Genomic DNA, 63,000 nt, shown 5'->3' on the forward strand with positions numbered 1-63,000 from the left:
TTAATGAAAAATGAAGAATTTGATTTAACTTTCTTAAAATTTTAATTGTATAAATTCATTTTTTTTTTAATTTCTGATTAAGATTTGAATATGCATATATGCTTTTGATTTTTTTTTAATAATATCTTTTAATATATATACTCTAAAATAAAATAAAATAAAAACATTTGATATTCTTATTTTATATATTATTTTAAAAAATAAAAAATATGTTTCACCCCATACAATACATAGCTATCACCTTCATAAGATTCTCACCTGGCTATATAAAATATGCATGAGATGACTGGTCCATCTCCTATGAAACCCTAATCCTCATCCTCACAAAGTTTAGGGCCACAATAGCCATTATCCAACCCATTGTGCCAAAAACCTCCCCCACATTCTTCTTACTTAACCAATCCTCGTCTCTTCTTCTTACTTCATGCATGACAACCATCAAAGACATGGAGGCACGAAAAAACTTTGTTCAACTGAAGAGGAAGAAAAGCTAGAAGAGTACGCATAAGTTTCATTTGGGACAACTTTCTCACTGTTTCTTAAAACAACTTTTTAGTACAAAAATTAAAAATTTACTAAAAAACTGCTTTAAAAAGCAATGCGAAAACAACCCCAAACGAAGTCATAATCACAATCACATCACAAATTGCTTGAAACGAGTGCCAAAATATCATCAATGTTATTTTCTTCCCAAGCTTCCATTTTAAATTCTACCATTTTAAGTTTGGCGCCCCGCCCATATCTCACCATATCATATGCCAAAATCCAATTTTACACGAAAAAACTTTCAAGTATAGAGTGGTATGTATGTAAATCCCCCAATTTAGGAAACGTCACACATAATCATAACCATATCCGCACAAAACATAAGCCATTTGAAAGTTTTTGTGCCTCATAAAAACTGCACTTCAAACTTACAACCAAATCTTTTTTCAGCAATTTATACGTTAAATTTCAAATAATTTGCAAAAGTATCCCTAAAAAATCAAGAATATCTTCACACACAACAAAATCTTTCACTGATTATTTTGGATGAGCAATTTTCACAAATATAAGAATCATATGCTCTTTTAGAGAATTCATTTTTTCAATTCAATATCGCATACAGATTCTTTGTTGCTTTCTAAAACAACTTTTTAGTACAAAAATTTCTTGGATTAGAAATTCTTTACTAAAAATCAGTTTTATAAAGTAGCAAAAAAATATCTCAAATAAAGTCTTAGATGGAATGAATTAATGTTCATGAAAGCTATCATTAGCGAAAAAAAACCCCAAACACAAACTGTCATAAAAAACTACTTCATAATAGAAAATTGATAGATTAAAAAAATATGAAAAATACAAAGAGATTTATATTCTTTACTCACATCTTAATCTGGTATAGATAATTCAAAAAATATTGCAGTCAAAATTAAGTTACATTTCCACCATCACCAATATATGTTATTAAAAAGAATACTAAACCGCTTACCTGAAGAACAATGAGCAAAACGGAAGGGGAGAATTAACGGATATAGTAGTTAGTTCAAGAGTTCTGATGGCCGAGGAGTATTAACAAAAGAAGCACTTTTATTAAAACCATGGAGCAATAAAATCCTCACAGCTTCTACTCCTCTTTGAAGAGTGAAGTCCATCTGCAGCCAAATTGTGTTAACTTTCCTCGTTAGATTATATCTGAGAAGACTAAAGTTTAGTACAGAAATCAGGAGGAAACCTCTTCTCTTTCTTTCTTGGTGAAGGGTTTTAGAACAAAAACAGCAGGGTCCATCTTTCCTGGTGGCCTTCCAATGCCTTCACAGGTTCCAACAAAAAAACAATCAGCTCCTTGGGAATCTTTCGATTGAAAAAGAAAATTAAAAGGGAACTTAAGATCCTACATTTGATCATAACTTCTGTTAAGCCCATTGACTAGAAAATTAAATGACAAAATTATGAATCTGATTATTATTGTTTAGAATGTGACTGATAAAATAATGAATATGATTAAATATTATTTGTTGACCACCGTATTTATGCCACAATCAATTCGAGTGAGTGCAAAGAGAATGGTGATTGATTAACGCGACATCGCACGTAGCAAGTTCGACATGCCTCAATCGCCATCAAAACCACCCAAACATCGTCCGTTTGAGAAGATTGCGTTGGTGTGTTTAGGATGTTGAATTTACCTGAAGACCACTAGCGTTCTACACGATCGAACAACAAAAATAAAGATCTATGTAAGCAACATTGCATGAAATAACCAAAATCTCGTCCATTCATGAAATAGATTTCACTAACGCATCTAAATTAATGAAATTACCTAGAGATGACACTCATATTGCATGGGTTCTCGTGCCAGTCAAAATGTAAAATTTGCTCATACGTGAGATGATGACACATTTTGATATGCAACCAAATTATTCATATCTTTTTGGTTTTTATAGATTATTAAATTAAATTATATATTATTTACACACACAAACAATTAACAAATTTCATCTAATCCTATCATATATGGATGTCGCATTAATCACTTAATTGGTAATTAAAAATATTTAAAATAATCATCTAAACCTCAGCCAAAATCAAAAGCCCGCTCCCCTTCTCTCAGCTTTGCACAACGAACTCACGCACGCATCTCCCATCCTAGGCTCACAACTCTGCTCCTCTCACCCCAATGCCCCCTATAACGCCCCAGCCACCTCAACCACCTGTAGCCGCATTACACTTCCTCCAACCTAACCCGACCAAATTGAGCCATCGACTAAGTCTACAGGCCACATGAACCTATGCCAACCCACACAAATGCACACCCAACTGTCGACTTACCCCCAGCCTAGGCTGATCTCCCACACCAAGTCCAATCACACTTCATCCGCCCTCTCGATTCAACCCAATCACCGCCTCCTCCATCTCCTCTCCCATCTTCCCAAGCCTCCAGGTTATCCCTCTTCACACAACACCTACAAATCAAGCCCATGCCACCATCGCGCTATCAAAATCCCCAACTAGCCTCTTTATCCCTCTTCTATCTCTTTCCTTCCCTCTTTTTGTTTCTCTCTCTCTACGCACGCATATATAGAAGAAAGAGGAAAAAGAGACAAAAAGAGTTAAATTTAAGAAAAAGAAAGCAAAAAAAATCAAAAGGAATGTGTTTTCCCCCGCCACAACCTCTCCATCATCATTATCATTGCCACCTCGAGCATAAAGATACAAACTCACAATCTAAAAATTAATCGTAAAATCTCGCTGGCGATGCATGCGGCGCAACGAGCAGAACTCGTATATACTTTTCTAAATGCAGCGGGAAAACTTGTACAAGGCGGGAATGGGTAAGCCCTATAACATTTTTCTTAGCATTCCAAAAAAATTTTATGTGTCTATACTCATCTTTCTTAACAACAACAACAACAGCAAACCTTTATCCCACTACGTGCAGCCGACTACATAAATTTTTTTCTCCATTGTATTCAGTTAAGAGTCAAATTCTCATTTAAATCTAATAAAGAAATGTCATTTCTAATATTTTCTAACCAAATCTTTTTATGTCTACCTTTAAACTTCTTAACATAGGCCAAATTTAATACATCTACTCTCCTAATAGGTTCATCGGAAGGTCATCGATTTACATGACCAAACCATGTAAGGAGACTCTCTAATCTTATTTGTCACTAGAGCTACTCCAACCTTTTCACGAATATGCTCGTTTCGAATTCTGTCTCTAAGAGTAAATCCGCCAATCCACCTGAGCATCTTCATCTCAGCAACACTTAACTTAATATTATGCTTCTCTTTTAATGGCCAACATTCTGCGCCATAAAGCATAGCAGGTCTCACCACCATCTTATAAAATTTTCCCTTAACTTTGAGTGATACTTCTCTATCACAAAACAAACTCAAAGCATTCCTCCACTTCAACCATCCAACTTGAATTCTACTAATAATATCCCTATCTATTTCACCATCACACTGAACAATAGACCTAAGATATCTAAAACGAGTATACTTATTAATGACTTGATCGCTCAAAATCACAAACCCCCACCAGATCTATTACTACTAAAATTACACTCTATGTAATTAGTTATAGATCTACTCAAACGAAAACCTTTATACTCTAAAGTTGACCTCCATAATTCGAGTTTACTTTCAACTCCCTCTCTAGTCTTATCAACAAGAAGAATATCATTAGCAAAAAGCATACAATAGGGTACATCCTCTTGCAAATGTCTAATAAGAACATCCATGACTAAAGCAAAAAAGATAAGAGCTTAAAGTTGATCCTTGATGTAATCTAACTAAAATAGGAAAATACTTAATCAAACCACCTTGTGTTTGAACACAAGTAACAACTTCCGCATACATATCCCTAATGACTTGAATATTAGCATCATTAACTACTTTTTTCTAGAACTCTCCACATCACTTCTCTTGGAACTTTATCATATGTTTTATCTAAATCAATAAATATCATATGTAGATCCTCCTTATTCTCTCTAAACTTCTTTATAAACCCTCTCAATAAATGAATACCTTCCATAGTAGACCTACCCGAAATGAATCCAAATTGATTTTGAGAAACTTTAGTATCACATCCTAACCTATGCTCCATAACTCTCTCCCCCAAAGTTTTAAAGTATAACACATCAATTTAATTCCTCTTTAATTCGCACAATCTTGTGCATCATCTTTATTCTTAAAAATAAGAATAAACACACTCATTCTACACTCATCTGGCATTTTTTAGTCTTCAAAGTAATATTAAAAAGATTAGTAAGCCAAGAAATTCATTCATCTCCTAAGCATCTCCACACCTCTATTGGAATATCATTAGGTCTAATAGTTTTTTCATACTTCATTTTCTTTAAAACCTCTCTAACTTTAGTTTTACTAATATGCCGATAAAAATAAAAATCTCTATTTTCATTTAGAACGCTAAGGTAACTAAAGTCAATCGTACTCTCACATTCTTCATTAAAAAGTTTAGCAAAATATCTCACTACAGGAAAATAGCCGATTTCCAGCGGTCATGTCCGGCAATTACCGGACCGTCGGTACTCGGTTTAGACGGCGGTTACACCGCCGGCTATTACCGGCGGGCTAACAAGGGGGGTTCGCAACATAAGGCCGCCGGTAATAGCGACGGTCATCAAACCGCCGGATGTCAACATGACCGGCGGTTTATCCCGCCGTTGATAAGTGATCCCATTACCAGCGGTCGTGACCGCCGGAAGGCCGCCGGTAATTGCCCTAAAATTAACAGGCCCGAGCCTCGCATTTCATTTCTATTCTTTTCCTTCTCTCGCTTCGGACGACCTCTGCCGTCGCCTCCGCCCGCGTCTCGCTCGCGATCGACCTCGCTGTCCTGCCGCCGACGACCTCTCTCCAAACGGCGACGAACTAGCTCCAACCGCCGACCCCACACCGTCTGCCTCTCGCTCGATCGAGCTCTGCTGTCTTGCCGCCGTCGATCTCACACCGACTGCCCTAGTTTTCGTGTGAGTTGAAGAAAAACCGGGATTTGAAGGTAATCTTTAATGTTTTTTTGTGATTATTTGTTCTCACTAGACATTCGCAAGAGTTTGTAATTTATTGTATGATTTAGGTTATAATCTAGACATACGCAAGAGGTAATGTTGTAATCGTTTGAAAGAGGGAGAGAGATATAGAGAGAGAGCGAGAGCTTGAAAGAGGGAGAGAGATATAGAGAGAGAAAGAGAGCAAGCAAGTGTTAGAGAGAGTGAGAGAGAGAGAAAAGAGAGAGAGAGAGCGAAAAGAGAGAGATAGGGAAAAGAGAGAGGGAGAGAGAAAAGAGAGAGAGAGAGGGAGATAGAGAGCGAAAAGAGAGAGGGAGAGAGAAAAGAAAGAGATAGAGGGAGAGAGAAAGAGGGAGAGAGAGCGAGAGCAAGAGAGATAGATAGATAGATAGATAGAGAGCAAGAGAGAGCTAGAAAGAGGGATAGAGATATAGAGAGAGAAAGAGAGCAAGCGTTGTAGAGATGAGGATGCTCAGGTGGATGAGTGAGTTCACTCATAGGAATAGAATGCGAAACGAGAATATATGTTAAAAGTTTGGAGTTGCTCCGACGGTACATAAGATTAGAAAGAGTTGCCTTAGATGATTTTGTCGCATAAAACATCAACCTTTCTGATGTCCCAGTTAGAATAGCATATATGTTAGATTTGATACATGTTAAGAAAGTTATAGGCATCAATAAAAAGACTTGATTATAAAATATTAAAAATGAACTTTTCTTTAGATGTAAACGAGAATCTTACTCTTAACAGTACACAATGAAGAAAAAGAATTCATGTAGCTAACCCCACGTAGTGGGATAAAGAATTGATGTTGTTGTTGTTGATAGTTGATGTAGATGGTTAGTTTGTGTTGATGATTATCTTGTAGCCAAAACTTGGGTTTGATTATAAGTTGTAAATAATTCATTGATATCTATTTTGAATGTGACAGAAAAAAGAATATTAAGATAGATGCGTGAATAAAGCTTAAGAATCATACATCAAAGAAAGCTTAAGAATCATACATCTAGAACAAGTCTCAGGTAGCATGATACAGCCTTGAGGAGCATGTTATTGCCTTGAGAAGAGTATCGTTGCCTCACAAAATATAACCACAGCACCAAAAACCTTGTGGTTGTACAATTACTCCAAAAAGTGTGTTATTATTTTTAAAAAATTATATAAATAATGTATATTGAAAAGTTTGTGAACATACAATGCAGCTGCACCGAAATGCATGCAAGTACATTGAAAGCATGTGAATATACTAGGCAAATGCCCCGAAAAGCATGTAAATACCTCGAGAGAGAGCATTGAAAAGCACATGAATACATTAAAAGCATGCAAACACACTGTGCAAGTGCACCGAAAAGCATGTAAGGGCATTTACCCAATTGCAAAGAAAAGCGCACATCAATTTAAAAGAAAATCAAATTTGAACTTAAATTTTAAGCCCAATCCTCCACCTTGAGAGAATTGAAGTTAAAATGACTTGAATTAATGAATGAATATATAACAGTGAAATTCATCAAGATATTTGATTTAATGTATGTATCTATGATGCACCGACACGGACACGCCGATACGGACATGACACGACAAAGACAGACACGGGATACGACATTTTTTAAAAATATAGGACACGGGTGCGGCGTGGATATTCTCTATTTGAACTACCATCCTTCAACATAGAAATTATAATTTCATTTATATCTTGATTATTCATTGTTTTTATTTATATAAGATTGTAACAAACCAATCATACATAGGAATACATCAAGTTAAATTGATATGAAGTGAAATCAAAATATCTCAATAATAAGACAACATGAATACAACAATATACCAGTCTGCCAGGGGTCCAAGGGGGTGCAGCCCCCCTGGCGGGGTTCGACTTGTTTTGAAATTCTGCTTATTTTTAAAGTTCGTAAGTTGTTTATATGAAAAGATACCGAGCAGTACTGAGCATGTACCTGCTCGGTATCGAGCATGTACATTAGCTTTTCTTAGTAAGTTTAAAAAAACAACAATTAATATTTTAATTAGTCTAAGACATTTTAAACAATGAAGAGAAAAAAATGGTAAAATCCACTTACAGGTCTTGGCACTCTTGCTTGCAGAAGGTGCTCTGTCTGGCGTTGATTGTGAACTTTGCCTCGGCTGACCGCAGAAATCACGCAGGAACGAAGGAATGGGAAAGACGAGCTCGGCTTGGCCTTGGCTCGAGCAGAAATGACGAAGGAACGGGAGGCGAAGGCAGCAGGCTCTGTTTGGCGTTGGCTGCGAGCTCGCTCGGTCTGCCCTAGAAGATTTCTTTCGTGGATTGGAAAAATAGGGATTCTCGTTCGCGGAAAAGGCTAAATAGAACGAATCGAACGATTTTATTATTTAATAACCGGACACGCGTGTCCAATTTTTTTTTTAATTTTTTTTAAATTGCGACACTCCAATGTCATGTCGGACATGTGTCCATGCAGTGTCGGATGTGTGTCCATGTCTGACACGTGTCCGACACTGCATACCCTCTTTAAGCGGAGTGTCGGTGCATTATAGGTATGTATTAAGCTTTTAATGCCTTTTATAAAAAAAATCATGACAAAATCCAAACTGTCAAATTAAAGTTGACATTTGAACCCGATCATTTGTTGGCAAGCAAGCAAATATGGCAACATTCAACAACAACAACAACAACAAGCCGTTATCTCACTATGTGGGGTTGACTACATGAATCATTTTCCTCCATTGTGTCCTCTTAAAAGTTAAATTCTCATCTAAATCTAATAAAAAATATAATTTCTAATCATTTCTAAATAAGCCTTTTTAAGTTTATAATGAGTGTAAATATTGTTATGTTTTATATATTAAATTATCAGTAAAATCGTGTTGTTTTAGATGTGATGTGCAAGAAAAATACAGGAAATGCATGAAATTCTAAATATCATATAACATCGCGGCATCAGACATTATACCGCCGCAGCACCATCATTGACACCGCCGCAGCGCCCAATACGGACATGGCGGCGCCTAGTCTCTATTTGACAGCATTGCGGCGTCGAAGGAGTCAGCGCTGCAAAGCCCATTCTATGTCTGCATAGCATCGTAGCGCCAATTTTCATTGTTGCCAAACCGAGGGGAGTTACACGTGGATGCCGCAACGCTCAACCGTTAGCAACGCCGCAACACTACAGTTGTAACTGACCAGGACACGATCTACCAGCAAAGCGACGCGTCGATCCATTAAACAGAGAGTCCACATCAGCAAGCATCATAGAGGAGAAAATTCTTCAGCGCTACGACATTAGTTCATTTTATGGGAGTTGCGGCGCAAGTGTTTAGAGTGTCGCAGTGCCAGAGCCTGTTTTATGTTTTTTTCTATAAATAGTCTATTTGTAATGTTAGTAAGAGAGTTCAATCACTTAGTTAATTTCAGTCTTTATAATACTTCTCTGCAATTTTCTTATGAGTGACAACTAAGGAAATTCATGCAGCAATAGATCCACTTCATAAGAGTGTTTGATCAATGTTTATGGAAGCAATTATGTAAGTTCAATAAGTGTAATTTCATAAGTGTTTGGTCAATATTTGTAGAAGCAATTCTGTAAGTTCAAGGAGTGTAGAAGAGATTATTGAATCCATCCGGTGATATCTTTTCTTCCGTAATTTATCATTTTTTTTGCAATTAATGAAAATAAATTTGCTTCACTTGTTTTTCATGTCTGTCTAAATTCTCTACTTTTGGATTGATGATTTAAATAAAAAATGGAGTACTAATGAATTCTCTTCATCAATAATTTAATGATGTTTTCAATATATCAGATTTTCATTTAATGCACGTAGTGTCCATATGTGTAATTAATATCATATGTAATGTGGAGCCTATGAATAGGAAAGTAGGCACAACCAGGTGTATTGAATTGGTATGATGCAAGCATAGACATAGTGATTGGCATATACTAAATTTATAGATATGAATTGTAATAAGGGGGTTTTAATAGTACATGCTTTACTTACTCTTCTAAGCTTTTCATAGGGTGACAGACTATGAGAGTTTAAAGTGGTATTGAGATTAAAAAGTTTAATCTGTCATTTGTCTCTTGACGCTCGACAAAGCAGTCAGTAATACATATACTCTGAATAACATCAATATAAATAGAATAATTAGGAAATATATTGTATTTACATTCGATCAATCCAAAATATTTTATCCAAATAGTATTTTATTTAATTTTTTTATTTTAAATCAAGTGATTTAATCTTCACCAAAACTTATTTTTAATGAGTAGGATAATTATTATAATTGTAGTTGACAGTACTAGTATTTATAAATAAACATTCTTCCTCGTGGGATTGATACTCTACTCTATCACTATATTGCTTGATTCAACACGTATACTTGCATATTTTAAGTGGAGTTTTTATAATCTTTATATAAAGAAAAATCAAAGTATTGTTTAGGTATTGATAAAGCCCTAAATTATTTTCATAATTCTTTATGTTACTCCACCGCCTTTATTAGTATACATCTACATCATGATTCTTTCCCCCTCTCTATTGGCCCTTTGGTCCGCCACCTGGCTCCTGTTCCGTGGCTGGTTCCTCTCCCAATGCTGCCTGTTACGGTTCCCTGTGGGCGCCTGTTTTTGTCCCCCTTGTGGCCCCTTCGGGTGCGTCTCCTGGACCACCTGTTGGCCTTCTGCTTTCCCTGTTCTGATTGGTTCGTCTAGTGGTGTTTTAGGTTGTTTAGCTACCTCTTTTCTTCTATATATATTTGATGTTTTGAGGCATTTAGGGGTTATTGTTTGCTGAACAAAGTTCTCTAAAACCTTAAGGTTTCTTCTTGGGAAAGCTTGCGAGCTTATTCCATTTCCCTCTTCCTCTCTTTGATTTCGTCTCGGGCTTCTTATCTTTTTTTTCTCTCCACAAGTTCCACTCCACTTGTATCTTTCTTCTTGAGCTATTGGAGGTGTTGGTTGGCCGGTTTGTTAGCATTTGTCAGAGGAGTTTTGGTGGATGTTGGCCCAACTAGCTGTGGTGGACCCTTAGTTTGCATGCTCTTAAGCACATCTTTTATATTGCCTACTATTTCGTTGCATGTGAGGTGACTTCTTGTCGGTTGTTCTGAGGGTAGTTGTTTTTATTTTTAATTTAGTTTTCGTTTGTTTAGAGATTTGTTTGATGTTAGCTTTCTACATTTTGAATCGATAAAAGTTCTACTATTCCTGGTGTTCTCCCCTTGTTGTTTCTATCTAGTTGTCTGCATTAAGTTTGGTATCATAGCCTAGATTAGCATATCCTAGGTTGATGTGTGAATTTTTTCTTAAAAACAAAAATGGATAATCAACATAATCAAGGGAATTGACAACAAATGATGCAACAACAGGCTGATTTGCAACATCAAATAAACAACATGGCTAACACTCTTGCAAATTTGAATGTCAACAATCTTAATGTCCAAAATTCTGAAAGTGAAGAGAAAGTCCCTAGAAATCAAAATAGGCGTCATAAAAATTATGGGATAAAAATTGATATCCATAATTTGAAGGTAAGCTACAACTTGATCAATTCATCGAATGGGTAGAAAAGATAGACCAATTTTTTGAGTGGAATAAAATACCTGATAATATAAAAGTTAAGTTTGGTAGCTTAAAACTCAATGGTCATGCATTAACTTGGTGGAAGAACTTTCAAAATAATAGACTAAGGTGGGGAAAAGAAAAAATCCAAAACTGGGATAGGATAAAAAAAATGAAAGGAAAGTTTATGCCTTCAGACCACTCACGAACCATATTCCAAGAATTTAACAACCTTCGTCAAGGAAATCAAACCGTTGAAGAATACACCGAAACTTTTTATAAACTCCAGTCTCGAAATGATTTAGATGAATTTGAGGAAAGAACTGTCAATAGATACATCAACGAGTTAAAATGGACAATTCAAGATCAAATAAATTTGCACCATGTAATCAAACTCGACAATTCTTATCGAATGACACTAAAAATTGAAAAGCAACATCAACGAAGTCATAAGAAAGCTCCTGAAACTTATAAGCGAAGACAAACTGGTGGGATTAAAATTCAATCTTCACAACCATCTGTGAGAACATCTGGTGTGCGAGTAAAAACATTTGAAACTCAAACTTTGAATAAAGGTACGGATTAATGGGACCAAAACCTACTTAACCACCCAAGCTGATTGGACCATGTTACAAATGTGGGCTATATAGACATCTTTCAGCTGCTTGTAGGAAAAATAACCCTCCAAGAACTAACTACATTGAAAATGATGAAGAATTAGAGGAAGAGGAAGAATAAAATGAAACTAAACCCAAAAATGAAATTGAGTTGGAAAGGGTTGATGTAGAGGGCGATCAAGGTTATCAATAATTAGTTATCCGACAAGTCCTAACTACTAAAATGGAAAATGGGAATAAATTGCTTAGAAGAAACATCTTTCGAACCACTTGCACTGTTGAGGGAAAACTTTGCACTTAAATGATTGATAGTGGGAGTTCAAGTAATTTTGTTTCACAATTGATGGTAGATAAGCTTAAACTAAAATCAAAATCACTTGTCAAACCTTATAAAATCTCTTGGTTTAAAGGAGGTGAGGTTCCTAAAATAAAGCAATGCACTGTTAATCTAACAATTGGAAGTTCTTACAAGGATCAAGTTGTTTGCGATATATACCTCTTGAAGTCTATCACATCTTATTGGGTCGTCCCTGGCAATTCGATCATAAAATAATTCATAATGAGAAAAAGAACATATACACTTTAATTCAAAATAATAAGGAATTCACTCTTTACCCTCAAAAACACATTCCTGATCCACCTACTAAGAATACCAAAACTGTAAAAACAACCACTCATGAACTACTCCTTAACACAAATGAATTGAAACAGTCTGAGGTAGCATACCTGGTGCTACGAAAAGAATCTGATCCAACTTCACAAATTCCTAAGAAATACAACTTTTAATCAATGAATTTTTTGACATAACCCCTGAAGAGTTGCCAAAAGCTTTGCCCCCAATGAGAGATATTCAACATCACATTAATCTAATCCCTGGAGCCACATTACTTAATCTTCCCCATTACCGAATGAGTCCAACTGAACATGAATAACTTCATAAGCAAGTGTCTGAACTTTTAAAAAAGGGTTTAATCAAAAAAAGCCTAAGTCCCTGTGTTGTGTCTGCTTTACTTACACCTAAAAAAGATGGAACCTGAAGGATGTGTGTGGATAGTCGAGCCATAAATAAAATAACCATCAAATATAAGTTTTCAATTCCTAGGCTCGATGACATGTTAGATATGTTAAGTGGTACTAAAATCTTTTCTAAAATTGACTTGAGAAGTGGATATCATCATATTAGGATTAGACCGGATGATGAGTGAAAATTTGCATTCAAAACCAAGGAAGGATTGTATGAATAGTTGATTATGTCTTTTGGGTTGCCTAATGCTCATAATACATTTATGAGAATAATGAATCATGTTTTAAGAACCTTTCTTAGGAAAGTTTGTGGTTGTATACTTTGATGATATTCTGATTTATAACACTTACCCTTCTGAACACTATAATCATGTGAAACAAATCCTGCAAACTCTAAAAGAACAAAAATTGTACATCAATCTGAAGAAGTGTTCTTTCATGACTCCAAGTTTGCCCTTTTTAGGATATATCGTGTCTGCGAAGGGAATTAAAGTTGATCATATTAAAATTGAGGCAATTCAAAGCTGGCCTACTCCTAAGAATATCAGCGAGGTAAGAGGGTTTCACGATCTAACTTCTTTCTATTGTAGGTTCATAAAAAACTTCAGCACTAATTGCTTCTATCACTGACTGTTTGAAAAAATGAAACTTTAAATGGACACCTGAAGCTGAACAAACTTTTCAAATAATCAAAGCAAAAATGAGTCAAGCTCCAATTGTTAGTTTGCCAAATTTTGATAAAATTTTTGAAGTTGATTGTGATGCCTCACATATTGGTATAGGAGTTGTGCTTAGCCAGGAATGGAAACCCATTGCATACTTTAGTGAAAAGTTAAATGATTCTCGGGCTAGATATTCAACATACGACTTGGAATTTTATGCAATTGTTCAAGCTTTGAAATTTTGGAGATGTTATTTGATTCAAAGAGAAGTTATTTTAAACACTGATCATGAAACTTTGAGATTTCTGGGTTCTCAAAAAAATCTGAATAAAATACATGCCAAGTGGACCTCTTTTCTGCAAGAATATTCATTTTATATTAAGCATAAAACTAGAGTGTTAAATAAAGTTGTTGATGCTTTAAGTAAAAGGTCTCATCTTTTGTTAATTGTTTATCAAACAATAACTTCCTTCGATTTCCTAGAAGACACTTATGCTAATGATCCATATTTTAAGGATATTTTGGAATCTTGTCTCACTTCAGGAACTGATCAATCCGCCCAATTTATCATTCAACAAGGCTTTTTATTCAAAGGTTCTAGGCTCTGCATTACAAAAAATTCCTTACGAGAACAACTTGTGCAAGAACTTCATAGTGGAAGTCTAGGAGGGCATTTTGATCAAGGGAAAACTATTGTTTTAATGGAAGAAAAATATTTCTGGCCTCATATGAGAAAACAAATTGCTAAGCTGGTAAAATAATTTAAAAACTGTCAATTTTCAAAGGAACGTCTCAAAACATTGGCTTGTATACTCCCCTTCCTGTTCCAAATAAACCTTAGGAAGATATTTCTAAGAAATTTTGATTTAGGGGTACCTGTTACTGCACGAAAATATGATTCTGTATTTGTCGTTGTGGACCGATTTAATAAAATGACACTTCAATCCATGCAAAAAAACTTCTGATACGTCATATGTTGCTGATTTATTTTTAAAGAAATTTTTCGTCTCCATGGCATACCTCGAACATTTACATCTGATAGGAACACTAGATTTTTTATTCACTTTTGGAGAACACTTTGGGCTAAGTTGGAAACTACTCTTCAATTTAGTAGTGCTTATCATCCACAAACCGATGGACAAACTGAAGTTGTCAATCGAAGCTTAGGGAATGTACTGAGATGCCTTGCTGGTGAGAAACCTTCCTAGTGAGATTTGATCCTTCCCCAAGCTGAGTTTGCCTATAATAATTATGTTAATCGATCCACTGAAAAAACTTCTTTTAAATTTATTTATGGTCATTCTATACCTCACATTTTGGATATAACTTGTTTAACTTTACCTAACAAAAGCATTGTTGAAGCCACAAAAACTGTTGATCATATCAAATCAATCCAACAGCAAGTCCTTGAAAAACTTCATATGGCAAATGTTAAATACAAATATGCTGCTAACAAACACCGAAGGAAATTCTATTTTAAAGAGGGTAATTTGGTTATGACATATTTTTGTCATCAGCATTTTCCTGTTGGTACTTTTGGCAAGCTAAGCAGAAAAAAGTTTGAACCTTTTCGTATTCTACGAAAATTGGGCACGAATGCCTATCTATTAAATCTTCTTATCACTATTGGAACTTCTCCTGTATTTAATGTTTCTGACCTTTCTTTGTATGAAGGAAATTTAGAAGATTCTGTGGAAATTGAGACTTTACTAATTTCCACTTCCGTTCTAAGCAAAGATAATCAAATTGAAGATGTTATTGATATAAGGACTATTCAGACTAGACATGGAGAGCACAAAAGGTTCTTGGTTAAATGGAGCAACCATCCGTTGACTGATTGTACATGAATAGATGCAGCGGAGCTAAAAAATCGTCATCCGGATCTCTATCAGAGAGTTGTTGAAGCATTCTCATTAGGAGATTAGATTCTCCCACCAGGGGGTTTGATGCAATGCAAATTTCAATTTTTTTTGTTTTAGACTTTTAGTTTTATTGTAATTTGAATGCTATAGTTAGTTTTTATTTTTTTTATGCTACCCTATTATGGAAGGCAACCAATGATCATGAGTAGGTTGTGCTTTGGGCTAGGCATTATTTGGGTGTGCTAGCTATTTTGGTGTCTTGGCTCTTGGGCTGATGTGGGCATCTCGGTTTGGGGTGGCTATTCATTTTTTATTGTTTTGTTGGGAGCTGCTATGCTCCAGCTCATTAATTCTGAGCTGCTGCTTCTTTTTCAGCTCATTACTATTGGTAGTTCACCTCCTTTTTAGCTCATTATGTGGAGAGAACTTGGTTCTTTCCCCATCTCTATTGGTCCTTCGGTTCCCCCGCTTGGCGCCTATCCCGTGGTTGGTTCCTCTCCCTATGGCTGCCTGTTCTGGTTCTTTGTGGGCGCCCGTTCCTGTCCCCCTTGTGGCCCCTTCGGGTGCTGCTCCTGGACCGCCTGTTGGCCTTCTGTTTCCCCTATTTTGATTGGTTCGGCTAGTGGTGTTTTGGGATGTTTAGCTACCTCTTTTCTCCCATATATATGTGATGTATTGAGGCATTTAGGGGCAGTTGTTTGCTGAACAAAGTTCTCTAAAACCTGAGGGTTTCTTCTTGGGAAAGCTTGCGAGCCTGTTCCACTTCTCTCTTCCTTTCTTCGATTTCGTCTTGGGCTTCTTATCTCTTTCTTCTCTCCACAAGTTCCACTCCACTTGTATCTTTCTTCTTGAGCTATTGGAGGTGTTGGTTGGCCGGTTTGGTAGCTTTTGACGGAGGAGTTTTGGTGGATGTTGGCCCAAGTAGCTGTGGTGGACTCTTGGTTTGCATGCCCTTAAGCACATCTTTTATATTGCCTATTATTTTGTTGCATGTGAGATGACCGCTTGTCGGTTGTTCTGAGGGTAGTTGTTTTTATTTTTTATTTTTGGCTTTCGTTTGTTTCGATATTTGTTTGATGTTAGGTTTCTACATTTTGAATCGAGAAAAGTTCTACTAGTCCTGGTGTTCTCCCCTTGTGGTTTTGTTTTCTATCTAGTTGTCTGCATCATAAAACGACACTCTTATTAATGACTTGATCACCCAAAGTCACAACCCCCCAATAGATCGATTATTATTAAAATTACACTTCATATATTCTATTTGGATCTACTCAAACGAATGTCATTAGACTCTAAGGTTGACCTCCATAATTCAAATTTACCCTCAACTTCCTCTCTATTCTTATCAACAAGAAGAATTTCATCAGCAAAAAGCATACACCAAGGTACAATCTCTTGCAAATGTCAAGTGAGAACATCCAAGACTAAAGATATGGGCTTAAGGCTGATCCTTGATGTAATCCAACTGAATAAGAAAAAACTTGGTCAAACCACCTTGTGTTTGAACACAAGTAACAGCTCTTGCATACATATCCTTAATGACTTGACTACAAGTATTATTAACCCCATTTTCATATAGAATTCTCCATAGCACTTCTCTTGGAACTTTATCATATGCTTTCTCTAAATCAATAAAAATCATATGTAGATCCTCCTTATTCTCTCAATACTTCTCTATAAAATATCTCAATAAATATATAGCCTCCATCGAAGACCTACCTGACATGAATCCAAATTGATTTTGAAAAATATTAGTGTCACGCCGCAACCTATACTCCATAATTCTCTCCCATAGTTTTAAAGTATGACACATTAACTTAATTCCGCTATAATTCGTACAATCTTGTTCGTCATCTTTATTCTTAAAAATAAGAATCAACACAACCATCTGACATCTTTTTAGTCTTGAAAATAATATTAAAAAGTTTAGTAAGCCAAGAAATTCCTTCATCTCCTATGCATTTCCACAACTCTATTGGAATATCTTCAAGTTAAATAACTTTTCCATACTTCATTTTATTTAAAGCCTCTTTAACTTCGATTTTACTAATACGCTGGTAAAAACAAAAATCTTTATTTTCATTTAGGGTGCTAAGGTCACTAAAGTCAATCGCATTCTCATAATCTTTATTGAAAATTTTAGCAAAATATCTCATCCACCTTTGTTGAATATACTCATGTAATAAAAGCACTTTTTGATCTTCATCCTTAATACACTTCACTTGAACTAAATCCTTACAACTCTTATCTCTTTGTTTAACTAACTTATACATATATCTTTCATCCTCCTTAGTATCTACTTTATTATATAAATCATTAAAAGCAAAAATCTTTGCATTGCATATTGATTTCTTAGACTTCTTACAAGACTCTTTATATCTTTTCCAATTATCAGAATTTTTATAGCTAAATCAATTTTTATAACAAATCTTCTTATTTTTTATCTTTTCTTCGATATTTTGATTCAACCACCAACTATTTTTATTATTAGTTGCTTTCAACTAACAAAATAAAATTATTTAGATCCTCGATGATGATCATGTTAACAGTAAATCTCCATCAAAAAGATTAATGCTCAAAATCTAAATTTACATTGCAAGTACAAACATTTTTTTAAGTGATTCAAATGCACCCCGATAATGCAATTTTTAATAATAAATCTCAATAGTAAAGGACCTTATTTTCAAAATGTCATAAAACCATTCTTTATTAGTAACCGGATAAAGTTGATAATATTCAATTGGCAAAAAATAATAATATTTAAGAAAACTCAATTATTAGCTGTGTTGAAAGAAAATCTCAACAAGAAGAGATAACTTGATTTTTAGAATGCCTCTAAATTTCAAGCAGTCACTCGGGGCTTAAATTATAATAAAATTTCAATTTTAAAATATTCAGATGGAATTAATCTCCTAAAACTTAAAAGCAAAATCTATCTATCCACCGCAACCCTTTGTCATGAGTGATGAATTTGTGACTAACTTTACCTCACAAAGAATAACTATCTTGTTAAGAATATCACTAAGATTCATTCTCAAACTATCTCTCACCAGTAAAGATATAGCACATATCCTATAACTAGTGATTTTGTTGCCAAGTAACACTTCAAGTAAACATTGCTATGAGCAGAGCCCTCTAGCTCGATGATACGGCTCCCGCTCCAGGTAGGGCATCATTTACACGAGCAGCAATACCCGGACCAAGGAAGCCCTAGACCGGCCGGTCCAAGCAATTCCAACTCAAGAGGGAGCAGATACAGGAGAGGTGGAGTCTATTATGGAGCTGGGGCCCAACAGAAAATTAATACAATATATTATGAGAGGGTCAATTAGGTAAGAAATTTCCTAATTGAAATTCAAATAGGAGGGGGTAAATTTATTAGGAATGTGGCTTATTTATGAGGGAAGATTATGATGGCTAATTTAAAGCTAAGATTAGGGTTTCTTTGGTGTCATGTAGAATTTTGTATTTGACTGCTTAAGTTTTTCTTGTGTGAGGGATCCTAGCGGCGTCTAGAATTTGGGAGAGAAGATCCTCCTCTCGAAAGAAGATCAATTGTATGTTTCTTATTGTTATTTGCTTTACTAGCAAATGCAAATCTGTTTTGTTCGTCGAATCTCACTGAGTTTCTTGTTCTTTTTTATACTAAGGCGTATCATTGGATCGACTACCTCTAACTAAGCAAACTAGAGACTAGGAATCATAACCTAGGACGACGAAACCATAGGATATTGAATGATTCTTCATCATTCTCCCTACCATCTACTTTAAGTACAATGTGATAAATTTCAAAATCCTATATTAAACTAACTATTATTATACGCATGGTATTTAATGTATAATGACTCTTTAATCAAAAGTGTTTTCCCGTTACTAGGATGGATAATTAATCATAGGAGCTGATGCCTATGCAAAATCTAAACTCAAATCATAATTTCTCACAAAATAAAGGTAAAAACCTCTTAAGTAGTGTTTTATCTTAAATTTAATCTATCATCTAAAAATCTAACTTGGCACATCTAACAAAACTCTGCTTAATGTGAGAGATCAGGGTGCGATTTTTTTAGCCCATATTGTTTTAAATGTGATTAGTAAAATAATTAATTTGATTACTAAAAGTCTGAATGCAGAGACTAGTTGTTGAACAAATTAACTAGTATGCTTTGAGTTGTCAGATTAATTATTTTAATAATCTCATTCAAACTTTAAATAATCAGATTCAGTATTTTAGTGATCACATTCAAATCAAAACAATAATCAAATCCATTATGTCAATAACTACATACAAACAACAATGTCAACTTCAACGTTTGGATTTTTTTTTTTTTTTGAGCCTATGGACTTAAGAAAATTTGTTTGTCAATCATAGGACTTTTGAGCAGTTCATCAAAATAAAGAAGATTAAAAGTTCAGACTCACCTATTCTTAGACGTGGAAAGTCTCGACTTCCCTTTAGATGGTTAATCACACTTCTCATTCTACAAGAAAAAATATTTAAGTATAATTAAGTCATTAGTAAACAAGGTTTTTCTTCAATACTTTGTTTGTGCAAAAGGGGACTTTTTTAAGGATACGTGTCCTGTTGAAAACAATCTTGCAATACAAAGTTGCATTCGTTGGTTAGTGATTATAGCTTCTTACAATGCTTTATCATCATAAATTATTAACTTCGATAAAGAAACAGCATTGAAAAGCAGGAAAAATGGATAACAAAACATTATATGCCACATTGCAGAATGATAAACATTTTGATGAAAAATACGCTTGCAATAAATTAATTAGGATCAATTAATAGGCATAAAAGTTCTGCATTAAGAACCCAGGCTAAAATGACGATGTATAAAATGATATTGGCCCAACAGCTAAAAAAGAGAGAGCCATTCACCACAAAAAATATGTTCTTTAAAAGAATTTAAAAAGAATTTTCTTTATCCAAGGACGAAACCATCAAGGCTTAAAACTTTGATTCGGGCATTGGGCTTCCCTACGCATCTCAGCCTTGAAAGTTTCAACAGTTTTGGTGTCCGGTTTTGTTCTGTTGTACTAACAAATGTTTTAATATATTGTCTAATTTTGTATAGTTTTTAAAGTTAAAATGTCATATCATAATCTATATTTGAATGCTATGTATGAGTGTAAGACAGTAATTCATTACCATATATCAATGCCATATGCCTGTATATTCTATGTAGACAAGTATGTATAGCAATATTTATATCAATACAATAAAAGATTGGTTTTTTTAAAGGTCGGTTTACTTGGTGGTTGGTATATGTTCCCAAGCCATGAAATTGGGGTTCAAACCTCAACTTCAACTTCAGAATTTTGTCATCTTAATTTAACTGAAAGGCCAAATTGGAGGCATACCCAACATCCACGGCTCCAACTGGCCTGCAACTATTGCTCTTGCAGTTACGTAAGGTTTGCTTGATCTTGTAAGCCCACACTCCGACCCACAGCAACCCACACCCATTACTGATTTAAGCCAAAAAATTAACAATTGAAGTAAACACCCATAATTAATTTAATCTGCAATTGATGGTAATCATCCTTTCCATTGCTGCTCCTGCCTTCATGCCAAGCAAGAGGTATGTTAGTGCTCCGTTCAGCTTCATGTGGGGCACGCTCTCAAGCTTACAGCCACTGTAACTCATGCATGGGTGATCCTGCCTCCTTTGCTCCATCCTCATGTACCTTCCACCCGTGCGACCACACACAAAGCTTCATGAGCTTCTCAAGCTTACAGCCCCTGTCACTCATGCATGGGTGATCGTACCTCCTTTGCTCCATCCTCATGTACCTTCCACCCGTGCTACCACACACAAAGCTTTTGTGCTCTGCTGGTAGCCCTCGGGCCTGTTCGAGCAAGGCTTATATCCGCGATTCTTCCCTAGAACTATTGCCTCCAAGCTCCTACTCACACAACACATTTATTTTCTCTCACACAACTTCTTAGCTCCCTAAACCCTAACCCTGACGAATCACTGTACAGTTCCCTGACTCTTTCGTTGTTTTCTCAACAAGTACATTAGGTCTATTTGGTCATCACCAATAATCTTTTGATTACCAACTCCTCTGGGCATCAAAGTCTTAGGCCTGCATTGAGGATGGCATCCTTGACTTTTTCACTAGCCAACTATTTCTCGCCTCTTAGAGCATCATTTGCAGTTCCTCAATCAAATTCGTTGCAGCTAGCATCTCTATTTCCAATGTCACTTTCTTATAAACGTTAGATCTTCATGTCTCCACTCATGAATCAAACTCTCCTAATCCCCCTGCACCAGATGAGCGGAGTGATCAATCACTTCCATCACTTTCATCTCAATATAAGCAGACTCTACTTCTCAAGGCAAACTAAACCTTTTTAACTAAATATGAGATTTGAGAGCTTTTTAGTCTCCACAATTTTTCTTATAGGCAAATTTTCTTTGGGCCGCCCAAATACAAAAATCATGTTCAAATTCATGTCAAAATTGCACTTAGTTGGAGACTTCTCTGTTGGACTCACTGAACATCATCATATCATTACAAGCGCACTACACCCTACTCTTTTCACAGCGATCTTACCATGTCAGTGGATACCCGATAAATGCTAAAATATTCTTTTCACTTTGATTATTCCAACTAACCACCTACTACTCCTATTTGGGTTGCATTTCCTCATATTTGTTTGTATTATTTTCAACCAATCCACCTTATACAGATTTGACTCTATTTTTGATAACCCTTTGCCAGTGAATTCTGCAATAGCTCATCTCTCTCAATTATTAGTGGCAAGAAGTCCGATTGAATTGGGTGTCTCTATTCCTTTTGAAAGGAGGTGCGGATTGATCCTCTTCATGTGGATATTAGCAGAAGGAACTCCTCCATATTGTTATTCTTATAAGATTTTTGGGTACAACTATTCTAAATGTCTTAAGGCTCAACTGAAATTAAGGAAACCGAACATCCAAACACAATGGGATAGATGCAATTCCTCCTACTTCATATGAATATACACTCAAAATATAATACCAACTTTAGACCTTTCAATGGATTCGGAACCATCAATGTTGCCCCGATTAGGCCCAGAGGAACAAATTGTTGACGAATATTTTCGCATCGACTCGACCCCGATCGAACCCGACAAAGTTCGATCGCGCTCGATCAATTCAATTGATCATTGTCGAGGTGAGATTAATCTGAATTAAGCCTCAATTTAATTAAATTAAACCCAATTTAATTTAATTAAAATCAAATCAAAACCAATCGAACTTCGTCGAGCGTTGTCGAGCTCAATTCGACGCATTTCGACACAATCCTTGGAAATCTTGTAGGTGGTAGCTAAAATACCCCTAGCCTTTAGGTGATAGTAAGATATCCCTAAGCTCCTATAGAAGTTATCAAATATCTTCTTACCAAATCAAATTCTCTCTAAAGGTACCAAATATCTTTAGGAATCACTTTTAAAAGTTGCCAAAATGCTTCTAATTAATCCAAAATCTTTCTAGAGATACCAAACATCTCTAGAAGCTCTTAGAAGTTATCTAATACTTCTAACCAAGTTAAATCATTTCTAGAAATGCCAAACATCTCTAGAATTCTCCTTAGAAGTTTTCAAAATACTTCTATTCCAATCAAATCCTCTCTAAAGATACCAAATGTCTTTAGAGACCTCTTTAGAAGTTGCCAAAATGCTTCTAATCTCTCTTCCAAGAGCAATCTAGAACTCTTTCCTTAAGGTGATAGATAGAAATCTCCTTATCTTTGTAGATCTTGTCTAAATCCAAGTTTATGCTTTCATAGATCTCTCATTTTCTCTTTCAAATCATACCCTATTTGATTTGGAAGATCCCGTTTGATCATTATTTGGTCAACGCCAATATGTGTGTCGTACTTCTTTTCGTTCACCACACATATTGGGGGTTCTTTTGTTGACAAATATTTTCGCATCGACTCGACCCCGATCGAACCCGACAAAACTCGATCGCGCTCGATCAATTCAATTGATCATCGTCGAGGTGAGATTAATCTGAATTAAGCCTCAATTTAATTAAATTAAACCCAATTTAATTTAATTAAAATCAAATCAAAACCAATCGAACTTCGTCGAGCATTGTCGAGCTCAATTCGACGCATTTCGACACAATTCGGCGTCGATTCAAGGTTAATTTCGTAAAATTTACTTGATCGGACCCGCTCGGACCCAAATCGATTTGAGTCGAGTTCAATTTGGGCTCAATTTCACCCTAGTTGATTGATTTGGGCTAAATCAAATAGCCAAATCTGTAATTGAAATCAAGGGCTCAGATTTCATCTGATATCCCATTCAATTTCATGATAAAATCCCTCACGCGTGAGATGCCCTTGAGAGTCCATTTTTTTGCGCGGCTGGCTGTTCGTGCTCTTCAAGAGAACAAAAAGGAGAGGGAGAGCCATTCGACTCTCCCGTGCCCTAAGCCCGTCCCAGACGGAGAGGGAGAGGGAGAAAGGCAAGAGCCTCTCGGCTCTTGTGAGGCTTCTTCCGATCGGATAGGAGAGGGGAGTCCGTGTTGTCCGTCCCAGGGGAAGCAAAAGAAGGAGAGGGAGAGCCGTTCAGCTCTCCCGTTTCTGTCTGTCCATCCCAGACAGAGCGGAAGGGGAAGAGGGAGCATTCGGCTCCCCCGTTTTGTCCGTCCCAGGCCGAAGGCAGAGCGGAACAGAGAGCCGAATGGATCTCTGCGTGCGTTTCTTGATCCCGTTCAGGTGAGATGAAGAGGAGAAGAACCTCTTGTGTGCTCCCTTGCTTTCTCTTCTTTTTCCTTGGACCAAAAGAGGGAAGTTTCTCTATTTTCCTCCATTTCTCCAAGTGGGAGAGCAAAGCCCTGCTCTTTTCCTTCTCTCAAGCAAAAAGACTAAGTGCAGGAGTATAGTGGAGGCACTTAGAGTATGCATACTTGCTGTGGGGACTTCTCCCACCCCTTCCTTCAACTCCGGTGACCTCCAAACAGCGAGGACAGCAGTTGGAATATTCTGGACAGCAGTTTGGTGTGTCTTCTACAGCATATTTGTCATCCGGAGCAGCTTGGACCGCTGTTTGGGATGTTTGGACAGGACTTCTCTGTTGGACTCACTGAACATCATCATATCATTACAAGCGCACTACACCCTACTCTTTTCACGGCGATCTTACCATGTCAGTGGATACCCGATAAATGCTAAAATATTCTTTTCACTTTGATTATTCCAACAAACCACCTACTACTCCTATTTGGGTTGCATTTCCTCATATTTGTTTGTATTATTTTCAACCAATCCACCTTATACAGATTTGACTCTATTTTTGATAACCCTTTGCCAGTGAATTCTGCAATAGCTCATCTCTCTCAATTATTAGTGGCAAGAAGTCCGATTGAATTGGGTGTCTCTATTCCTTTTGAAAGGAGGTGCGGATTGATCCTCTTCATGTGGATATTAGCAGAAGGAACTCCTCCATATTGTTATTCTTATAAGATTTTTGGGTACAACTATTCTAAATGTCTTAAGGCTCAACTGAAATTAAGGAAACCGAACATCCAAACACAAGGGGAGCACATTAATGATCAGATTTAAACTTTTAAGAAGATAGATGCAATTCCTCCTACTTCATATGAATATACACTCAAAATATAATACCAACTTTAGACCTTTCAATGGATTCGGAACCATCAATGTTGCCCCGATTAGGCCCAGAGAAACAAATCACTTGAGCTCGTGCAAGCATGAACATTGATCATTATCTTCCTAATATAGTTCCCCTCATCTTATTATTAAAGAAGCCAATGCTCATATTTTAGAGTAGTCTTATGATTATGATGGGATTATGCAGAATATTGACGCTCTCGTGGATAGGAGATTTTAAATCTTATTTATCAAGCAAGAAAAGAATATATTGTCACCAAGATTCAGCAAGCTTCAACAAAATATTTTTAATGATCTGCTTCAATTGAAGGATTTTGCATCATAGCCTCATGTTATGACACTTTTGTTTTTTACTGTTTTTTCTATGGCAATTCTTCATAACTGCCTCTTGGAGTACTCATTTCATTTACTGCCTATAAAAGTATATTATTTAAAGAGAAAAATGGAAACAAACATCTAAAGATTAAGAAGATAGTGGAGGCTTCATAAGCACTGCCAGTAAGGAGAGAACTGAGAATGTATTTTCATCATAGATATATCATCACCAAAACCACCTTTCCAACCCCAAGCTCATATGAAAAAAAGATGAGGGCTGATGTTAGATCAACAACTAAATATTTATGACAAAATTTTATGAAATAAATTTAAATTTGATTTCTGCTAAGTCAAAGTAAAATGTTTGGATGAAGATGAAACGCCACCAACAGAAGCAACCAATGCCGATTATTCTGGGTTGGCATGATTATTTTGGGTTGTCCTATCACCATAAAAAATATATATACCGATTGATAGCCACAATCATAATAAGATAGCAATAGTAGTGCGTAGCACCAACTTTTTCCTTATGGAGAGAAACTTCTTTTTTATAGGAAATTTGTAAAATAATTCCCTAAAATATCCCTGGGGCTTCAGTAGCTCAAGACACTTGGTTCATCATCAAATCAATCTCAGTTTGACATGGAAACTAAGTTCAATCTTTGAAGGGGAAATTCGGAACCCAGACACAGGTAATAAGTAATAAGAGCTTATACATTACAGTGAAGAAGTTGATCAAATAAAATGATGACAACCGCGAATATTCATTGAAAGGCTTATGTAACTTATACTGGCTGAGCCAGAAGATGGCAGAAAATTATCATAGGTAACTATGTTACACCGATACGAATACGGGGACACGGATACGACACGATACGGATACGGGACACATCAATTCTTAAAAATATAGGATACTGGTATGGCACGGACATGACATTATAATTTATAAATCATACATAAAAATTAAGAAAGTAATCAAAACATAATATTTAAAATTACAAAAAAAAATGAAAGTAACATCATTTGTAGCTTATAATATCAATATAAAAGTAAGTATTAAATATCTAGTACAACAACAAAAGCATAAACACAAATTATCTAGCACATGAAGTCTCAACTATTCAATAGAAGTAATGATATGATTAGCTTTTTCAGTTGTTTGTCTTTGAACTTCTATATCATCTTCAATAAATATCATAGCTTCTAATTCAGGCAAATTAAGTAAAAGATTAATAACTTCTAATATTCCTATATCATCAAGAGACTCAAATCCATATCGAAAATGAGAGAACCTAGCTTGTAGCCGCGGAAGTAAATATGAAGGGCTTTTTTTCAAATTTTTTTGTTGTTTTTCAACAGACACGCGTATCGGATATGCGTGTCCTTTTGAAATTAAATAGTATTTTAATTGGATATGGCAAAGCTGTATCCGACACATATCGGTGCCGTATCATAGGCGTATCCATGTATCGGTGTATCAGATATAACACGCCTTCATAAATAGGTGTATCGGTGCAACATAGACAAGTAACCAAGTTACGGATGATCATCAGACATATGGTGAATAGAAATGCAGGAAAATGGCATAAATGTGGAGAAAGATGACAGAGGATACTTCTACAACAACTCCACCACTCCACTCTACCTCATAATTCTACCTGCTAAAGGATTCTGCATTCGCCACAAATTCCTCTGCAGCGGTCTGGCAAATGTCCTGGATTAATCTCCACCATTCGTATAGGGCAATATTGTAATTTTTTAATCAGAACTTTACATATATATATATATATATATACAGATCTCATCTACTGTATGTGTCGATCATATACACTGCTGTAATAGAATTACTTGAATACAGAGATGTAATTCCATACAGGTCTATCTGCATTTCGGTTCCTCTGTTCTGTTTCCTATTAATTTATCTTCAGCTACTTTATTATTTATACCTTCTATAAGAGAACCATGCCTTGTAAACGAAGAGTTTCACATCATTTGACAGCAAATATATACCAAGGAAAAAATTCTAAAGCGATTTCCTTAGCCTACAGACTGCCACAAAAACCACACCATATGGCACTCAGTTGCCATTTTGCAATGCAATCACTTAGTTGCAGGATTCTTTTTATGAGCCAATGCATGAAAGTTTCCTCATTTAGGAAAAAAGTGAAAGACTCAATTGATTAAAAATGATATGTTTTACAGCAAGAGATTACCAATAATTAGGGGCTACGTGTCACATTTCCAACTGTCAACGTATTTTCCAAGGAAAGCCATACAGAATTGTCCTTTGCTAGTATGGTAAGTATTGTACAACAGCTTAATGATGTTGCTAGAAGATTCGTAACAGCATAGGGAAACAGAATAATGTGTGATGATGAGCACAAGCATGGAAAGAAACAAGTTCATAGGGAAACAGAAGCTTACCCATTCTGTCCTCCATGCCCACCTTTTGGTAATAGCCTCAACTTTGCAAAAGGTAAATCTAGATCATCATACATCTGATGCAGAATCATAAATTAGATAAATCTAGCCATAATTTCTTTGATTATTGGATGAATGAGGGAAATCAAAATGATACAGTAGTACCAGGAGTACTTGATTCAGTGGTATTTTGAAATATGAAACAAGTGATCCAACCTTCATAAAAAATTTCAATATAACATTATATTATAAAATAAATTACATATTGAAATAAATAAATAAAAATTTACTAAAGAACTAATACTTACAGACTCACCACTTAAATTCATAAAAGTTTGTGGTTTAGCCAGCATGACAGGAACATCTCCAATGCAACCTACATATAGAAAAAACAGCACATCTATGAACTTTCTAAGAATTTTTGTGAATGGTAATTAGAAAATTATCCTATATAATATCAAAAATTATGATTTCGGGAAAAAACTAAAAAACCACTTGGGACATGCTTTCTCAGCTGCTCACTCTCAAATAATCTGAAAAGTGACCATTTTGATTTCTAGGAAACAAGTGCGGAAATTGATAGCTGAAATTGAAGTTTCAGCATTATAGAATAGAAGATAGAGAAGATCTTGTGGACAAAACACCCAAATAGCCTTTAGATTGCTGAAATACAAATGAAGAAAAACAAGATATAATAGATCTTCTATTGGAGAGGAAGATCCGACTCTCCCAAATCTCTAGACACCGCTAGAGCCCAAACAAGAACTAAGAACCAGAAAATTTCAGCAAAAAATAGAGATGAAAACCAAACCCTAGCCACCAAAACATACTTAAGCATACAATAATTAGGTAAATCCCAAAATAGCCCTTTCTATTTGAATTTCCCTCCTAAATCCCCCCTTAATTCCCCTAATTAAGCTTGTAAAACCCATTATCAAGGGGCGGCAGAGATTGTTGGGGGGAAATTCCCCTATTCCGCCTCCTGTAAACCTGGACCGGTCCAAGAATCGGTCTATCAATACTCCCCTCCCAAAGAGCCACATTGTCCTCAAGGTAGAAGGAGGAAAACCGATGCTTCACCCTCTCATATAGCTGTCAAGTGGCATCATAGTCAGGTAAGTTCTTTTACTTAATCAACACTTTTTTGGGCTCTCCCTCTACCTGATGTACCTCTTTCAACTCCAGTTGTTCCAAAACCACCCCCACATCTAGTGTCAGCATCTCTGATAATTTTAAACTAGCTGCATGATCTCTCATAGCTCTCCTCAACTGTAATATGTGGAACACTAGGTGTATGGAAGTAGTCGGGGGTAACTTCGAGCGATAAGCCACAGCTCTAATTCTCTCCAAGTGGGGAGGGTATCTTCCGTACAGCACTTTGAAGGGAGTCATCTGGGAGGCTGAGTGGCACGAAGTGTTATACCAGTATTCTGCCCAAGCTAACCACTTGGCCCATACCCTAAATGTTTATGAAGCAAAACACTATAGGTATGTCTCCAAGTTCATGTTCACCGCTTCTATCTACCTGTTTGTCTGGGGTTGGCAAGCAATTCTTATCTTCAGCACTGTCCCTTGTAGCACGAACATCTCTCTCCAAAAATGACGGAGGAATACCTTATCTATGTCAGATACTATAGATTATGTTATCCCATGTAACCTAACCACCTCCCTAATGAGTGCGGTCGCTACTGTCACTGTCGTAAAAAGATGTCGTAAGGGGGACTAAGTGAGTGTACTTGTTCAATCTGTCAACTACCACCAGAATCACTGGAAACCCTTCAAAGTGAGGAAACCCATAAATAAAGTCCATGGTGACCTCCTCCCACACTTTGTCCGGAAGAGCTAGGGGTTGAAATAATCACCCAGGAGCCACGGTCATATACTTGTTCCGCTAACACCTCACATCGAGCCACCATTTCTTTAACATCCTTATGCACCCCCTTCCAATATAGCTTCATTGTCAGCCTCCTATATGTCTTTTGAACACCCGAGTGACCCCCAACCGTGCTCCTGTGGAACGCTTTCAATAGCTGTGGGATATGAACTGAGGTCTGAGGCATCACAAACCTCCCCTGGCATAGCAGTCTCTCCCCCTCTAGAGAGTAGCCTGGGTGACTGTTCTCTTCCTTCAGAAGATCTGCTCTAATTTTTTCCAACTCCTCATCATGCATACTCTCCTCCTTAATAGCTCCCAAATCGAACATTAGTGGTATCGACATAGCCAACTCCTGGAGCTTCCCCAAGCATCTAGACAAGCCATCCGATGCCTTGTTCTTCAATCCTGACCTATAATGAATCTCAAAATTATAGCCTAATAGACTTGACAACCATCTTTAATGCTCCTCTATCACCATTCTCTGCTCCAAAAAGGAACTTCAAGCTCATCTAGTCTGTCCTAACAATAAAATGTCAACCCAGTAAGTATGGTCACCACTTCTGAATGGCTAACACAATGGCCATCAATTCCCTCTCATAAATTGACTTCAATCTAGCTCTAGCTATTAGCATCTGGCTGAAGTAGGCTATGGGTCTGTGATTCTGCATGAGCACGGCCCCCAACCCATATCCTGATGCATCTGTCTCCACCACAAAAACCTGACTAGAATCTGGTAGGACCAAAATTGGTATTGTGGTCATGGCTTTCTTAAATCTTTCAAAGGCTTGTGTAGTTGTCTCTCCCCACAAAAAGCTATCATTTTTTAATTGCTATGTTAACAACTAGGCCATGGTGTTATCCTCTCACAAATCTTCTATAGTACTCCGTCAAACATAGGAAGCCCCTCAGCTCTCTCAGATTCTTAGATAGAGGCCATTTCTAACAATCTTAGCATGATCTGCAGCCGCCCCCTCCTGATAGACTACGTGCTCTATGTACTCCACACCGGCCTTTGCAAAGCAACTCTTCTTCAGATTGACCCAAAGTTGATGCTCTTGTAATACTTCAAAGACCACCCTTACATGCTCCAAGTGCTCCCCTATCGATCTGTTGTACACCAGCATATCATCAAAGAAAACCTATACAAACTTTCGGAGATATGGTTTGAACATCCTATTCATGAGCAACTGGAAAATGGTAGGGGCGATTGTAAGTCTGAACGGCATCACTAAGAACTTGTAATGCCCCTTATGTGTCCTGAAAAGCAGTCTTTCGGACATGCTCCTCCCTCATGATTTGATGGTAGCCAAACTTCAAATCCACCTTGGTGAACACCACTGCTCCACACAACTCATCCATTAGCTTATCGACCACCGATATAAGAAACTTGTCCGACGTAGTTTCCTTATTAACTCGATAATCCACGCAGAATCTCTAGCTCCCGTCCTTCTTGACCGACAAGATTGGGCTAGAAAAGGGACTCACATTTGGTCTGATGATGTTCACCTCCAACATCTTCAAGATTAGCTTCTCAATCTCATCCTTTTGAATCTACGGGTAACGGTATGGTCAGACACTAATCGATAACACCCCCTCCCTTAGGTTGATGGCATGCTTCTGCTCCCTCAGTGGTGGTAAGCCTTGAGGTGGCCGAAAGATCTCACTAAACTACTGTATAAGTGGTTGTACAAAAAAAAGGAATGTCCCCCCTTCCTATAGTCTAATCTACTCTAAGCTCTACAATTCCACTAGAAATCCTCCTCGTACCTCTATATGGTCCTAACCATAATTTTGAGGTACACCAAGGCCTTGGACAACCCTTTATCTCCCTGAATCACTATTCTTCTTCCTTCCAACACTAACTTGATCGTTAGTGCTCCCCAATTGACATTGGTATCTCCTAAGATCTGCAGCCACTTCATCCCCAAGATGACATTAGTGCTTCCTAACTCCAATAGGAGAAAATCCTCCCTCACTTAAACCCCCCCTATATAATAAACACAACTCCCCTACACACTTCTTTACCCATATCCACCTTCCCAGTGTCCATCATCACCACATAAGCTCCGGTGTCCACTAATTTCACCCCCAATTTGTCAACTGCCTTATTGGAGATAAAATTGTGGGTAGCCCCACTATCGATCAGCACCACCACCTCTTTGTCTTCTATTTCTTCTTTCACTTTCATGGTGTGATTCAGGGTGAAATCCACCATTGAGTTTAAGAAGACTTCGGCCATGTCAAGATGCAGCTCTTCCTCCTCTTCTACCAGTGCCTCACTCTCACCTCCCTCCTCAACTTTCTCGTCATCACAAACGGTGAGAACCTGAAGAGTTTGGTCCTTATACTTGTGCCCCGGCGTGTACCTCTCATCACATATAAAGCACAATCCCTTTGGTCGTTTCTCCTGTAGCTCCTTCTCAATGAGCTTCTTGAAATTTCCCCCAAATCCCCCTCCTGCAAGCTTCTCCTTCGGGACCTCATGAAGGCTTCCCGGTCTTGGCCTCTTGGGAGCTAAGAACGTGGTGGACTTCCTGTCGCCGGTTGCTCCATAGCCTCTCCAAAGTCACAATGCCTCATCACTCTAACTGCTACCCGGATCTTTGGTTTGAGTCTCTTCATGAAGTTCCCCTCTAACACCATCTCAAAAAGGTGATCCAGTCGGCTAGCAAGGTACTCGAACCTCTCCCAGGACTCTACCACCAACCATCATATATCAAGGCGAAAAACTGCTTGTAAAAGTCTTCTCCCCTACTGATTCGGAAATATTTTAACAAGCAATCATTGAACTCCCTCCAGCTCCATATGGGTCGTCGCATGTCCCTCTACTGGTACCAAGCCAAGGCCTTCCCTTCTAAATATAGGCCAGCTGCCATCAGCCTCTCCTATGTCAAGCCATTGAGGGCAAAATACCTAAATAGCCTTTAGATTGATGAGATACGAAAGAAAACAAACAAGATATAATGGATCTTCTATTGGAGAGGAAGAACTAGTTTTCTAAAATCTCTAGACGCTGCTAAATCCCAAACAAGAACTAATAACCAGAAAATTTCAACAAAAACAGAGATCAAAACCTAACCCTAGCCACCAAAACATACTTATGGAAGTTCCTCTCTTAATTCCCCTTAATTAAGCTTATGGACCCCACTATCAAGGGGCAGCAGAGAGAGGGAGAAACTTCCCCTGTTCCGCCTCCTATAAATCTGGATCGTTCCTGGCTGGACTGGTCCAGGAACCGGTCTATCAGAAACATCAGCAAGAAAGAGTTGTGCTGCATGTAGACTTCATTCATAACTTCATAATTAGTGCAATACGATTACAAAGTAATTTGTGCATTTCTACTTAAATAGCAGTTATTTTACTCTTACCAATAAGGTAGTACAGCGAGGCACAATATTAAAAATATGTTATCAAATGAACCTTAGAATGTGTATAAAATAGGGATACATGATCTTTGAAATTGCAGGTTGAGGCTTACTGCAAAGACAACCAATAACTAACGATCCTAATACTTACTTTAACACTGAGAAGGATTGATGGAATGAAAGTAAACAGAAAGTTCACGCTTTTGAACACTATGCAAACTATCTAGGAAGGCACGGTGTGCAGTTTCAAGTATCCATTTTCTGTACCATTTTTCTCACTTTCCAACCTTAGATTTGGCTCTTCTTGAGGGTTCCTACAAGCCATTGAACCTCAAAGTATCCGATATGCGAGGGTTATAGCATAAGCAACAGGACAATGAAACAAGAGTACCTTCAAAAGCTGAGAGGGTGATTTAGGTTGTTATGAAAAATCAAGGTCAAACCAGAATAAAAAGAGAGTATAAAACAGAGACAGGAAGCAGAATGGACAACAGACGACAGAGTGGTAACAGGTCATAAGGAGTCTTATTTTTATTGTATCTTGATTAGTGGGAACCGGTTTATTTAGTTTAAAACTAAGACTTAAAAGGAAAACAAGAGAGTTTGAACTGAATGTTGGAGAATTAGCAGACACAATTATTACAAAATGAATAAACCTTGTGTGTTTGCAAGGAACTAAATGAAAAGGAGAAATTTTCAAAGAGATTTTAAAGGTCATAAGCTATTGTACACTGTGAAGATTAACAATAGGAATGGAGCATAAATATGATATTGGATAGAATTGAAAGAAATAATTATTGTGGCAAACAATGATGTTGAAAACATCTATAAACACCCATGAGAGCAAAACCTTCTTGCATTGCGTAGTGAATAACCAAAAAAAATTGTAAGGGAAAGGTAATTAAAAAAAATTTAAAAATTTATACCATTTTTTGCACCTCACAAAAACATTTAAAAATATTTTTTTTAATCTTACATGTTGTTATGATCATTTTAATATATGCACTTCTATTGATTAAACCTAAACTTCTTTAGATATAACAGTATGCTAAACTACTGTACTGTAGCATTAAAAGGATTTTTCCCACTTTGATGTACACTAAATTATATTTGGTAGTATGCGCCTACATGAAAGGTGTGCAATGTTTTAACGTTGCTCCTAGCACTTTCTAATATAATATAGCGTACTAGCAACGAATACTGTTATAGGAGGACAAGCGGGTAAATCATAAATGCTGAAAAAAAATTACATATGGTTATCAGATTTATTGTGAATGAAGAAAAGAGCTCTGCTCTTTCTACATTGAGCAAATTGGAAACTTTGAATTGCAGTAATTGATGAAGAAATACGCATCACTCTTACAGAAGGTATAGGGATTGCTGTCAAAAGCGACCCATAGAGCCTGATAACAGACTAATCTCAGGCACGCCACTACCAAACCATCTGATGTACCAAAACTCAATCATGAAAAATGAATGCATCAAAAAGCAGGATGCAGAGTCACTGAAAATTTTTGTGCATGACACAAAAAACGCATTATTTTGAACCTCAAAGCCTTGTCATAAAAAAATGGAGCACATGATGCGTCACACCACGCCATGCGCAACAGCATTATTTTGTGCTTTTTATGGAGCTTGTTTAGAGAGTTGATTAGAATAATCCTTGTTGTAATCTTCTATTCAAATTGAAATTTCGCAAAAACTTAATTGGAAATATTTTAATTTCTTTCTTCTACCTGTTTTCCTCAACCTGTAAAGGACTCAGACCATGCATTATAGATGTTAGCTGAATGCCAACAACATTCTGTGCGTGGTTCTGCCACTGATTACTACAGTTTCCTTGGTTTACTGCATATTGTTTGCCTTATTAAATGCCCTACCGCTGCTTCTTGCTTTGCCTTGCTAGCTGGTGCAGATAGCTACCATGTCGCTGCTGCTCTAATTTGTGATTATTACTATGGATTCAAAGTATTGTCATGACATTCCTTGAGGAAAAAAACCGCTGTGTTTATTTCTTCATAGAATGGAGAAGAGAGATCGACCTAAAACAAGAAGATTGGTCTACGGATGTGCACAAAAAATGAACACGAAACACAGGCCTCCACGAACAGCAACCATAGAAAACATGATCCAATCTTGGAGATAGTAATAGCTTACCAAATTAGCAACAACAGTGAACTTTCAAATCAGTGGATAGACAAAATAGAGAACTGGATACATGTTGCAGCAGGGGATCAGAAACAACTGTACTAGGAAGTCTGATGAGAACAGAATCAAAATAACTCGCAACAGTAAATCAAATTCATCGAGATAATCAAAATGCAGGAAACATATCCTGTTCTTAAATAGGATCATCATCATATAAATGCTCTATGAGAAACTAAAGTATAAAAATAAAAACGACGACAGTTAAAATAATATTAACGCATATAATTTGTCACCAATAAATAGACTTTCAAGTTTACATCATATGAAGAATTGAACAATAAAAATGTAATGAATATCAGAACTGTATAATCGTTATAAAAAAATATCCTAAAGCCGTGGAATATAACATTTATAACGTGCACAAGATATTCCGATGTTTAAAAATAGATGCCAGATAGTAAAAGTTTTGCACATAAAAACTATGACAATGTTTCCTTGTTCCAGAATTTGTTGCCTTTGCTTTCCGCTTTGTGAAATCATTAGGTTTAGACATTATTTCGGTGATCCTTTCCTTTTCAAAAAGGTAGCAACAAACCTTTTGTTTTTTCTACGGAAAAGGGAAAAATAATACGAACGATTGATTTCTTTATGATACACTCTTGATTGAAACAGTTTGAAAATTTCAACAAATTCCATTTATTTTTCATTTCAAAAACTTGTTCAAATTTGAACCTCTCCGTTTATCTATATTTCTATATTGATGATCTATTTACAAAGTTGGCTTAGAAAGTACTTATGCAAAGAAAAGTAAAAAAGAATGAGCTTCTTCAAAAGCTGTGATACATTATTTAGACATGAATATATAACAAAAAGCCAATGTGTGATGGAAAATAAAAATGGAATCGAAATACAATATCTATGACGTGACATAACCATACCCAGCTTCTCACAAAAAGAAAATACAGCGTACAGAATTCCTATAGTACAATGTTCATACCTTTTCCTAGTAATGCTTTACAATGTATGTTGGTCACTGATATCCCTTCAGCTTCAGCTATTGCATTTATCATTTCAAAGCCCACCTGGAAATAAAATCCAATAGAGTAATGTAAGCTATTACAAGGACAAAAAACATGTACTAAAAAGGTAAGCTATGATGCACTGACACTCCGCTTAAAGAGGGTATGCAGTGTCGGAAACGTGTCGAACACGGACACGCGTCGGACACGGCATGAACACGTGTCCGACACAGCATTGGAGTGTCTCAATTTAAAAAATTAAAATTAAAATCGGACACGCGTGTCTGATACGCGTGTCCGGTTATTAAATGATAAAATCGTCCGTTCTATTTAGCCTTTTCCGCAAACGAAAAGCCCTATTTTCCGATCCATGAAAGAAATCTTCGAGGGCAGACCGGGAGAGCTCGCAGTCGACGCCAAACGGAGCCCGCTGCCTTTGCCCCCCGTTCCTTCGTCATTTCTGCTCGAGCCGAGGCCAAGCAGAGCTCATCTTTCCCATTCCTTCATTCTTGCATGATTTTTGCGGTCATCTGAGACAAAGTTCGCATTCAAGGCCAAACAGAGCACCTTCTGCGCGCAAGAGAGCTAAGACCTATAAGTGGATTCCGCTATTTCTTCTCTTCATTGTTGAAAAACCTAATGTACATGCTCGGTACCACTGGGTATCGCTAGGTACATGCTCGGTATCGCTAGGTACATGCTCGGTACCGCTCAGTACATGCTCGATACCGCTCAGTACATGCTTGGTACGGCTCAGTATATGCTCGATACCGCTCAGTACATGCTCGGTACTGCTCAATATATGCTCAGTACCGCTAGGTACATGCTCGGTACTGCTAGGTACATGCTCGGTACCGCTCAGTACCGCTAGATACATGCTCGGTACTGCTAGGTACATGCTCGGTATCGCTCAGTACCGCTAGGTACATGCTCGGTATCACTCGGTATCTTCCCATACAAACAACTTACGAACTTTAAAAACAAGCAGAATTTCAAAATTACTCTTACAATAAAATTTTGTTTTCCGGTGTTTTGATTGAATTTAAGACTTCCAAAAGTGAAAGCTTGACAGTAGAAGAAACCAATTTAGATAGAAGTGTATGAGGACATCGATATGCAGCAGTAACCCCCGCAGGGGCGCTGCCCCTTGACCCCGAGACTTGACCGGGCAGGTCGAGCCCCACCAAGGGGCAACGACCCCTTGGACCCCCAGCGGACCGGTATATTGTTGTATTCATGTTGTCTTATTATTGGGATATTTTGATTTCACTTCATATCAATTTATGTTGATGTATTCATATGTATGATTGGTTTGTTAGCAAAATGAGCTCTGCTGCTGACGGGAGTGGATTAGGTGAAGGTTCAAAAGAGCCATCTGTCCACGCCGTGTCTGTGTCCTATATTTTTAAAAATTATTATATATTATATTAAAAAATTATTATGTCGTGTCCACGCCGCACCCGTAACTTATATTTTTAAAAATTGTCGTGTCCGTGTCGTTGTGTCCGTGTCGGTGCATCATAGAAGGTAAGTAATTACAATCCCACATCCCAAAACACTCCTTCAGACGTGCAACAATTATAATTATAAAAATTGTCATCATAACCTAGCCCCTCCAAGACCCTAACAACCGCATGACCAAAACACCCATAAACTCAACTAGCCTCATGATTACAACCCAAACCCTACAAATCACAGGCTTCTTCTAAATACAATCATACTCGCTGGAATGCAATATGCCAAATCATTCTACTTAATCCCTTATTTGCAAATATACACAACCCACACGTCTCGGAAGAAAATTGTCCAAAAAACTAAAGTTGAAACTACTAAAAATAAATGCAAACAACAAACATCAAGTGAATTTAAATTCCCCTAAGCTTCCATAGTTCCATATGCGGTCTTTCTGGGATTGTACTTGTGTTCAGCTTCCATATGGGGCTGTCCTTCAGAGTGGCTATAGCTGAGTTTGCACGGTTCAGCTGTTTCCTTTAATGGCTTTCTTCCATCTGCGATATTTCCTTTAATGGCTTCTTCCCATCTAAAGAGCATTTCCTTCGACAGCTACTTTCCATCTGAGAACTTACTTCTTGGGCAATTTAGATCGGTTCAGCTGTTTCAAGTTCCTTCTTAGGCTTATTGGCTACTCAATCTGATAGTTTTTATCCTTTATTTACAAGGTACTGCAGCTAGAACTTACTAGAATTGTTAGAACAAAATTCTAAAAGTGGAAATTTCTTGTATTGTTGAAACTGAAGTCAGAAGACAGGTGTTCGTGCAACAATTGAGAATGTTGAATCGAAATTTGTAGCTTTACTCTATATCTTCGAGAATTTTGAGAATATATTGTTTTGGGCTAAGGGTTCCTAGGCATGTAAAATTCAATTCATGATTTAATAAAATTCAGGCTCCTCTCAAATTGTTGTGTTCTTGAATATGAATTTTTGGAGTGTATTGCAAGTTTTGAATGCAATTTTTGGGGGAAAACTCTCCTTATGCTAGTATGGGGCATGTGTCTTCAAGATTTGTGATTTATATCCTTGTTCCACCTTCTAAATCATTCAGTGATATGTCTGTGTATGTGATAGAGATTTTATCAAGTTGATAAATGAAGATTTCCTTTTGTGGTTTGAATCTCAATCGTTGCAAAATTTTATTTTGGTTCTTGAACATCTTGTAGAATTTTCATAATTTAACAACTTTTAAAACATTGTTTGAAAATGAATAAACTCTACTTTCTAGTTTGCTTCAAAAATAACTAATCCTTATGCATCTCGCCACAGGTTTGCAGCATGAAACTCTAGACACTAAGACATCCTACATTAAATTAGTATTAGAGCTTATGGTTGCATCATCATGTCAACTAAAAGTAAAGCACAATAATTAGATCAATCAAAATATTAATAGAAAAATGCAATTTAAACAAAATCAAGTAAGTTGCTAGAAATAAATACACTATAAGTATTGAAAGGATCAATATTTTATTCCTGCCATTGATAGGAGACAGCCTTCAGGCATTTTCAAAATGAATGGATAATTTTGAAAAAAATTTATTCGAGTTAAAATTTACTGAAATGGATGGATATGCTCAAACTTATTGGTGTAGAGTTGCAAACAAAATAAAATCAACATGGTAACATTAGACATAGATTAAAAAAATAATGTCGTTCTAAGAATATCAAGACTAATTAAAAAATCACTTCAAGGATTGTAAATAAACAATTCTAATATGTTGGCATGTTACGATAGGTATATAAAAAACAATTTATCTCTAGACTATCTTATTATCATTATGTATATTTTTAAAGATCTTAAGCTAAATTTTATGAATGATTTAAGCTACAATTCACCAAAAACCAACAGTGAGGCCTTAACTAGATCTTTGAATTTTGAGGCATATTATGAATGATCGATTAAAAATACCAAATGTGTAAATAAACTCTTAAAAAATCATTACATTATTCTCTAAAGCCACTTAAACATAGATCGGCATAGGAATCATGCATAATCAAATATGATATGTTTTTTTTTAAATGATGCAATAGATGTAGAAGATCTATAATTACAATATGAGTCAATATTATATTTTGTTAAATTTAAATATATGCCCAAGATAGAACATACTTAGGAGCCTAAATGTATATTCAACAAGAATTGTAATTAAAGTTTGAAACTAAATATAAGAGATCACATCTTAATCACAAATTGAGTCTTAAATTAAGCTTAAAATTGTATATAAACTTGAATCTTAGAGAAAAATTGAGTCTACTCTAGAGAATGAACTAAAACTATATCAGAACAAAAGACAGGATTTTAGCCCTAAATTTCAAATCAAAATTGAATATATCCCTAAAAAATGAAAGTGAACAAACATATTTGTTGTAGTTGATGAGTCAATTGAACAAGCTGACATAACAGATGAAGTTATTAACAAAGCTATTTTTATGAAACAAATTGAAATTGATTTCATCTTTTTTCTTAGAATGTAGACCTACAAATTCATAAACTGAATCTTAATAAGAAAGTCAGATATTGTGATTACTTAAAAGAATTTGTTAATGAGGAATGTCATAAAAGTCATCCATCAAGACCACCTAAAAGTGCATAACTCATCACCACTATTATATAAATCATTTGGGTTAACTTTCTATAAAGGAGTTGTTCATTCATATATACATGTCATTATTGTTTAAAATTGCGCAATATGAGACTCACCTTGAGGCCAATCTCAACATAATTCCAGTGAAAAATGCCTCTAGCTTTTTTTATGAGGCATGTACCTTGGTTTGGATGAGGCATGCCTCGCCTCACTCGCATGAGGTGTACGACTCAACCTATTTATATGTTTTTTTATTAAAACTTATATTAATCCTAAACTATAGACCCTAATAAATCACGACTTCATGCAACCCCGAGCCACAACAACTTTCTTTTGACTACCTCGACCTTCAGCCCGCCGCCACCATCCCCATAGCCGGCTCCAACATCACTAGTCGCCGCCAAGGATCACTTGGAAGCCGCACACGACCACCATCTCCTCTAAAAATTTTGTTGTATCAATCTCATTTTTATTTTGATGACAAACATTTAAAATAAATGAAGAAAAAGCAAATTGTGAGGCATTAGACTCCCGAGGATGAGGCAGGGGAGAGACAAATTTGTTATGATGATGACTCAAATAAAAATTCCCTTAGTCATAAAGTGAAAATATTTTTTAAGTTGTTGTCAATTATTTTTTTTTAATTAAATGTAGATGAGTAAGAAACTGGGAAAGAAAGAATTTGGAGTTGAACTTGATGTTATAGGATACTTTTATGCAATTCCTATATTTTATGTTATAATATTTAGATTTCAATTCTATTTCACGTTATTTATCACCTGTCACTTTACATCTTCTATAAATTTTTTATTTCATATGCATATTAAATTGTTACGTCATAATTCAATAGAAAGTAATATGTCATCCTTTAATATATTATTTAATATTTATGTATTATATAAAAAATCTATTTTAACATTTATTTTTACTTTACAATTTTTTTTTAATTTTGAGGCTTACATCTCAAAAAGCCTTGAGGCTTATACCTCGCCTCACGAACGAAAAAATGCTTCAATACTCAATTGTGCAACTTTAAACCTTGCATGTCAATATAACGTATTTATGCGGTTTGCCTATTTTTAATTTTCTTTATCTAATCATATAGAAATAAGTATTAAATCATTATTAGTATCCACAAGAACGCATGTTATTTAAGAATTTCAATGACTTGCTTCATATTATTTGCACAATTAACATGATTTGTATTTTTGCATAAAAAATCACTAAAACTAAGAACTTTGGTAATTAAGGGTATATTCCTAATGCAAGAGATATATAAAATTCAAATCAAGTGATAAAGTAATGATACATCTAAATCCTAAAAGGCTTTCTATGGGGGCCTGCAAGAAATGAATTACAAGAAAAGTAAGACATATAAAATCATACAATACAGTGGGATAAATACTTATAAAATCAAATTTTCATGAAGCTTTAGTATTGGTCCAGGCTTCAATATATCTAATTTGACTTTATTTCATGAACTTGATAATAATGTCATGAAGTTTTCTCTCTTTCCATTTCAGACTCATGAATTCACATCTACCAACTTCTCAGATGGATCTAGTCATCTTGCTCCAAAAGCCAACTAACTTATATGCAAGAATCATGTTTGCTGATGGTGGACACCAACGGTATCTTGTGCATTGAAATGACAAACTTATTTGTGAAGATTCATATATTATATTATCAGAAGCACAATAATTTTGCCCAAACTCGCATGATAAATACTAAATACTTAATCTATTAATATTTTCAAAGCCCATCTGCATTCTTTCAAAAAATGTAGTTGCATTCAACTTACCTATAGCTTCCCTAAGTGGCTCCTTCTGCAAGATGGTAACTGTAAATGAGTTTGGTTGCTTCCCTCTTCAGTTTCTTTCAACAACTTCCATCTATGGTATTTAAATTAGCGTCTTCTTTCCATCTTTGATAATTTCTTTGATGACTTCTTTTCCATCTACAACTTCCTCGCCAGGTATTATAGATGGGGGTATCAAAATAGGTTGACATGTTGGGTTCAGGTCTAACCCAAAATTGAACCGACCCGAATCCAGTCAATATGAATTCGACTTGTTTAATAAACAAATTAAAAACACTAATCTGAACCTACACGCTAATAACCCAAACCCAACCCGTTCAACATTTTGGTTAAAAAAAATTTTATAACCTATTAACAATAGAATTTAGGAAATTTGATTAAAAAAAAGAATATTAAAATCACAAGTAAAAAAAAAGGAAAAATATATTAAACAGTTCATTTTTGGGCCCAAATGGGTTCACAGGTTAACCCATATCCGACCTATTTAATAAACGGTTCGAAAAACCCAACCCAAATACAACCTATTTATTAAACAAGTTAACACCCCGTAATTGTAGACGAGTTCAATTAATTATAGTTTCCTTCTTAGGCAATTTTTTAGCTACTATGGTAGATGGTTTTCTTCCTTTCCTGGCATGTTATTGTAGCTACAATTATTGGAATTGCTTGAAGGAGATTTTTAAAGTAAAATTTTCTTGTTTTGTCAAAACTAAAGTTCGAAACTTGTTCTAGCTGGAATTTTTAATTAAACCTCGCAGTATTCAAATGAATTTTAGAGAATGTTAAGAAGTTCCTATTTTTATATTTTTTTATTATAAATAGGTGTCTAAGTATATAAAATTCAGTTTATAGTTTAATGAAATTAAGATTTTCTTTCAAATTTTTATATGTTGTTGGACGTGAATTCTTCAAGCACTATGCAACTTCTAACAACTTTTGAAGAAAGATTCTCTCTGCACCACTGGTGTGAGGCCTAAATCATCCAATTGGTGGTTTCTATCTCTGCTACTTTTTCTAAAATATTTAGTGATTAGTTTGCATGCATGATTGAAATTTTGTCAGTAAACTTAACCGAACATAAAAGCACAGAAAATTCACATGCACACACGTGTGTATACAACATTAACATAATGAAGTGATTGATAAAATGAAAAATAAAAAAATAGAGCACCCTCCTTAATTACGAGTGTTTTTTAAATTTTGAGAGATAATAAATTATGAGGATTGTACCTACTGGGATCTCAAACCCACATAATTAAATGAAACCATAAATATAAGAGCAAAATCTAGTCATCTAGATTTGTATGTTGGGAAAAATCTCAATTTTCCTTCAAGAACACTAGGGTAATTTAGTATGTATGTACGAAACTAATGAAAGTATGCAAGTATTTTTATCTTAGCATGTCGTGTTTAGGTTGAATTGCCATTATCAATTCCAAACTCATATATGAAATGTTGAGAGTTTATGTTAAGTTAACATCCAACCATAAAACTTGTAACAAACTAAAGAAATGAAGTCAAATTTGAATTGTTTACAATGTTAGGGCATTCTCTAGAGTAACACAACACGACCTAGCCTAATTGTGAGAAGTAGCCAACGATTTTTTAAGATACTAACTATAAGTGACACGATACAACTTAACTAATTATAATGAAACTATGCAAAAGTCAGCTAAGATGTCACCCACAGGCGATGTGCCGCAACTAGAGCCGATTGTGGTGAAAGCCAGAAAGTATGCAAGGGTTAGCTAAAAGGCAACCCGTAAGTCATGTGCACCACAAGTTCACTTAATTATAGCAAAAAGTAATGGAAACTGGATAAAATACTAAAATTATATTTGCTACATGGAATTTAGGGACTTTGAATGAACAGATAAGAAAAATGATTAACAGAAGAATAAATATTACCTATTTGCAATAAACAAAAAGTAATGGGAAACATACAAGAACATTGAGAATGATATAAGCTATTGCATCTTGGAAAGATTAACATCATAAATAAAGCAAGAAAAATAGTAGGTAAAGAGTTTAGAGATAAACTTATTAGTGTGATTAGTGCCAATGATAGGATGGTTTCTATTTAGATAAACCTTGTGATAACATTTAAAAATCTGGTTAATTATTATGATATTGAAGATAGATCAAAAGATAGTTTTAAAAAGCAATTTGGGAATAGATAAATAAAGTGCAAAAGAAAAGATATATATTGTGGGTGACTCCATATAACTATATAAGTTCTAGTGTGATGGACTATGAGGGATTCATAGTGGATACAAAATAGGATATATACAATAGAAAAAACTATACTTTATTTCAAAGTAGCCAATGATCTTGGAATAATGAACAATAATTAAGGAAATGATAATAATGTTCAGATATATAATTCTTTTTTTTTTTTGAGTGGAAAAGAAATTATTTTTGCAAAGATTGTAAGATGATTCAAGAAGAAAATTTGACCTCACATCATAAAATGCTAGTTATGAATGTATGCCTTAAGAATATGAAGAAAATGATCAAATTATGTAATTGCCTTAGGATACAGTAAAGGACTTTTAAAGGTGAAATTTTTGTTTATCTTTCGAGATAGGCTGCTAAAAGACAAATCAAAATTATTTAATAGAACCAAACCTAAGAAGGGATGCGATGGTTGATTCCATTAAAAAAAAATCGTAAAAATATTATGAGAGTTTAAAATATGGCGTAAATAAGTGATGAGAATTGTTGGTAAATTGAGGAGGCACAAAAGTTTATCAAGGCTTATATATAAAATTCTAAAGATTGACAAAAGTTTAAATGATTTTGAGACTTCTAATGATTGTAAGAAAAACTAGAGTGCAAAAAGAATTGTAAGCAACACAAAGGATATATTTCTTTTTTACAATTTATGCAATAGAATTAAAAAGAAAGGAAAAATAAACATATATAATAATAGCTAAGGCAATAGATAAGAGATCTTAAGCCTTTAATCAACTGAGAAGAATAAAAAGCAAACATAATGAAATCTAAGATAAAGAAGAAAATATGAAGATGCTACTTTGAGAAATTATTAAATGGGGCTTTTAAAAAATAAGCTACTTTGTAGAAGCATGTGAGAAATCCAATAAAATATATTATAAATTGATATAAATTCAAGGGGAGTTACTCTAATAAAGACGATACATAAAATCAAACCTATAAATCCAGATGAGATACCTATTTTTATTTAGAGAGCAATGGAGGAGAATGCATTGGTTTAGTTAACAAATCTTTTCAACATAAATTAGAATATTCTAAGTATACCAAATAATTGGAGAAGCAGCATTTTGATACTAATATTTAAAAATAGAGTAGATATCCAATATTTTATTAATTATAGAAGAATCTACTTTACGACATAGAATAAAATTATGGAAAATATTGCTGTAACATCAACTTAGAAATATTGAATCAGTTCTGAAAAATCGATTGGGTTTAGTTTTACACGAAACCAGGAAGATGAAAGATCCACTATGAAAGCAATTTGTGTATTAAGAAAACTAAAGAGAAATACATAGAGTAAAAGATGGATTTCCAGATGATTTATCTAGATAAGGAATGGGATCAAGTATCACAATAAATGATTTTATGTGCATTATAAAAGAAATGTGTAACAAAGATATGTTGAAGTTATTAAAAATATAAATGATGGGACACTAACTAGGATTAAAAATAATTGTAGAGTGGCTAAACAATCCTCTATCATACTACGATTACATCAAGGATTTCCTTTAAAATGGAGATGAGATGTATATAATGAATATTTAAATTTTAAAATGAAGTGTTTAGCATATGCTTTTCGCATGTGACATAATTTTAAATGGTAAGATGCTATTAAAATGACTACAAAGCTAAAAAATGCAAAAAATATTTATAAAATAAAGGAATTAGAATTAGTTGAATAATGAATGAGATATGAAAAATAATTTTAGTAGGAATGATATTAGTAATTATCAAAAAATATTATTAGGAGATAAGGGATCCAGTGTGATAACTTGTAGAATTCAAGATTAATGGTTAAAATGGAGAAGCACATTAAAAGTTTTCTACAACGATAGAATATCATGGAGGTCAAAAAACTTTATAAAACTACAATTAGAGCAAATATGTTATATGGATTCAAATGTTGCTAGTAAAAATTTATCAATAGTTAAGTTGATGTAGGGGGATAATCGTTGGAAGAAGAGGATGCAAGAAGGAAATCCCAATCCAGGGAACAAACACAAGCACTAAGCTTCAAAATCTCATAATATTAATCAATATCCCCTCCTTCCTTACAATATCTTGTATATATAGACATAATAGAAGACTCTATAAAGCATAAACCGAAGCTAATAAAGGATAAACTATTCCTAAGGATTTATTTAGCTAATGATGTTCCACATCATAAGTTGAGTATGCCAAAAATCAGAATGTTAAAATAAATATGTGGCAAAAGTAGAAATGATAAAAAAAATAATGATTACATTAGAAAGATGATTTAATTGGAATATATTAAAGATACGGAAGTCAAAATAAAAATGAGTGGTTAGAACATGTATAACAAATAGCTAAAAAATACACTTGTTAAACAATGGAAAATTTTGTGGAATATGTTCGGAAGAAAAAAAAGGCTAATCTAAGGAAATATAAGTTATTCAAAATGATTTGCAAAAAAGATAATTTATAAAGCCAACAACAAATAATCGAAATTAAGCTAATGATGAAGATGACTTGTATGACTAATGACCACTCTAAACCCACTAGAACAGCTCTACCAAGCTTCATGCTCCAAGACTAGCTAAACTATATCAATATATATTTAGAAAGCATTTTCCTCCTGCTCAATCAAAGAAAACAAAACCTTAAGTGTCTATGAAGTTCAACATTAGTATTCTTTGTGGGTGACATCTAGTCCAGTTCGTAAGAGTCATGGATATTGTTGCCAATATCTTGATACAATCCTCTCCCACACCATGTTAAACTCACGACTTGAGAGCTTTCAAAAGTCCAACAAATCCTTAATTTTGAGCACAAAAAAATGTTTTTGTGAGACAATCCAAATGAGAATTCCACAATAAAATTATACCAAAGCAGTGATAAATTTTCAGGGAACCGTAAATGTGTCTTCATCCCTACTCTGCAATGACATCAAACAAAAAAAGGCTAAAGAAAGCAGATCAATGCATCAGTAGCAATAAAATGTAAGATTGAGGAACAACAAAAAGAATAATGGAAAATAAGAAACGTCTAGATGTCCACCTCATGTTCGACTTTTAAACCAGAACCCAGATACAATAAAGCACCACAGCTAAAAGCCAGAAAGATTCAAAGTAAAATTCTTGAAAAAAAAAAATAAAAATTAACGCACGTTATGTCGTGTCCCCTGGTAACTTTTTCCCGGATTTCCGAGGCCAACCAGGAGCCAGGGCTTGGAAGCTGAGGAATCGCCTGGGGAAGAGTTAGTGGAGAAACAAGTCGGCGATGGGATGTGGTGGCGGGAGAACGACAGCGTCTTGGAGCATCGTTTTGTCAGCCCGGAGACAGAGAGGCTAATCCCACCGGCTGAGGAGAGGGCGGCGGGAACGCCCCGCATCGCTAATTCTAGCGCAAAACCAGATCGGAAGGAAGGTCGGACAGACCGGCCGCGCTCCGCACGATAACTTCGATCTATTATCTTTGCTAATAAAATTTTCTCGAAAGAGGGAAAAAAAATTGTTTACCATGGGTATTTTTAGGGGCCTGAGAAATAATTTGGTCGCGACTCCAATTAAATTTTAATATATGCAGAGGATAAGTGAATTTTTATTGGATTTTTTTTGTTATATTTATGTCTTTCAATCCAACCAATCTGATCTGACTCATAGTTTTATATTTTTTTAGGGATTTAGGAATGGCGCTCCATTTTATAAAAAAATCAGCGAAATCTTTCAAATTCAAATATTTAGAACTTCTGATACTGCTTAGAAAGAAAAAATGAGGAAGAAATTTGCTATATTCGCGGAGATGGAATGCTCACATGACACGCAAAAAGAGAGGAGGTCTGAAAATGTTCAGGAATCAGAAGGTTTGGAACTGCTGAGGGTTTCAGCATATCAGTAAATTTCTACCTCATCCCAAATTGTTTTAAGAGTTTCCAAAGTTTTATAATTTTTCAAAATTCTAAAACAAAGCTGCGTAAAAAAAGCATATCAATGTTCAATACAAATGCATACAAGTGCGCAAAAAAATTAAAAAAATATTACGCATTTGCTACTGCGCTTTCACTGTGGATTGTGAGTGTGCTCTTGCTGCTCTTTTACGGTGCTTTCACTGCACTTAGGTTGTGCTTTTACTGCACTTTTGATAATATTTCACTGTGATTTCGCTTCGATTTAAACAATCTTTCACTGCCCCATCACTGCGCTTTGCGGGTCGAAAAGCGCACCAAAAGCGTAGTGAAAATATAGAACTATAGATCAACTACTTTCTACAACGCTTTTTGCTACGTATTTGCTACTGTGCTTTTGTTGTGTTTTCTCTAGGCTTTTGCCGCATTTTTTACCCATTTATTGCGCCTTTGCTTCACCTTCACTCAACTTTTATTGTTCTTTCACTAGGCACTACTTCATATTACAGGTTGTGTATAAAGATAAAAAATAAGTATATGATGTTTACTTTCGTTATGCCCATAATATTGTTTTAATATTCACAAGGATCATCACAATTACTAGCAAAATTTTAGAAAGATAAAATTCAATAACTTTGTCTGTTCAAAAACTAGTTTCAAGAAGAGATTTGATATAAATTTCCAAACGAAATATCGAAAACAAAAAAAACCAGAACGGATTGTCCATCTTTGGTTAGTTTTGTAGTTAATGAAGCTGGAAACTAGAATGTGGAAATTTTATTGAATCACACAATCATGAATTGGCTAGGCCAGAAGACTGACATCCATAAGATCATGTAGGAATATTGATGATGAGAAAGCTTTAGTTTTGAAATCATGACATAAGTCAAGATAAGAATTGTTGACGCATTCTCCTACCTTGCACAGAAATTTCGAGGTGTTGAGTGTTAGATTCTCTAAGTGAAATGCAAACAACTTTTTTCAGAAATAAAAAAGTGCAAAGATTGAATTTGGGGGCACTAATTATTTGATTCAATTATTTAAAGATCATCAAGTTGATGACAACATGTTCATATTGGACATCTAAATTGATGAATTTGATAGATTGTTGATTTTTTTAATTGATGAATGAGTATGATAGATTATGACTGTTTTAAAGATGTGATAATTTTTTATACTAGCTATAGGCTAAATAAATATAATTTAATTTGTGCATCATTTGTCAGTGTTAATAATCCTTGACATAATAGTTTTCTAGGGGTGGTCTTTTTGTCAGAGGAAACAATTGAATCATTTACATGACTATTTAGAATATTTATATAATGGTTGTTAAACATCCAATGACAATATTTACTGATCAGGACTAGATAATGGCTAGGGCCATAAAAGTTATTTTACCTCACACTCGTCATGGAATATGTCAATGGCACATCTTTAAAAAGGTTACATAAAAAATTGGGTATTTTAGTAGCAACAATAAAGTCAGAGGACTATTCTATAAGTGTTTGAGTAAGTGTGACAATGAGGAGTTTGCAAAAATATAGGCTAAAATGATAATGGAAGAGAATCTCCATAATCGTGAATGGTTAGATGATCTTTATAGGATAAAGAATAAGTGGTCAACAACATTTAATAAAAACTGTTTTAGCTTGGCATTCTATCCACGCAGCATAGCAAGTTTATTAATAATGTATATCATGGAATTTTGAAGCAAACAATTTATATAACTGAATATTTTCTAGGTTTAGAGAAGGTGATGATGACAACATCAGAATAAATATGATGAAAAATTCAAATGCAACCAGTTTGAAATAGTACCTGTAATAAAAATAGCTCAATATTAAAACAAGTTGCTCGATTTTATTTAAAAAAAATTATATTCATTTTTTAGAAAGAATTTTTACATGGTGTGAGCAAAATGAGTATAGACTTTGTCTCAAGTGATTTTTCAAAAATTTTAGTCAAGTACACAGAGTTTAAGGACCATTCTATCCCTTGGGTTTTTAATTTTGATGCAACGTAAGGTAGCATTCAATGCCCATGTAAGAAGTTTGAGACAATGGGTTTGTTGTGTCCTCATTGCATACGAGTTTTGAGGTAACTCGTTATTATAAAAATCTTTGAGAAGTATCTAATGTTATGATGGTCAGTAAGAGCTCAAAAATATATATATTCAAGTCGCATGGGCATATGTACAAGAAAGAATAATTTTGAAGGTAGTAGTGGATTCATATTTAAAAATCATCTCATCAAATTTGCATATCAAATTAGCAAACGAGCTTAAGGGAATGAGGATGCTGAGCAGTACATGTTGACTGTAATATAGGACATGACTGAAAAAATAAACTTGATTCATGATGGTAAGATAAAAAATCATAAGTTTGTTAGAAATAAACAAGGTGGATGTACAAATTTAAAAGATCCATTAAAGCGTTGGCCTAAATGCATCTTTTTTGCATATTAAAGGGTCACTAGGAAAAGAAGAATAAGTATAAGAGCAAGATTTAACATCCTCATAGATTTTATCATTGTATATTATGAGACAATATATGTTTTGTTAAGCCTAATTTTTTCAACAGAGAAATTTGTCAAGAGCAAAAAATTAATATAAAAGGATAATCCTTCAGCACATATGAATTTCTCAAGAATGTCTGAATGCTTCAGTAAGAAATTCATAACTAGGGAAGTAACCATACAGCCCGGGCTTGAGTATATAAGAATGATGATAGATGTTATTTCTTTAGAAATGCAATTGAAATAAATTTTAATTGTAATGACTAATGATTATTTGCTAAATTAAAAATAACTTTGTATTAAACTCAATATTTGTATTAAATACACTAAAATAAAATTATATTTTTAAATAAGTGCATGCTATTAATAATTTTACGCTATTTATTACTTCAGTTCAAGCTAGAAATATTTTTACAATATATATTACTTCAGATCATGGTAGAAAGTTTAAACGATAATAAAGCAGAGAAAAGCGAATGTAAAGTGTAGTGATATAAACTAAAGCGCTTTGGCTGCACTTTAGTGAAATCGTATTTAATATATCATATAATAATTTTCTATAACATTTTCCTTAGTATTTTTCATAATTTAATTTGAAAATTCTTATAATTTCTAAAAGTGCAACAAAAGCTTAACGAAACGTATTTGTCATTTTTAAGAAATTTTTTCTTAAAAGTTCTTTCACTTCATTTTTATCATGCTTTCACTGCGCTTTTGCTTCACTTTCGCTATGTTTTCACCATGTTTTAGCAACACTTTATTTGTAAGTGTTCAATATGATTTAATTTTATATGAAAACTTTCTGATTTTATAAATGTTTTCAAAATTATTTTAAAAACTAAAGAAATTTTTATAGAAATGGCATTTAAATGTGTTTATTGTGCTTTTACTGTGCTTTTATTTTAAGTGTTCAAAATGATTTAATTTTATATAAAAATTTCCAAAAATTATGTGTTTTCAAAATTATTTAAAATACTAAGGAAAACTTTATAGAAAATTACTTAAATGGGCTTTAATTGGGATTAGTAAGTTCTAAAAATGATTTAATTTATAAGAAAATGAAAATTTTTTGAAATTATAATTGTTTTCAAAATTATTTTAAATATAAAGAAAATTTTAAGAAAATGAATTAACTGCTTTTGTTGTGCTTTATCTATAAGTATTCAATATGACTTAATTTTAGATTGAAATTTTCTTAAATTATAACCATTTTCAAAATTATTTAAAAAATTGTGGAAATTTTTATAAACAATGACATTCACTACGTTGCTATGTTTTGCTGGACTTTCACAGAGCTTTCGATGCACTTTAACTGATCTTTTACTACACTTTCACTAAAGTACAAACAAAGCTCAGTGAAAGCACTCTAGTTCATATCATGTTAATATAACTAAAATGTAATGTTATAAGCTTTAATTGCGCTTGCGTTATGATTTTCGAGGGCTTTCACTACACATTTGCAAGTAGATTCAGCATAATTAAAAAAATTAATCAGTGAATACAAGATAAAATGAATAATTGATTCAACATAATTAAAAATACAAAATGTACAGAAATATTCAAATAATTACCAATATATACAAAATTTATAATTTACTTCTTTGTTGAAAGTAAGAAAGCATATGCAAATTTGGCCCTAAATTTTGGCATTTCATCTGTCAATTTTTATATTCTGCCCAATCTACTTTTCTTTGAAGAAAAACTTCTTCCATATATGCAGATAAGCAATCTGCAATCAACATTATTCGTCTCGCTTGAAAGCCCATGAACACTTTGAATTAGAAGATTACTTTCTTTCACTGAACCCCTAATTGATATGTTGGATGTATAACGAGGCAGACTAATTATATTCCTTATATAACTACAAGAAATTAACAAGGATAATGTTAATGTCTGAGAAAATAATATTATATAGAGATTATATACTATGTTAATACTAACCCTGTGCATTAGAGAGAAGTATAATAAATGTTGAAACATATTAGTTATAAGCTTACTCTTTTTAGATAATAACAAAGCAAATACATTTAATTGGTTATTATCTAAGTATTTATCATATGCTCTTGACATCATAATGTTACCATAAGAAAAAATAATGTCACCCATGAAAATAAAAAAAATACTTTGTGAATTTAAAGAAAAATACATATGAAACTTAGTGAAAGCACTGCAAAAGCATAGCTAAAGCACAATCAAAACCCAATTCAATGATATAACTACATATTAACTACACTTACATTGCTCTTTTGTTGCATTTTCTACAGTCAAAGCCCAGTTCTTTTATTGTGCTTTTGTTACTCTTTTACTACGCTTTAGTTGTGCTTTTTCTGCGCTTCCAAAACTTAAAAATGTTAGTTGCACGAATTGAAGTGAATGATTTAAATTAAAAGAAACTTACTTGTTATAATACTTTTAAAAGCAATTATCCATTAAATTTTGTTTATTTATACTTAGGAAATCCATTCCTAGATATTCCATTGTGTTATTTGCATATCATCCAACAATTTTTAATGAATCAATAGAAATTTTATTAGAAGCCGGGGGTTCTTACTGTGAAGTGTGTGCATGGCGGGCGGCGGCAGTTTGGGCAATTTTTTTATAGTTAGGGGTAGGTGCTCTCGGGGTTGTTGTATAGTTAAAATGGCTTTATATACATATGGGTGGATTAGAGGGGCAGTTGTGGAGAATTTCTTTATATATGAGTAAAATGAGGATGAGGAATATGCAAGAGTTTTATGTGGATCATATTTATATTGTGTTATATGATGGATGAGTTTGTAGTCAATAGAATCGACCATTGCTACAAGTTGATAAAGCATGGTGCCCGAATTCTCTTCAATTATATTGCAAATATTTTAAAGAGCACCAAGCAATTTCTTTTGAACACTAGCCCAATCCTCACTTTGAGTTAGAGGGGGTCTTGATGGGTAAAATGTAGGTGGCCTTGGAGGGGAGAATAAGGGGTATGGGAGGAAAATCCTTTTTTTGTTGGTGAGGGGATTTGGTGAGGAGATGAGAAAGAGTTTGAATTTGGAGGTTAATTATCAACAGCAGTAATGTCAGCATTCATATTTTCGTCTTTCACCTGATTAACTGTCACAACACAACTCGTCCAAAACAAGTCCTATGGTGTTGAGTTATGACAAACAAACCCCAATATCTAGTTCTGAAATTATTTCAAATTGTTTGTCAATATTCATTGAAATAAATGAGGAACTCTAGAGCTATTAAAATATCTAAATACTAAAAAATTCATCCTTAAATTTTCTTTCATTCATTAAAATAAATATCTACACTAAAGTACACGGTTACAGGCAAGAGCTACATAACTTATAATCAATTTTCAATAGAAAATTTATAAAAATTATTTTAGGAATTCTGAAAATCACATAAAAAATTCATAAACTAACTTATTTTATTTAAAAATTTTTATGAAATCAATTTGCAAAACTAACACATGACGGTCCCAAAAACCTCACTTATCCAATAGATACCGATTTCTTAAGAAAATTTAATAGTGTCCAAAAATTATAAAAAAATAGATAAGCTAAAGCACGATATTATAAATATTCTGATGAAGACTGCTTGTGATTTGGACTTCTCGTCAACAAAAAAAATCTTAAAAATTTAAAGGGTTTCACAATCTACCCACCTTAAGAAAAATATTATCCTCGATATTGTTAAAGCAGAATGAGTCAGAATAAACATGGATACAGCTACCTCATATCAAATTCCTTCTCCCAAGTAGCCTCTCTGGCAGTCCTATGCTTCAACTGTACCATAACCAAAGGAATCTATTTGTTTCTCAATTTTCTTACATTATATACCAAAATCCTTTCAAGTTTTATGTACTGTAGATTTAGATGAACCTCAACATCATCAGTAGATAATCTTTTGTCAGAATCAGACACCCACTTTCTCAAAAATGATACATAAAACACATTGTGCATATCAGATATATGATCAGGTAATAATAATCTATAAGCAGAACTATTAATCCTCTCAATGATCTCAAAATGTCCAATATACCTTGCACAGAGCTTGCTAATTTTCCCAAATCTATTGACACCTTTCATAGGGCTGACTTTGACATAAACCAGATCACCAATATGAAACTCAACCAACTTGTGCTTCTAATTGTAATACTTCTTCTATATATTTGGTGCGTATTTCAATATTTCTCTAATCAAATTGATCTTCGTAGTAGTATCATCCACAAAGACTGAACCTATCACTTGTCTATCTCCCACCTCTATCAAAGTCAAAGGAGTCCTACATTTTCTACCATATAGAGCTTTATAAGGAGCAATGTCTATATTGGACTGATAACTATTATTATATACAAACTGTATAAACGGGATATGATCCTGTCAACTGCCCTCAAAATCTAAAATACATAATCTCAGAAGATCCTTCAGTACTTGAATAGTACTTTCAAACTATTTGTATGTCTACGGATGAAAAGTCATACTGAAGTGCAACTTCCTACCCAGTCCTTGTTGAATACCTCTCCATAATCTAGAGCTAAATATATCATTCCAATTAGATACAATCACTTTTGGCACACCATGCAACTTATAATATCTTTAATATAGATCTGTGCTAACTTATCTACCGGGTATGTCTGTCTAATTGGGAGGAAATGGGCAGATTTTGTCAATCGATCAACAACAATCCAAATAGTATCATGCCCCTGCCTCGATATGGGGAACCCCATAGCAAAATCCATTGTTATATCTTTCCATTTTCAATCTGGAATAAGTAACAGTTGTAGAAGACCTCCTAGTCGTTGATGCTCTACCTTCACTAACTGATAGGTCTCACACTTCAGCACAAACTCAACTATGTTCTTCTTTGATCTAGGTGACCAAAACATACTCAGAACTCCATATATCTTGCTACTTCTTGGATGGATAGTATAACCTGAATAACGAGCCTTATGAAAAATCTCTCATCTCATATCACCAAAAATAGGAACCCAAAGTCTATCCTTGAAGAAAGTAACACCATAATTAAAAACTCTTATTTCAAATTTCTTACCAGATCTGATATGATCAATCAACTTTAAATATTTTACATCTAACTTTCAGCTTCATGAATCTTTTCTTCTAAAGAGGACTGAATGATCATCTAAGTTTCTATACTAGAATCCCAACTAGTAGGAGAAATCACCTCTAATTATAATCTCTCTATATCTTGTATCAAATACTCATCAGAAGTGAGTCGCATATATGATAATCCTAAAGAATTTTTGCTCAGAGTATATGCCACCATATTAGCCTTACCAAGTTAATAATGAATAGTCAGATCATAGTCCTTAATCAACTCAAGTCATATCCTTTGCCTCAAATTTAGATCCTTATGAGTGAATATTTACTTTAGACTCTAACGATCCATGAAAATCTCACCCCTAACACCGTACAAATAATGAAGCCAAAACAAATATAATAGCAACCAACTCTAGATCATATGTCTGATAGTTCTTTCATATGGCTCAACTATCTTTAAGTATAATCTATCATCAATCATGCTGCATCAAAATACACCCCAAACCTCTCAGTAAAGCATCAATGAATACTTGAAATTCTTTTATACCATAGAGAAGAGCCAAAACTAGAGTAGAAGTCAAATAATCCTTAAATATCTAAAAACTAGCCTCGCACTCGGGTCTCCAAATAAAAGCTACTAACTATGAGTCAGTCTTATTAGAGGTGCTGAAATTTGAGAAAATTCCTTCTCAAATTTTTTATAATATCAAGCCATACCTACGAAACGCAAATATGGTAGTATGCCTCAGCCAATCAATGACTGCCTGAACTATTTGATGATCAATAGAGATATCATTACCACTCACCATATATCCTAGAAAAGAAATACTCCTCAACTAAAACTCACATTTGGAGAATTTTGCATTACAATTGGTGTCGCCTCAAAGTCTCCAATACACTTCTTAAATGTATGATGTGATCTTCCTCAGAAGCGTAATATAATAAAATGTCATCTATGAAAGCTACTAGAAACTAATCCAGATAATCTTTGAATACCTTGGTGCATTAGTCACCCCGAATAGAATGACCAAAAATATATAGTGTATGTATCGAGTACTAAAAGCTATCTTCATTACATCGGCTTGTATCATCTTCACCTGATAGTAATATGATCGCAGATCAATCTTTGAGAATACAAAAAATCCAACAAGCTGATCAAATAGATCATCAATTCATAGCAGGGGATACTTATTCTTGATAGTGACTTTGTTCATCTCCCTGTAGTCAATATACATATGCATTGTACTATTCTTTTTCTTCATAATTAGAACAAGTGCTCCCTAGAGAGAAACACCAGGTTGAACAAATCTTCTATCAACCAACTCCTGAAGCTCTTTTAGGGTCATCCTATATGGAGCTTTAGATTTTGAGGCTATACCTAGAAATATGTTAATATATAATTCTATATATCTGTATGGAGGTAAGCTGATTAACTCATCAGCAAATACATCTAAAAAATCTCATACTACTAGATATTAGAAAGAGAACCAGCATCTATACTTCTATCCCGAACTGATGTAAAAAATATCATACAACCATTCTTCCATAATCTATCTGCTTATAACGTAGAGATCAAGCAGGATAAACACCTCTAACTCCCTAGAATACATAATTTTCATTGCCCATAAATAACATAACTCGCTTGTTCAAGCAATATTCAATCTGAGCCCCATACTAACTCAGCCAATTCATACCCATAATAACTTCATATGAGGAAATGGGTATTAAAATCAAACTGGATTTTCACTTCTTATCAAAAATCTCAATATCACATAAATATAATCTACTAGCCATCATATTATCTCCAACTAATAAAATGATAGAAAGAGAAAAAGGCAGTGCAATTGAAGACAAGTGTAGTGAATCGAATAAACCCTTGGAAATAAATGAATGACTAGCTCTAAAATCAAATAAAACATGACATGAATGTTCAGAAATATATATCATACATATCACAACCCATGAGACATAAATGAGAAACAGGAAACCCACTCAAAATATTATAGAAGTTGTTATGATAACTCTCATAAAGATTAGAAATGCCTCTAGATAAATATTCCATAATAATAATTAAGAGAATAGGAGAGATAATATCACCTTGTCTCAACCCATGAGAAGACTTAAAGAAACCATTACTTTTACCATTAATAATAACAAAAAAAAAATGAATTTTCAATAGATCATTTAATAAGGTTAATAAAAGTAGTATTAAAGCCAAATAAACTAAGAATATGGTAAAGAAAGTCCCAATTAATGTTATCATAGGCTTTGTTGATGTCCAATTGAAAAATAATGTTACCCCTAGGTACCCTAACATCCAAATCATGCACAAGCTCTTGAGCTGTTAAAATGTTATCCAAAATAGATCTACCTTGCATAAAATAAGTTTGGTTAGAAGCAATAATTCTATTAAGTAAAGGAGAAAGGTGGTTTATAAGCAACTTAGAGTTCAACTTACTAAAAAAGGTATAGAAACTTATAGGCCTAAATTCATTCCAAGTATAAGCTCCATTATTTTTTGGAATAAGCAAAATGGAGGTGGAAACTTAGGCATAGTATTACCAACAAAGAAATAAAAATAGCATTAAAAAGATCAATGTTAGCATTATTCCAATTTTTTTGAAAGAATTTAGTGGTGTAGCTATCCGGAACAACAGTAGACTAAGTATTCAAATCAAACACCATTTTCTTCATTTCCTCCAAAGTAGGAGAAGCAATAAGAACCAAATTGCCATTCTGGCTAATAATGTGAGGAATAATGTTTAGCTTCTCAATAAGAGTAGGAATAAAATTTTTATTAAACAACTTTTTAAAGAATTTCACACAAGAATAGGCAATTTCATCATAATAGCTCAATAAGAGCATGAAAGTACTTTGTGTTATTGTTCCCATCAATAAGAAGCTTCAAAGTCACTTTCTATTTCCAATAAGCTTTTTCCTAGGCTTGTAAGTTAAAAAGAGAGTTTTTGGCTTGTTGCAACTGAGTAAAATTATCATCAGATGGAGTATGTTGATAGATATGCTCCAAGGAGTTAACTTTCTCCTCGATATAAATAATATTAATGAAGTCATTTTTAAAAACATTCTGATTCCATCAATAAATTTTTTGTTTTAACCATTTCAACTTAAGCCACATTCTATTCATTCCAAAAATTGAGTTGTCTGGATGAGGAGGAGCTTGCCAGTTCTCTTTGACAACATTAATAAAGGTAGAATCAAGAAGCCACATATTCTGAAATCTAAAGTTTAAAGTAAAGGTAGGTAAATTCAATAGTAAAGAAATAAGTAATGGAGAGTTGTCAGATAAGGTTTCACTAAGATGTTTAACATGCGTCGAGGAAAAGGAATTAACCCAACTATCATTAAAAAGCACATGATCCAACTTTTGTCAGAGATTATCATGATTTCAAGTAAAATTGCTACTAGTATAACCAATATCAATAAGGTTGTAATCCATGATCATATTATTAAAATCTTCCATAGATTGGTAAAGAGACCTAAGGCCCCCAAGTCTTTCTGTTGGAGAAGAAATAATATTGAAATCCCCACCAGACCTAAATGCCAAATAAAGGATAAAAATCCTTCTATAAAAGGTCTAGTTTTGTAAATGGGGACCTAATTATAGAGTCAATATACTACAATAAAAAACATTAAAAATTAATTAGGTGGATTCTCATTTTGTATAGGGTTAGTTTGGCTAGAGTTATAATAATTACCCCCACTAGAATTATTATTCTATTGAAAGTATGGGTGGTTCTTCCTAAATTGTAAGTGTTAAAATAAGGGTTATTTTGTCTATTGTTAATGGCATTTAAGGATTCAACCCTTTAGGCATCTCACTAGATACTCCATAGATATTCTTCTCTAATGACATGGCATTCCTTCTTATGTACTAACTCTAATGTTATCCAATTTACTAGAGATAATAACTATTTATGTAGTCAAAATAATTAAGTCATAATATTCATATAGACTAACCACTTTTGTAAGAGTCGCTCCCACAGAAGGACATTGGAAATTATTGGTGTCCATTTCTTCAATCAAAACATATGCTTCATTGAAAGATTTGGACTTCAAAGAAACCCTAGTAGAAGTGTCAATGATTGATCTAAGAGATCCTACAAGTCCATTATAAAAGTTTTGGATGATATGTGAATTAGACAAGGCATGGTGTGGGCTTTTTCTAAGCAATTTCTTAAATTTTTCCCAAGCTTCAGATATTAATTCTCCATCTAATTGCTTGAATTAGGTAATATCATTCATAAGCTTTATAGTTTTTAATGGAGGGAAGTACTTGGCTAGGAACTTATGAGCTAAATAATTTCTTGTGATAATTAATCCGGGGGTAAAGAGTTCAACCACATATATCTTAACCTTGTCTCTTAATGAGAACATAAATAATTTAAGCCTAATGGCATCATTAGAGACTCCGTTATACTTTAATGTTACACATATCTCTAAGGAGCTGGCTATATGTATATTGAGATCCTCTAAAAGAGTTACCTTAAACTAAAAATTTTGTACCATTTGATTGATAAAAGGCATTAACTTAAAATTATTATCTTAGATATTGGGCATATTGATGCTTTGGTTAATGCCTTCTATCATTGGGTTAGCCTACTCTATAAGCGGTCAAGATTAGTTCTCTTCTTGCACTAGGTCAACCATCTCTATGACTTATTATTATTATTATTATTTAGATCTTTTAAATTTTTAAGGTTTTTCCTATCTCAAGATTAAACAAAACTTCTCCTAATTGCGCTTGACTATGCATGTAACAATAACACGCATAATATGAAAATGTAAATTACAACATATATGTACAATTAAAATCTAACAATATAAAAAAAAATAGTATATAATAGGATAAATAAGGATAATGATAGGATTAAATTAGCAATCCTTTAAAAATATTAAGTGACTAAAGATATAATTATATAATAACCTCAACAATGGTGCCAAAAACTTGATCACTACACACTTTAAATATGTTACTTTTTGTGTAAATTCTAATTTTGTGCAAGTGTACATATCATGTCATGTAAAAAAATAATGAGTAGAGTATCACTCCCATGATGATAGGAATTACCCTAAGTTCACTCTAGTACTGCTTATATGAATATATTACCAAATTTATCTTATTTGTCAAAATTTGAAGGAGTGCTAATGAAGTTATTAATTAAGTCTAAAAATGATAATCCTATATGTAAGTGATTCTAAACCTAAAATAGTTAAAAACTCATGAGTGCAAAAGTTAGATCTCACTTAATATTGTTATGAATAAGATCATAAATATTTCTCATCTCTGATAAGCTCATTGAAGAGTCTGGTTAAGATTTCTATCAAATATAGTGATATAACTTCTTAAGTATCCATGACTATATCTATCAGATGTCTATATAAAGTAGAATATAATTTTAATTCCCATAATTATTCCACTAATCCTCCAATGAGGATGTAGATCATACTAAGTTTTAAGTTTATGGAAGACCAAAACATAAACTAAATTAAGCATGAAGAATTTAAATATAACATTTATAGATTTATGAAATGCAGATCCAATCTTAAGCAAATATGGTTTAAAATTATCATAAGTTTAGAGAAATGTTTTAGTCAGACATAAAAATTGAAATAAGCAAAACATATTCATTTCAAAATAAAATAAATGAATAAGTGGTAAGTTGAGGATAAATATTACTAGGAAGTTCTTTACACATGATTATAAACTCTCATATGGCCATTTTTTATAGGGTTATGAGGCAACATGAAAAGCTATACAAAGAATATATTCATTTATAAAAGGCGTATAACTCAATATGTATCTAAATAAATATATAAGTATGCATGGGCAATTGAACTGAATTATCAGTGTTAAAGTGTTCATTGTCACAATATGACCCAAAATCATACATGTCATATCATGTTCGATTGTTGCAAGACTGACCCCAAGATTTGGTTGAAAACAAACTAAAATAAAACTTCCAATTTATATACTACATAGAGCTGCTATTGAATGAAATATAAAGCGGAAGACTGCTATAAACTTAATTTTTTTATATATCATCCAAAATATATATAATTAGAAATCTATCTAAAATAGTTCTGGGCAACAAAGAGCACAATAAAAATAAAAGCCAAGCCTATAAAAATCAAAATTAACCAAAACAAAACTACAACACAGATCGGAGTGTGCTATCCAAACTGCTCAACTTGATCCTTACTCTTCCTCGGGCTTGAAAACAAAAGTAAAAGCAAGAATAAGCGAACACGACTCAGTATGCTATTGTAGCTTAAAATAGAAATCAGTAATAAAAAACAAAAAGAATTGAGATCGAGCACTACGTTGAATTGTATACTAAAATTAAATATAATTAAATAAATATAAAAATAAATTGAATTATAAGCAAACACTTCACAATAGAATCCTACCTCGATAGCTCATTGGCTTCATCATAACAACAATTTGGTACATAATCTCACCAGCATAATAGAATCCCACCTCAGTCGCCCACTGGTGTCAGAATAACATAATCCCACCTTAGCCAACCACTGACGCTGGCGTAAAAGAATCTCACCTCAGTCGTCGCCCACTGACGCCAGCATAATAGAATCTCATCTCGGCCACCCACTAGCGTCAGCATAACAAAATCCCACCTTGACTATCCACTATCGCTGACATCACATCACAACACTTCAAAATATATTTTTCAATACATTTCATTAATTAAAGCATAATTGGTCTGAATTCAAAAAATGCCAAAATGTCCCAACAGTAGACATCATAAATACTACTTAGTAAAAATTCACAATTTCAAAAGATAACCAAATTTTCATAAATTGTGTAAAATATCATTATGAAGCTTTAGTAGAACTGAAGAACTACTTTTAAATGTCAAAAAAAAAAATGGGCAGAAAAAATTATAGGTTTTTCAAAATTACATAGCAAAAAATTTCTAAAATATACTCAAAATTTTTGTAATAATAATTTCTATAACATAGAAAAATTACATGATAAAAGTTTTACCAAAATAAAGTTATCAGCATTTTTTTGTAAGAGAAATACAAATTTGTTCAAAAAAAATATAAAAAATACAAAATTATTGAAATATAAAAGATTCAAAATGCAACATACATTGAGACAAGCAAATTTCCTGACAAGTCTAACGGATGAAAATTGCTCTAGGGCTACAAAAATCCAAATTAGTTTTTCTCTCTCCTCTATTTTCTTCTCATTTCACCCAAACTTTATTTGTTAAATGCATGAATTGAGTAAAATGGAATTTAAATAACTTTAAACTTAATTGACTATAAATATTTTATAATAAAATAATAACATTTTAATGAATTTTTAGTATAAAATTCATAGAAGTTCTTCTAGGAAGTTCACTAGTTATATAT

The 63,000-nt window shown here is 34.2% G+C and overlaps 1 protein-coding gene and 1 non-coding gene across 5 annotated transcripts; one reads left to right on the top strand and one right to left on the bottom strand.

Moving 5' to 3' along the window:
- Positions 1 to 1,285: 1,285 nt before the first annotated feature.
- Positions 1,286 to 47,650, bottom strand: LOC110115013 (peptidyl-tRNA hydrolase, mitochondrial). Of its 4 annotated transcripts, none has more exons than XM_020848102.2 (8): positions 47,303 to 47,645; positions 35,998 to 36,082; positions 27,920 to 27,987; positions 27,786 to 27,827; positions 27,615 to 27,688; positions 19,656 to 19,714; positions 1,715 to 1,791; positions 1,289 to 1,634 (listed from the first exon to the last, which is right to left on the bottom strand). In XM_020848102.2, the coding sequence occupies exons 1-8, from the start codon at positions 47,525 to 47,527 to the stop codon at positions 1,521 to 1,523; spliced, it is 744 nt and encodes a 247-aa protein (XP_020703761.1). In that variant the 5' UTR covers positions 47,528 to 47,645; the 3' UTR covers positions 1,289 to 1,520. The 4 variants fall into 4 exon arrangements, with proteins under 4 accessions (XP_020703763.1, XP_020703762.1, XP_020703761.1 ...); XM_020848101.2 differs by having other exon boundaries at positions 27,777 to 27,827; positions 47,303 to 47,642; XM_020848104.2 differs by lacking the exon at positions 19,656 to 19,714 and having other exon boundaries at positions 1,286 to 1,634; positions 47,303 to 47,650.
- A 12,114-nt stretch (positions 47,651 to 59,764) lies between these two features.
- LOC114581152 lies at positions 59,765 to 59,871 on the top strand. Its single transcript, XR_003702996.1, has one exon. It is a non-coding gene; the product is annotated as a small nucleolar RNA R71 (small nucleolar RNA).
- The last annotated feature ends 3,129 nt before the right edge of the window (positions 59,872 to 63,000 follow it).

Source organism: Dendrobium catenatum, unplaced genomic scaffold (genome assembly GCF_001605985.2).
Source record: "Dendrobium catenatum unplaced genomic scaffold, ASM160598v2 fragScaff_scaffold_1557, whole genome shotgun sequence".
Lineage (NCBI taxonomy): Eukaryota > Viridiplantae > Streptophyta > Magnoliopsida > Asparagales > Orchidaceae > Dendrobium > Dendrobium catenatum.

Bases quoted from the DNA above. Each gene is read 5' to 3' on its own strand.
- LOC110115013 (XM_020848101.2), bottom strand. From the start codon at position 47,527: ATGCGGGGCGTTCCCGCCGCCCTCTCCTCAGCCGGTGGGATTAGCCTC. The intron at 27,828-27,919 runs GTAAGTATTAGT...TTTTTTATGAAG, and splicing joins TGAATTTAAGTGGTGAGTCT to GTTGGATCACTTGTTTCATA. The intron at 27,689-27,776 runs GTACTACTGTAT...ATTCTGCATCAG, and splicing joins CACTGAATCAAGTACTCCTG to ATGTATGATGATCTAGATTT.